At 39.4% G+C, this 72,089-nt stretch overlaps 2 protein-coding genes across 6 annotated transcripts; one reads left to right on the top strand and one right to left on the bottom strand.

Annotated features, from left to right (window-relative positions):
• The first annotated feature begins 41,947 nt into the window (after positions 1 to 41,947).
• Positions 41,948 to 46,426, top strand: LOC104234073 (uncharacterized). 5 transcript variants are annotated; one of them, XM_070165112.1, is made up of 7 exons: positions 41,948 to 42,245; positions 42,357 to 42,488; positions 42,819 to 42,891; positions 44,692 to 44,809; positions 44,915 to 45,027; positions 45,244 to 45,398; positions 45,585 to 46,426. In XM_070165112.1, the coding sequence occupies exons 5-7, from the start codon at positions 45,000 to 45,002 to the stop codon at positions 45,792 to 45,794; spliced, it is 393 nt and encodes a 130-aa protein (XP_070021213.1). In that variant the 5' UTR covers positions 41,948 to 42,245; positions 42,357 to 42,488; positions 42,819 to 42,891; positions 44,692 to 44,809; positions 44,915 to 44,999; the 3' UTR covers positions 45,795 to 46,426. The 5 variants fall into 5 exon arrangements, 3 of the variants coding, with proteins under 3 accessions (XP_070021213.1, XP_070021215.1, XP_070021214.1); XM_070165114.1 differs by having other exon boundaries at positions 42,819 to 44,809; positions 45,585 to 45,642; positions 45,784 to 46,426; XR_011404323.1 differs by lacking the exon at positions 45,244 to 45,398 and having other exon boundaries at positions 42,819 to 44,809; positions 45,585 to 45,642; positions 45,784 to 46,425.
• A 9,326-nt stretch (positions 46,427 to 55,752) lies between these two features.
• Positions 55,753 to 56,355, bottom strand: LOC104219415 (transcriptional regulator SUPERMAN). The gene has a single exon (XM_009770107.2). It carries the CDS (start codon positions 56,353 to 56,355, stop codon positions 55,753 to 55,755), a length of 603 nt encoding a protein of 200 aa, XP_009768409.1.
• Between the last annotated feature and the right edge of the window lie 15,734 nt (positions 56,356 to 72,089).

Here is a 72,089-nt window from a genome sequence, read left to right as displayed (position 1 = left end):
ACATCATATTCTGGAAATAGTCTGATTCTTGAGCTTGGAGAAAAGTGGTGACCATTTCTATCTCGTCCATAGGAGGTTTTACCCTCGATGCCTGCTCGCGCCATTTAATAGCATATTCTCTGAAACTTTCAGAGGGTTTCTTCTTCAAGTTTGACAGGGAATTTCTGTCTGGTGCAATGTCGATATTATATTGAAATTGTCTCACAAAATCTCTGGCGAGATCATCCCATATATGCCATCGAGATATGTCTTGGTCCATATACCACTCCGAGGCTATTCCTATCAGACTTTCCCCGAAGTATGCCATCAACAATTCTTCTTTGCCGCCGGCTCCCCGCAACTGATTGAAATACTTATTGAGATGAGCAATGGGGTCGCCGTGCCCGTCGTACTTCTCAAATTTGGGGTTTTGAAACCCGCGGGTAGGTGCACGTGAGGGAACATGCATAGATCGGTATAGGAGACACTCTTCTATCCGCTTAAACCTTGCATGTTTTTCAAACTTTGCTCGAGGCTCCTCATCCTTTTTGCCATCTCATCTTGTTCAGCAGCTTTGGGGTTTTGATCCTGCCCAGGTGCAAACTCGTATTGAGGTTGTTGAGGATGAGTACTGGTGGTGAACCGAGTCGGTTCCAGTGAGAAGGATGGTGCTTGGAATGTGAATGAGGATGAGTCAAAATTTGGCTTGTGTGTAGCAGGTTGTGCCACGATTTGACAGGGAGGTGCAGTGAATATGTTCGTAGCCACGCCCGTTGTTAACATCCGGGGATAAGAATCAGAGGGCGATCTAGCAGAGAAGGCTGAAATGGCTGGGTACCCGAATGGGGTAGCTGGATAACTTATGGGGACGTTGGAAGTCCCACTTGTCCTGGAGAACAACTCAGGGAACCCAGGGATTATACTTGGTGGATCTTTTCCGTTGTTCCAGTCATCCAACATTTCCAACATGCGGAACCGCAGGATTCTGTTTTCCTCAGCAGTTGCTGATTCGGGCGTCAGGACAGCCGAGATTGAACTTTCCTCGGAGACAGGAATTGTCGGTAAAGGAATTTCTGAAGACATTTCTATGCTTCCCTTTGATCTTGTAAAGTAAGTGTGAATACTCCCTCTCGACTTAATGACGGGTAACTGAACACTCCCTTTCGACCTCGTGAAGTATGAATGTGAGGCCAGACCTCCACCAAACCAACCACCTTTTCTAAAACCTGGTACTCAGTAGCAAGCAACCAGTTAGTGTGAAACAAATAACATATAGGTAATCGCACGTTGGGGCGTGATGCACCTACACAGTTAAGTGAATTTCTACATGTTTACAACAGAGACATGCGTCATTCCGGCTTCTCTTTAGGCTTTCCTTTTATTTATCACCATTTTTATTATATATATATATTATTATATTTTTTTTTATTTCCTATTATTGTTGTTTCCATTATTTGCAGTTAAAAAATGTGACCGGATCCGATGAGGATTGCCTACGTATCACGATGCCGCGTGAATCAGATCATTACGTAGTTCAAAACAGACGAGTGTAAAAGAAGCACACATTTTATTACTGAAACAATCTATTACAACCAACATTTGAAAAAAGGGAAAATAACAAACCTTGAGAATAAGTACAGACTCAAACGGACTAATGCACCCTGATGCGAAAAGACGGACAGAAGATGCTAAGATACAGACTCGACCTATGAATACATTAAGGTTTCGAAAATTGGTGCCCGCGGGGCATCGTTCGGCCTCGCCGCGGTCTTAGGTGTGATATCCCTTTCAAGTTGTTCCAGCTCATGCACGGTCTGCTTGACATAAACCATCACTGCCGAGAGAACGGTAATGCTGGTCATGTTTTCACACCGTAGACACCTTCTGATGATGGCATGGGCAATGGTCCTAATCTTATTCCTGGTTTGCCTCTTTTCTATAAGCAAGCATTTTATCTGATCACTGCATGTTTTTAACGTCTGAGAATCCTGCATATGTTGATTCTTCAGTTGCCGCACTTCTACCTCCATTTGGGCCAACAAGTCGTAACAGTGTCCGCTTTCAATTTGGAAATCCTCGGCCTGCTTAACTGTTTTAACCTCAAGCGTAGCCACCTTTCTCTTCATGTTGGCAACAGTTTTCTCGTAGTCGCATTTCAATTGGTTCAAATATCGGCGATGCTTATCTGCTCTTGTTCCCCACTGTACTTTGAGCTCTGCCATGACGTTTTCAGACTCTTCTAAACCATCTCGCCATTCCCTGACTTCATTTTTCAGCCCTTTTATCAACTGCTCATCTGATCGACTCCTTGGTTGTTTATCAGGAGTCGTTCTCAATTTCTGGATTTGGGCCCTAAATTCTTCATTTTCTTGGGCCAATCTATTCTTTTCGCCTCGATCCGCAGCGACCTGCATATTGTTATTGAATTTCAGACTTTCAACCTGTTGCTTCAAATCACCGATCTTCGCCCGATAACCTTTCTCCTTTGCTAACCAGTTCCATTGCTCCTAGGATGACTCAGCGAAATCTTTGAGATGAGGTCTTTTAGCCGGTCTCCCGCAGGACACGTCACCTCTAAACCAAGCGTGATATCCCGGGGAAACTTCTCCTTTAGCCGTATCCAACACACAAGTATTTGCCGTCAGATGTTGACACTCACTCCAGATCTGGCAAACTTCTTCTTCGGGGAACTGACCATCCGGACTGATTTCAACCACTTGGGTACTCAAGTCTTCATCTTTCGGCACTACTTGATACCTCCCAAGTTGCCTCAAAACCCGATATGGTGCATAGGGTTGGATGTTTTTAAGTCCCATCAACAGAAAGTTAGGCCTGGTTGCCGGCATGTATATGATTTCCTCAACAGGCAACCATTCGAGCGTCCACTGAATTTGGTTGGCAGTGAGAGTTCGGAAGAATGACGTCCAAGCTGTGACTCCCTCGGGCAGACTAACCCCTTTGATTCTTGTGTAGAATTCTCCAATACAAGTCTTCTCGGGTGAACCGTAACCCAAGAGCGAGGAGTGGTGGCTCAAATGATCGGTCATCCACATTTGCAACAATAGGTTACATCCTTCGAAAAAGTCGCCCCCGGCTCGGCAAGCAGTGAGAGCCCGGAAGATATCAGCCATAATCATAGGCGCCAGAGTACTCTTATCATGGGTGAGCAAGGTACTGACGACCCCAACTACTTTTAGATCAATGTTTCCGTCTTTCCTTGGGAACACTATAAGACCCAAAAAAGCTATCATAAAAGCTACCCGCCTGTGTTCATCCCACTTTTGTCGGTTATCTCTATTGCATAGTTTGAAGTCTGGCTTATTGAACCCTCTCACATGGCCGTATCTAGCATATATGAGGCGGAGACTGCAGAAACCTTTTGCAAAATTTGGATGGTGAAATGTTCGGAGTATTTTTAGGAAATCCAAAAACCGGTGTACAGTGACGGCCCTAGGTGCTATCAAGTACTTGAACCTTAGCGGAGCTTCATCACTTCCGATGTATCCCGCTATTTCTTCCAATGTCGGGGTGAGCTCACAGTCTGAGAAATGAAATACATTGTGTGCCGAATCCCAGCAAGTGACCAACGATCTGATAACATCACCCCGAGGCTGGATGTCTAGTAAATCCGGGAGATCTTTCAGATACTTCTTTACTTTGTCTTGCCCTTCCTTGCCTAGGTCATTCCACCATAATCGCAACTCAAAAGGGATCTTGGTCATTATTGAAAAGGGTTTGTTTTATATTGTGCTCATCCTGCACATTTATTAGGGTGGTTATGCCGACGAAAAAAAAACTTTTATTAGACTTAAAGTAAAACTATCTATGCTCTTTTCCAAGATTTTGGTTTTCGAAGCGATGGACTCGGTTTTCAAATGCGGCCTGTTAGCATTTCGGGAACGAAGATTTTAAGGCTGCAAGGATCAACCGATCAAAAATAAAAAATGATGGCCAAAGATGGCCATTTATGCAATGTCAGACCTTCCGGCGTCCCGCTTAGGAATATTCGGCTATTTTTACAAAAACGGCATCACCCGACTCTTTATAAAAGTGGCAAAATGTGTCATTTTTTTCGTTTTTTGCAAAATGGGAGGTTGGACCCGATGAGGGCTGCCTACGTATCTCACCCCCTGTGAGAATCAAACCGGCGTAGTTCGGTCCGATCAGGAATAGGGAAATAAACTAAACCCCTTTTACAATCTTTTTAAGGAAAAGAAAAAAAAACATTTTTTCTGGATTTTTATATTCTGTTTTGTTTTTTTTAATTTATGAAAACTAAAGAAAATATTTTTTCTTTGAACTTTTTTTACTTTTTTTTTTTGAAATTTCGAAAAATCTTTTATAAAAGAGATACTACACATTTTTTTTATTTTGATTTTTCCCCCTTTTTTTTACTTTTAAATATATATATTTTTTGGATTTTGAAAAGTGATTAATAATAAATAATAAATTAAACTAAAAGACAAATTTTGTTTTCTTTTTTTTTCTTTTTTTTTTTTAAGAAAATTTCGGCGAGGTTTTGACACTACTTGGACATTGGTTTTATTTTTCCAAAAATAAGTAATTATCTCCCTACGCTGTTATTTTCTTTTCTTTTTTTAAAGTTTTTTTTTAGAAACCGGTCAGCATGCAGAACTGAAGCAAATAAATGCGCAAAACAAACGGGATGCAGCAGGATGGTCTTTTCATTTCAGGTTGCCTGTCCTAGATGGACCCAACCCCTGTGTTGAGTCCCCTATGTCAAATGCAACATGATGCAAATAAGTGTTCCTACTAGGGATCCGGCATGAGGTTTTGTTATACTAGGTTTATAACCTGACTGTATGTTCTAGACTGTGTACCCGAGCGGACAACTCGAGTCGAGGAGGGGGCAACTTACTGGGAACCAAAAGGCCATCCGGCTTCGTAACTTGTCCGGCCTCTTTCTTATTTCAGGTATTGACACTAACAGAATAGGGAGCCTCGACCAGCGAGCTTCTCCCCAGAGGTAAGAAGAGAGAAGGGTTCGGCACAGTTTATATATACAGTCAAATAATATCAAAGCGGTAAAACACAACATTTAGCACGTTATGCCAAAACATGTAATAAAGATCAGATAATAAAGCCAAATATAACAATTATTCTAAGCTCGAATTCTTGAACCCTGAACCAGTGGTTTTGGGTTTAGATCCCCAGCAGAGTCGCCAGAGCTGTCACACCTCCTTTTTGCGCGCCCGCCCCGAAGGGTAAATGTGCGCGAGGGAGTTTTTCCAATTTAAGTGACAATATTCGAAATGGGATTATTTATTTCAGAGTCGCCACTTAGGAAAGGTTTGGCTTTTGGTGTCCCAAGTCACCGGTTTATCTTGAATCCCAAATCGAGGAAAATATTCGACTTTCCAAATGAAGTCTGCGAACCAGAAATTCTAAGTAAGGAATTCTGTTGACCCGAGGGAAGGTGTTAGGCACCCTCGAATCCCATGGTTCTAGCACGGTCGCTTAAATTGTTATAATGGCTAAATATCTGATTTAATACATGTTATTACTTATGTGCTTTTATTAAGTTTAAACCGCTTTTATTATTATTATTATTATTATTATTATTATTGATAGAATTGCAACGTCGTGAAAATGCATCTCGAACCACGTCACAATCAATGCACCCGTGGTTGTCAATACATTCCGACTCCATTGAGATTTGGATTTGGGTCACATAAATGCGCACCCGAATTTAGGAATGTAATTTAATTAAGTCGCGCCTAAAGAGTTTAACGCATTATTATCTTTGGGGAAGGCCGTGAAATTCACTTGAACGGCCCATCCCAAATTCTAAGTATTTTTTAATGTGTACATTTATGAGGGCCCCGCAGTTTGTGCATGTTATTTGGCGAGGCTCGTCTCATTTTTGAAAGGATAAACATACAGTGACTACATTTTTTCTATTATGTTTGTCTCTAAAAAATGGAAGAAAAGAAATTACATGCTAATTAAATTACATGCTTAGCCAACTCTGGTCCCTTATTAATTATCAGATTAATTATTTACGAGAATTATCTCATGCCTTATCTCATGAACAGGCTTTTGATTTAATAAAGAAAATCGCATAAAAAAATGCTAAAACTCGCGCTAAACATTCTTCAAGTTTGAATTTAAACTACATTATTTAAACTAGATTAATGGAATTATCTACTAGATGATGCTACCAGTGGAATTCGACCTTTGTCCTAATAAACTACCTAATGGAATCCAATTTGGACAGAGTTAACTCAGATGGATAAAAGCTATATTGCGTTTGGCGAGATTAGTAGCAGTCTACCCTATACGTACAAAATATAACTAAATGAAGTCTAGTTATCGAATACGCTTAATTACTCGTGCATTCCACCAATTGCATAATTATATCATTTGTACAACCAAACAACTGTAAATCACAATACTTAAAACAAACTAAGTTTCAATTTAAGCACAAGCTAACTAATGTATTTTGCTATCGAGCTACAAACTAAGAATTGCACAAATCTAACAACATTTATAAAACTGTAAGTGTAGCAGCCAATGATTAAAACTCCTTCGCATCTTTCATTTCATGCTTTTACTGTTACATCGGTGTGAAATTCAAAATGTGTACCTGGAAATTGGACAACAAGAAGGAAAAGAGGAGTGATCAGTGCAGCAGTAGTGATAAATAACAAACAGCACCAGCAACATAGCAGTTTCAGCAACCAGATGCACCAGGAACACACTCAAACGAAGCCCGAGATGATTTGTGAAACCCAAACAGCAACAAACAGCATGCAAAAGACTCAAAATGGACTTGAACTCAAACCAAAGTTGGACCAGTAGATTGCAGAGGAAGTTCCAACAAGTTGGAGTCAGACCAGAAGATCAATATCAACTACTGGGGCTTTGAACTGAACCAAAGCTTAATGGAATGATGTTTTATCTACCCCTTTTTTGTCAGCTATTTTCAGAACGAAAGATAACCCTCAAAAAATGCCCCTCCCCTCTGTTCTCTCTGTGATTTTATGTTGCTCAGCAATTCCCCAAAAGATGGTTTTTTAGGGGCTGTTTCTGATGGCTGAAAACTTCCTCTCAACTAATGGAAACCCTTCTGTTTTTATAGCTTCTATCAGCCCATTCAAACAGCCTCTTTAACAAACTGAACCCCCTCCCATGTTCTTCTTCTGTTTTTCCACTCACAGATTAAAATAAAAGTCCTTCCCATGAGATTCCCCTTGCAAAAACCTCTTTTCATTATTAAAATGGTTTATCATTTTATTAAACTAAACAAGAGTATGGGCAGCCTGAATATGCCCTGACAACACTTGCTGTCCAATTAACCCTAACTCATTCACAATTGATAATGCACATGCTGTCCACATAGGGACAAAATTCTATGTCAATTTGAACTTTGAAATCTATGTTAAACTGCAGCTATAAGCAATCCTTAAATGATTTTTGATTCAAATACACAAACTATAAGCAACTATAATCAATTCGTAATTGGATTCGAACGATGCTTCAGCAGAAATCAAACAACGTGCGTCAAATTATTACCATTCAAAGCTGAAACTAATCGACGACATATATCGAATCGACTATGTGAATTACAATACGCACAATCAATAGCAAATGAATCGGAATCGAACAGTATTAACAGGGGGTTCAAATTGTACTAACAAAACAGGGGATTACCTTGGGGACCAATTAATCGACCAAAACTCATTCCAATCAATTATACAGTTTAAACACATACACTTATCAATGAACAGACGAAAATTTCGACCAAATAGAAGGTCTGATTTGGAGAAGAAAAGAACAAAGCGAAGGAATTGGAAATAGAATTATTCTAAACAACAGACGAACAACAAAACAAACAAACAACAATAGATCAAACAGAAAGGGAAAAGAATATCTCGAGCAAACTAGGTGAAACGGGCCCGAACTCAGACTCGACCTTTTTGAGGTCGAACGGACCATAATCAAGTATACTCAACAGAGAACACTTTGACAAAAGTCTATTAGACCCTCAAACCTCTTCTAATTAGGACAAAATCCTGATTTCTGGATTTCTAGGGTTCTTGGGGCTCAGATTAGGGGTTCAGGTTTTCCTGGTTAGATTCGGACCAAACCAAGCCTGGTTTGGTCACGAGGGAGGTCAGGGGAGTGCCTTGTGTGAATCTGGGGTGGGTTGGTGTAGATCAGGATTTTGCTCGAACCTTCAAACGAAGATTCGAGGCGATGGGGAATGATTCGAGGCAAGGGAGTAATAGATCCGTGTTCAGGGTGGTGAGGTGCATCAGGGGTGTTACTTTGGTGGTCACCGGCGTCGTTGTCGCCGGGTTTACGATGAAGGTGCACAGGGGCGGCTAGGGTTTGGGAGGTCTGGTTTGGGGTTTGGGTTTGGGACGATGAAGGGGGGTGTTCGGATGGGGGCGTGGGGTAAGGTTTTGGGCTTATATAGTTAGGGGAAAATTAATCTAGACCGTTCGATCATCAACAATCGATGGCCTGGATTAACCAGCTTAAGTGGAAACGACGTCGTATGGGTTTAAGTGAGGCCAGTGGATCTCTGGGTGGAATGGGTCGGGTCAGGTAATGGGTAAGGAAGATGGGACGAGGGCCGTCAGATCAACTTGGTTTGAACGGCTGAGATGGATTGTTCTTGAAACGGCATAGTTTTGGTGTCAAACTACGTCGTTTGGTGGCCTGGGTGATGGGTCTCTTGGACCGGCTGCCTTGGGCTAGTTTTTGGTGCTTTTGGGCCTCGAATTTTCCTAAATAAACTGGCCCAATCCGATTTTAGACCAATTTGCACTCTTTCCTTTTTATTTTCTACTTTAAACACAATACCTAATTAAAGTAAAACTAAACACATATTAATTAACACTTAACATAATTATCACACACATATTAAACTATTTAAATAGGTAAAATCACACCACGGCAACAAAACACAAGACGGAAAGCATACATTTTGCGATTTTTCTTTAAAAACCAAACCATGATTTAATTAATTCCTAAATGTACAATTAAATCCTAAATAAGCATGTAATATATTTATTTTATATTTTGCGATTAACTACAAAAATGTAAACATTTACGGACAAAATGATTACCAAAAATGTCACGCAAATTCTCAAAACTGTACCTGAAGGTAACTTGTTTTATTTTCGATTTCTTTTTTGAGTGATTTCCGTGAAACAAAAATCACGTGCTCACAGGTTGACTGAGAAGATTTCTAAGGTGTTCAGCACTCAACCTGTGGCTTCCAACGAAGGATCTTCTGATTTTACCTTTATGGTTCATACCTAGCTATTTAGTTCTTTGTGAGGAGCTCAAGGATATGATCTGGAGTGCTTTGAAACAATTTTTATTTGTCTACTGTGTTGTGAATTTTTTATTGCGTTTTAAGTAAATATTTGTGTTTGTTTATTTGATTTTCATTGTTGAAAGTTGTGATGAGTTCTTTGGTCGTGTATCCCATTGTCTTTTTGGATGTCTCTGATACATAGTCAAATTTTGTTCGTTTACATTGTCTATATCAGGATTGCTCATCTGTTCAAGACTTTCAAGTGTCGTGAGAGAAAAAATGAAGCTCCCCATAAAACTAAAAAGAAAATTTGGTTAATTTGGGGAATATAGAATGGGCATTAACAATATGGTCCTGACAATGCTATTGCATGAAGTAAATTGATGTTTTCCATGGAGTCAAAAATCAAACGGCACTAATTTCCCCATCATTTTGGAAAGAAAAAAATAATTAATGCTATCATATATTTATAATTTTATGTACCCATTGCCAGTTTGCTACTTTCGAGAAGTCTAAATTGTGTCAAATGAGACTACACGCCCGTTGTTTGTTGCAAATAGATTGTAAAGGAGTAGATAAGAGAGGGTTCCCCGAGTGATAAACACTCCCCACGTCTAACTTGAGACTGCGGATTCTAATCGGTGTGAAATATCATATCTTCATTGAATATATATAGGTGCAAACTCTCAATTTTCATCTAATAGTTTCGTGAAGCTAAAGTTAATTCGCTTAGGAAGTCAACTTGCTTTTCACATAATTATCATGATAGTGATCATATGAATTTTATATGAGTCTTTTTGACTGCTACAGAACTTTCTTTGCTCGAATTCTCTTTTTTAGCTCATTTAGTGGTCAAAGAGTACTTTTGAATTTTGAGTCAAATTTCAGTGTTGCAACAGCTCATTTGACGTAATAATTTATAATTTTTTTAATAGTACATATATTTATATTAGCAAGTGTTGCTGCAAATCTATACGTTTTTGGGTAACATATCAATTAGAAAGAGCATAATTAAAATAGTATAATTTTGTTCACGTTGGGCCCGGGCGAATATATTAGGGATTGTGTATTGGACGCTTATTTGTTTTATTCAAAAAAATTAGTATTAGTATCCGCGCGGATGCGCGGACACTAATCATGTCAAATATTTAAGTTATTTGGATTGTATGTAAATAATCTTAAAATTTACATTTTCTCAGTAAATATAGATAATCACTGGATATTAACTACATGAAAAAATTAATCACTTCTTCTATTTTTTTTATACCATTCTTGCCGGTGTCATTGGATCCTAAAAATAGTAAGGAAGCAAAATAATAACTCATATTTATGGCAAAACAATCAAATGTTGAGACAATGAATTACTCTTTGGATAAGACTTAACTCTTTTACCACTACTTGAACTCTTATTTGATATGTTGATATCTCTTAAAAATATTTCTTTCTTAAAATTTTAGTTTCTAAAACATTATTTTTCAATAATAATTATTTTTATAATAATGTAATTGAAAATATTATTCTTAATTCAAAACTCATTTTAGTTGGCTATCTAAAAATATAAAAAATTCTTTAGCTAGTGAATTTTTTTACTCCATTTTGATATTTGACATTAACCATGTTAAATATCTGAGTTATTTGAATTATATGTAAATAATCTTAACATTTAAGCAGTCTAAATAATTATAGATAATCGTTAAATATTAATTGAGAAACACTACATGAAAAAAGACTAACATTTTCTCAATTATCGGAGTGATAATTTTATTTTTGCACTATTCTAATAGGTGTCATGGAACCTAAAAATAGCCACAAATTAGAATAATAACTCATATTTATGGAAAAGTACAAAGGTTGACACGATATAAATGATTCTTTGATTACGAAGTGACTCTTATACTATGACTTGAACTCTTATTTAGTGTGATTTTATCTTTCAAAAAATATTTCTATTTTGAAATTTCAATTTTTAAAACTTTATATATATTATAATAATGACTATCTTTATAATGATGCAAGTGAAGATATTATCCTTAATTTAAAATTCACTTTAATCGGCTATCTAAAAATTTAAATGATTCTTTGGCTAGATTTATTTCAGTATGATTCCACTTTAAGTTTATCGATATCTCTAGCCCCAAAATTTGAATTTTTAATACCGTATATATACAAAAAATTTGTTCTTTGAATCATTAAATGTTAAATTAGTTTATTATTATTATAGAATATTGCATATATTGTCTTAAAATTGTCAAGTAGTTTATTTTTCGACACCATACTTGGCTTAACTTCAATGCAAACTACTCAAATTGCATTCCAATTCAAATTTGATTACCATATCAGTTTGTTAATAATAGTGATCTTTCAAAAACGACACATAATGTAAATTAAACAAAAATATTCGAAGATATCATTATCTTATAATCTATGTATTTTAGTTGAAAAAAATATATATTTGAAATCGATGAGATTAACTTTCAAATTTTGTATACTCAACAAAGATGAAACATAAGAAGAAATTTGTTTTCATCTTTTATTTCTCGTTTTTAGATCTTTTTAATATTTTTTTCAATATATATTTTCTTTTATCTTATTTTTATGTCATTATTTCTTTTATTACAAAAAATTAATTTATTTCACTATAAAAGGATGAGTTTTAATAAAAGTCGTCTATATATGAACTTTAATTATATTTTTAGTCTTTGATTGGAATTATTTCATATTTTTCTTTTGGCTTTATCTAATCAGCCTAAATAGGTGCTCACCCCGACCGCTTAAATTAAAAAATTAAATGATGTGTAATTTATATATAATCCATATACAATATGTTTATAATCGTGTGTTATTGGTATATCATTTATTTATATTATAAAAAGTAAATAATAAATATGGTCAGATATTATATATATATATATATATATATATATAGTTTTTTGAGTTTATCCATGATATAATTTCTATTACAATAATTTTAAAGCTCTCTACTAATGTTCAAAAATATCTTATCTTTTTATTATCTTTGAATAAAAAAAAGTAAAGAGTTTTTTCGAAATAATTTGTTTACATTTAAAAAACAATTCACGTCATACCAATTTTTTCTTTATATATACTCTTTGTTACACTTAAAAGTCGCTATAGAAACTATCAATTAGAAACCAATTAATCTCTTGTTGAGTTTGAAAAAAAAACCTTTCACATAATCTAATGATTCAAAACTAATATTCTTCAACGAAAAAAATATTATACCCTTGCAATATTGGTTTGACTACAACTAAATGAAGGGGTTTCAGCTTATACCATTCAAGTCCTTGAATGTGCTAAATTGAAATTAATGATAGCAATTGTATAGCCAAAGTTTTGTTATTTGCTTGATGTCCATTTATGCAAATTGACTCTTCAAACAAATATTTTTCAAGAAGAAAAAAGAAATAACTTTTCTTTTTAATATTGACTGATCTTGTGATGTTTCTTTCTCCAGCATGTATGTTTACTTTATTATATATGTAAGTAAACTTTTATTTTGTTTTGTAAATTTTTTGTTATTTAGATAAACATAGACGTGTATTTTAAAGAATTTCGTTTTATTCAAATCTAGCTACAGTATTTCAAAGAACTATACTTATAGGATTTTAAATGTGAAAGAGTTTTATAGTTATATGGAGTACTATTTTTTTTTGCTAGAGGCGAAGTAGTATTTAAATAGTTATAAAAAATAACAAAAGTTCCTAACAAGATTGCATATGATCATTAACCAAATTAAGTATAATAACATAATAAAAAAAGATAAATTTTATTTTTAATTTAAATTTGAATTTAAGAACTTTATCTATAAATCCAAAATTATCTTTTAATTCAAATTCCTTATATGTATATATATGTAAATATAACTAAAATTGTGACGAGTCGTCCAGTCATCTCATGAGTTACCGCTACGATTCCCCCATTTCTGCTTCTTTATGCTTTGTTATGCGTGTTTTATGTGATCGGGTTGATTAGTTTGCGTTCAGGGTGGATTTGGTAAGAAATGAAACACTTAGTCTCTTTTAAGAAGGTTTAAGTTGGAAAAGTCAACCGGATATTGACTTATATGTTAGAGAGCTTGGATGTGAGCTCCGATGGTTCGGTTAGCTTCGGGAGGTGATTTATGACTTAGGAGTGTGATCGAAATTGGTTTTGGAGGTCCGGTGTAGAATTAGGCTTGAATTGGCGAAGTTAGTATTTTGGCGATTTCCGGTTGGTAAATGACCGAGGGTCAGAATGAAATTCCAAGAGTTGTTGTAGCTTTGTTATGTCATTTGTGATGTGTGTGCAAACTTTCAGGTCATTCGAACGTGGTTTGGTTGCGTTTTTGATCGAAAGCGTATTTCGGAAGTTTTAAGAAAACTTAGGCTTGAATTCAATGTGAATTGATGGATTTGGTGTTGTTTGAGGTGTTTTGATGATTGGAACAAGTTTGAATGAGGTTTTAGGATGTTTTGGTTCTTTTGGTTGAGGTCCCCGGGAGCTCGGGTGAGTTTCGGATGGTCAATCGGACCATTTTAGAGTTTGAAAGTTGCAGAAAAATCTGCCCAGCTGTTGCAGAGAATTATCGCTTCGCGTTCGCGAGCGGAGCCTCGCATTCGCGTAGAAGAATTTGAGGAAGGCCAGAATTTAAGCCTTTGCCTTCGCGAGAGGTATCTCGCATTCGCGGAAGGCAAGGAGTTTGTGCTTTGCGTTCGCATAAGGCTGTCCGCGTTCGTGTATAAGGATTTGGGGTCCCGTGGAATTTGCTCTTCGCGTTCGCGTCAGGTGTCTTGCATTCGCGAAGGTCAAGGCGGAGGAGGCATCGCATTCGTTACTGGCGTTCCGCGTTCGTGTAAGGTAAAAGTTGGTCAATGTAAATTTGTGCTACGCGAACGCTAGAGGTTGACCGCGTTCGCGAAGAAGGAATATTAGAACTGGGCAGAAAGTTTATAAAACATTTTATCCGCAATTTTGAGCCATTTTCCTCCGTAGCTGAGTATTTTGAGAGTTTTTTGAAGGTGATTAAAGATGGATTCAAGGAGAATTGATTGGAGGTAAGATTTTGAACCTAAAACGTAATTCTATTGCGAAATTAACCTAGAAATTCATGGAATTTAAGCTAAAAATGGAATAACTATGGCGTAGGATTTTGAACTTTTGAATTGGGATTTGAAGGACCATTTGCGGTCATAATTGAGAACTTTTGGTATGTATAAACTCGTGGGGTGATAAGGAAAATAATGATGTGAAAATTTCTGAGTTTCGAGAAGTGATCCCGGGGTTCAGGTTTTGCAAATTTCGTTTGATATTTTTCGATTGTTTTCGCTTGGGCTTTGCTCCCTTAGCATATTGTGATGTATTCGTTCTGATTTTGAATAGATTCGACACGCGGGAAGGCCGATTTGAGGGGCAAAGGCATAGCGAGCTAGAGTTGTAGCCTGTTCGAGGTAAGTAATGATTGTAAATGATGTTCTGAGGGTTTGAAACCTCGAATTTCTCATCGTAGTGCTATAAGGTGAGACACGCACTGGATGATGAGCGTGGGGTCTTTTACTACTGGGGATTGTGACTTGGTCCGTCTCGATCGATGATTTTACCGTGTATTTGAATGAAACCTATTTGTTATCATCATGATTTGGGTTGATTGCCATATTTGGGCTTCGTGCCAACTATTTGAACCCTTCGGAGATTTTTATCACTATTCCTCAATGTTTTGACTTGTTACTTGAACTCAGTCCTGTTAATATTTACTGTTTTACAAACTCAGCCACTTTTATTCATAATTGAAACTTAAATGATATTTCTAAATGATGTTTTGGGCTGAGAACTACTGTTTACTAATGCCCGAGGTGCTTGTGATGATTTTCGGACTGAGTGAGATCGAGGGCCATTTGTGAGGATATGCTAAGTGATATGAGGCCGAGGGCCTAAGATACTTTTATACGCCACGAGGTGGCTTGAGTGATGTGAGGTCGAGTGCCGAATGATGTGAGGTTGAGTGCCGAGAGATGATGTCACGAGGTGGCTTGATATAGCGCTTGGGCCGTAAGGGGCCCCTCTGGAGCTTGCACCCCCACAGTGAGCACGGGTACCCATCATGATTAGAGAGTGAGCCCGAGGGGCTGATACTGTACTGAGAGTGAGCCCGAGGGGCTGATATTATACTAAGAGTGATCCCAAGGGGCTGATACTATTCTGAGTGATTGTTATTGTGCTTGAGGGGTAGATTTCAACTTGTTATCTACCTGTTAAATTACCTGTTTTACTTGGTTTAAAGGGATTTCATTTGACTTCTTCACTAATTTACTGCTTTAAGTGATTTCACTACTTGATATAGAATTGCTTTGTGCCTTTATGTGTTCTCTTGCTTTTAGCCATTATTTATGATTATTACTCACTGAGTCGGAGTACTCACTTTACTCCTTGAACCGTGTGTGTAGATTCAGGCATCGCAGAGTCCGCTCCTGAGTATTGATCCTCCCAGTCCAGGCAGTGATTATGGAGACTACGAGGTAGCTGTTGGCATCCGCAGCCCCCGTGCCTCCCTTATTTTACTAATTTCATGTCCTTGAACTTCTGTATCGAATTTTGTATCTAGTAGACTAGTATCCAGATTTATTAGTTTCTCATGACTTGTGACACCCTAGTTTGGGCTGTGTCGGGATGGCTTCTGCTGTTGTTATTGTAAATTCCGCAAATTATGGTTATTATATCATGTTTTAGAACTATTTATGGTATTTATCTGTTTAAAAGAGGTGTTCTGTTTTGGTCTGGCTGGCCTTGTCTTCACGAGAGGCGCCATCACAACCGGGTTCTGGGTTAGGGTCGTGACAAGTTGGTATCAGAGCCTAGATTATATAGGTCTCATGAGTCATGAGCAAGTTTAGTAGAGTCTCGCAAATCGGTACGGAGATGTCTGTATTTATCCTCGAGAGGCTGTAAAACCTTTAGGAAAAACTTAACATTCTTGAAATCCTTGTCGTGCGAACTTGTTATTTCGAGTACGAAACTTCTGTTATTCTATTCTCTCACAGATAGTAAGGATGCGAGCTACCAGACGAGGTGGACGACCACCAGTGCCACCAGTTGAGACTACTAGTGGCCATGGACGTGGTCGTGGTCGTGGTCATGGCAGAGGTGGAGCAGCGAGGGCAGCACATATAGATCCACCAGCTGCCCTAGCTCTGGATCAGGCTCCAGCTATGGATGCTCCGACAGCACCAATTCAGGCACCAGTTATGCCCATTGTGATTCTGGGTCTTCAGGAGGCCTTGGCACAGATCTTATCAGTTTGCACTGGCCTGGCTCAGGCAGTTTCAGCCACAGCAATAGCTACTTCACATGCGGGGGGAGGCAATCAAACCCCCACTGCTCGCACACTTGAGCAGGTAGTGTAGGGACTACAGACGTTGGGGGCACCTCCAGCCCAGCCTGTTGCACCAGCTCAGGAGTTTGTTGTGCCAGTTATGCCGGATGATGAGCAGTGTCGTCTTGAGAGGTTTGGTAGACTCCAGCCTTCATCATTCAGTGGTGCTGAGGGCGAGGATGCCCAGGGTTTTCTAGATAAGTGTCAGCGGATGCTCCGTACAGCAGGGATTCTCGAGTCTAGTGGTGTAGAATTTACCACCTTTCAGTTTACTAGGGCTACCTTCACTTGGTGGGAAGCGTATGAGAGGCGTAGGACTGTGGGAGCAGTGCCCCTCACTTTGCAGTAGTTCTCCACTCTCTTTTTGGAGAAGTATGTACCACAGTCTTGCAGAGAGGAGCTACGTAGACAGTTTGAGTGGTTAAGACAGGGGGATATGATTGTGTCACAGTATGAGTCGAGGTTTTCTGAGTTGCCTCGTCATGCCGTTTGGATGGTTCCGACAGACCGTGAGAGGCTCAGGAGATTTGTTGATGGCCTTAACTATCATCTCTGTATTCTTATGACCCGAGAGAGGGTGTTGGGTGCTACATTAGAGGAGGTGGTTGATATCGCTCGCAAGATTGAGACAGTTCGCCGTCAGAATCAAGAGGAGAGAGAGGCCAAGAGGCCTCGAGGATCGGGAAGTTATAGTGGTTCTCCTTCGAGGGGCCATTTCCATCATGGTAGAGGTCATTCTTTCAAGCCTAATCAGTCATCCCGTGCAGAGTATCGCGGGGCATCTTCAGGTCGTGGTTATCATGGGTCTCAGTAGGGCCAGACTTCACTCAGCACCCTCCCAGCTCAGAGTTCACCTCGCGCCCCGTCAGCTCAAGGTTTTTCTATGCCAAGTGCATCAGCTAGTCACTCCGATGTGAGGGGTTCCCTTTAGTCCCCTTCTCTAGCACGTGGGAGTTATTTTGAGTGTGGAGAGTTTGGCCATATGTGGAGGCAGTGTCCTCGTCGTGTTTCTAGTTCATCCTAGCAAAGGGGTCAGTCCTCGACTTTTGCTCCAATTACTTCACCACTCGCCCAACTAGCTAGAGGTGGAGGTCAGGCAGCCAGGGGTCGCCCCAGAGGGGAAGGTCGAGTAGGGGGCGGTCAGGCCCATTTTTATGCACTTCCAGGCAGGCCAGATGCCATTGCTTCAGATGCTGTCATTACAAGTATTGTTTCAGTCTGCCACAGAGATGCCTCTGTATTATTTGATCCCGGACCCACCTTTTCTTATGTGTCATCATACTTTGCTCGTTATTTGGGTACGCCACGTGAGTGTCTTGCTTTACTTGTTCATGTAACCCCAATGGGTGATACTGTTGTTATAGACCGTGTGTAACGGTCATGTGTGGTGAGTATTGGGGGTTTGGAGACCCGAGTGGATCTATTGATATTGAGCATGGTGGATTTTGATGTCATTTTGGGAATGGATTGGCTATCTCCGTGACATGCTATTCTAGACTGTCATGCTAAGATAGTCACTTTGGATATGTCGGGTGTGCCGCGGATCGAGTAGCATGGCGTGACAGATTATGTTCCTAGTAGAGTGATCTCTTTCTTGTAGGCCCAACATATGGTTAGGAAGGGTTGCCTTTCATATCTAGCATTTGTGAGGGATGTTGGAGCTGAGACTCCCTATGACGACCTGACCCGTTATCTCATGAGTTACAGTTTCATTTCCCCCATTTTCTGCTTCTTTATGCCTTATTTTCTGTATTTGGTGTGATCGAGTTTATTTGGATTGGTTTGGGTAGGAAATAAGACACTTAGTCTCTTTAAGGAAAGCCTAGTTTGGAAAAGTCAACCGGATGTTGACTTATGAGCTAGAGGGCTCGGATGTGATTTTCGGTGGTTCGGTTAGCTTCAGGGGATGATTTGTGACTTAGGAGTGTGATCGGAAGTGGTGTTGGAGGTACGGTGTAGAAATAGGCTTGAATTGGCGAAGTTAGTATGTTGGCGAATTCCAGTTTATAGTTGAGATTTTGATCCGAGGGTCGGAATGGAATTTCAAGAGTTGTTGTAGCTTCGTTATGTGATTTGGGATGTGTGTGTAAATTTTCAGGTCATACGGAGGTGATTTGATTAGATTTTTGACCGAATGCGTGTTTCGGAAGTTTTAGAAGAACTTAGGCTTGAATTCGATGTAATTTGATGGTTTTGTTGTTGTTTGAGGTGTTTTGATGATTGGAACAAGTTTGGATGGTGTTTTAGCATGTGTTGGTGTTTTTTGTTGAGGTCCCGGGGGGCCTCGGGGTGATTTCAGATGGGTAACGGGAAGTTTTGGACTTGTGCAACTCAGAATTTGTTGTTGCTTCTAGTGTTTCTGCTTCTGCGGAATTTGGACCGCAGAAACGGTGTCGCCCATGCGAAGAGGAGGCCGCAGAAGCGAGGGTTGGCCTTGTCAGCTGTTTCCACAGAAGCGGACTAGAAGCCGCATCTGCGAAACCGCAGATGTGAGATTTCGACCGCAGAAGCGATTCCAGGTAGTCTAAGTGATTTTCGCGGATGCGGAGTTTTGACCGTAGAAGCAGTACCACGGAAGCGGTAATTTAACCGCAGAAGCGGTTATGTCTGGGCAGAAGGTATTTAAGTTCTTCTTCGCGAATTTTTGAAGGGTTAGTCATTTTCACTTCGGACTTGGAGAATTGTGGTCGATTTTAAAGAGGGATTTCAAGGAGCTTAAATAAGGTAAGGATTCTTGAACCTCAAACACGATTCTATGGTGTTACTTCATGAATTAGGACTGAAAATTTAAGAAATTAATGGACAAAAATGGTGGTTTAGGGCTTGAACTTAAGAGAGCATAAATTAAGGATTTGAAGGGCCAATTGAACTCTGATTCTTGTGATTTTGATATGTATGAACTCGTGGGGAGATAAGGAGTCTAATGATGTGAAAATTTCTGAGTTTCGAGAAGTGGGACTGGGGCTCGAGTTTTGCTAATTTCGGGATTCTTTCGCTTGGGTTTTATTCCCTTAGCCTATTGTAACGTATCCGTTGTGGTTTTGGTTAGATTCGACGCGCGAGGAGGTCGATTTGATAGGCAAAGGCATAGCGAGCTAGAGCTTTAGCCGGTTCGAGGTGAGTAATGAATGTAAATGATGTCCTGAGGGTCTAAAACCCCGGATTTGCAAATCATAGTGCTATATTGAGGTGAGACACGTGCTTGATGGTGAGCATAGGGTCGTTTACTATTGGGATTGTGACTTGGTCCGTCCCGAGTGATGCGTTTACCGCGTATTTGATTGAATCATAATTGTTATCATCATTATTGGGACTGATTGTCATATTTGGGCTTTGTGCCAACTATTTGTACCCTTCGGGGATTGTTATCACTGTTTCTTCACTATTTGACATATTACTTGATCTCAGTCCTATTGTTTAATACTGTTTTACAAACTCAGTCACTTTTACTCAGATTTGAAACTTAAATAATATTTCTAATGACGTTTTGGACTGAGGACTACTATTTTATTATTGCCCGAGGGGCTTATGTGATTTCTGGACTGAGTATGGGATCGGGTTGTGCGCCGCAGCAGTATTATATCGATATTGAGGTCAAGGTCCTAGTTGATGCCACGAGATGACTTATTATTGCGCTTGGGCCGTAAGGGGCCCCTCCCGGTGTCTGCACACCCCCAGTGAGCATCATCGACAATAAATAAATGGATCAGGCTGCACGCCGCAGCGGGTACTAGAGAGTACCGTTTTATGTGTTGCATTTCCTTATTTATCTGTCATTTATCTGCCTATCCGTGGTAGTAATTCTATACTTCGATTTCATTGATTTATCGATTTCATTCTACTTGTCTTAAATTGCCTAATTATAGATTACCCTGTGCTTTTCTATGATTTCTTATTCTCAGCCATTATTTATGTTTATTACTCACTAGGTCGGAGTACTCACATTACTCCCTGCACCTTGCGTGCAGATCCAGGTGCATATGAGGCTGAGTGAGGATTATTTCAATTGAGCAGCGCATATCCGGGAGCATCGAGGTAGCTTTATGGCGTCCGCAACCCTGATCTCTCCCTTCTATCCTTGTTTTTAACTAGTATTCCCTAGATGGACATGTATTAGGTTGAATACCTGTATTAGAGGCTCAGACTTGTGATACCGGATCCTTTTGGGCTATGTTGTAGGATTATTATTGAGATTCCGCATGTTTTAGCTCTTATTTCAGACTTCAAGTATTATGACTTGGTAAATTATCTGTGGTAATTAATCATGAACTGTGTGAGAAATGGGTTAAGGTCATTATATGGTCGGGCTTTCCTAGCAGTGTGTTGTGCGCCATCATGATCGGGGTTGGGGTCGTGACAAGTTGGTATCAGAGCCTAGGTTACAAAGGTCTCGCAAGTCAAGAGCCGATTTAGTAGAGTCTCGTGGATCGGTACGGAGATGTCTGTATTTATCCTCGAGAGGTTGCAGGACCTTTAGGAAAACTTCATATTCTTGAAATTCTTGTCGTACGACTTTATCGATCCGAAAACTAAACTTCTGTCATTCTATTCTCTCACAGATGGTGAGGACGCGAGCTATCGGACGAGGTGGACGACCACTAGTGCCACCCACTGGGGCCACTAGAGGTCGTGGACGCGGTCATGGACGTGGCAGAGGCAGAGCAGCGAGGGAAGCACTTGTTGATCCACCAGCTTCCCCAGCTTCGGATGCTCCAGCAGCACCAGTTTAGGCACCAGCTGTGCCCATCGTGATTCCGGGTCTTCAAGAGGCCTTGGCACAGATCTTATCGATTTGCACTAGCCTAGCTCAGGTAATTTCAGCCACTACCGCAGCAGCTACTTCATAGGTCGGGGGAGGCAATCAGACCCCCGCTGCTCGCACACCTGAGCAGGTAGTGTAGGGACTACAGACGCCGGGGGAATCTCCAGCCCAGCCGGTTGCACCAGTTTAGGAGTTCGTAGTACCAGTTATGCCGGATGATGAGCAGCGTCATCTTGAGAGGTTTGGTAGGCTCCAGCCTCCGACGTTCAGTGGTGTTGAGGGCGAGGATGCCCAGGGTTTTCTTGATAAGTGTCAGTGGATGCTACGTACAGCAGGGATTCTTGAGTCTAGTGGTGTGGCATTTACTACCTTTCAGTTCTCAGGGGCTGCCTTTTCTTGGTGGGAGGATTTTGAGAGGCGTAGGTCTGTCGGTGCAGCACCACTTTCTTGGCAGTAGTTCTCCGCTCTCATCTTGGAGAAGTATGTACCGCAGTCCCGCAGAGAGGAGCTGCGTAGGCAGTTTGAGTGGTTGACACAGGGGAATATGACCATGACCCAGTATGAGATGAGATTTTTTGAGTTGGCTCGTCATGCCATTTGGATGATTCCAACAGATCGTGAGAAGATCAGGAGATTTGTGGATTTCCTTAACTACCATCTCCGTATTCTGATGACTAGAGAGAGAGTATTGGGTGCTACGTTCAAGAACGTGGTTGATATCGCTCGTGAGATTGAGACGGTTCGCCGTAGGGAGCAAGAGGAGAGGGAGGCCAAGAGGCCTTGAGGATCTGGCAGTTACAGTGGTGCTCCTTCGAGGGGCCAATTCCAGCGTGGTAGAGGTCGTTCTTTCAGGCCTGCTCAGTCAGCCCATGCAGAGTATCGCGGGGCATCTTAAGGTCTTGGTTATCATGGGTCTTAATAGGGACATCCTTCACTCAGCACCCTCCCAGCTCAGAGTTCACCTCGCGCCCCGTCAGCTCAAGGTTTTTCTATGCCGAGTGCATCATCTAGTCACTCCGGTGTGAGGGGTTCCCTTTAGTTCCCTTCTCTAGCATGTGGGAGTTATTTTGAGTGTGGAGAGTTTGGCCATATGTGGAGGCAGTGTCCTCGTCGTATTTCTAGTTCGTCCTAGCAAAGGATTCAGCCCTCGACTTTTGCTCCAATTACTTCACCACTCGCCCAGCTAGCTAAGGGTGGAGGACAGGCAGCCGGGGGTCGCCCCAGAGGGGGAGGTCGAGCAGGGGGCGGTCAGGCCCATTTTTATGCACTTCCAGGCAGGCCAGATGCCATTGCTTCAGATGCTGTCATTACAAGTATTGTTTCAATCTGCCACAAAGATGCCTCTGTATTATTTGATCCCGGACCCACCTTTTCTTATGTGTCATCATACTTTGCTCGTTATTTGGGTACGCCACGTGAGTGTCTTGCTTTACCTGTTCATGTATCTACCCCAGTGGGTGATACTGTTGTTGCAGACCGTGTGTACCGGTCATGTGTGGTGACTATTGGGGGTATGGAGACCCGAGTGGATCTATTGTTATTGAGCATGGTGGATTTTGATGTCATTTTGGGAATGGATTGGCTATCTCCGTGTCATGCTATTCTAGATTGTCATGCTAAGATAGTCACTTTGGCTATGTCGGGTGTGTCGCGGATCAAGTAGCATGGCGTGACAGATTATGTTCCTAGTAGAGTGATCTCTTTCTTGAAGGCCCAACATATGGTTAGGAAGGGTTGCCTTTCATATCTAGCATTTGTGAGGGATGTTAGAGCTGAGACTCCCTATGACGACCTGACCCGTTATCTCATGAGTTACCGCTTCATTTCCCCAATCTTCTGCTTCTTTATGCCTTATTTTCTATATTTGGTGTGATCGAGTTGATTTGGATTGGTTTCGGTAGAAAATAAGACACTTAGTCTCTTTAAGGAAAGCCTAGTTTGGAAAAGTCAACCGGATGTTGACTTATGAGCTAGAGGGCTCGGATGTGATTTCCGGTGGTTCGGTTAGCTTCAGGGGATGATTTGTGACTTAGGAGTGTGATCGGAAGTGGTTTTGGAGGTCCGGTGTAGAAATAGGCTTGAATTGGCGAAGTTAGTATGTTGGTGAATTCCGGTTTATAGTTAAGATTTTGATCTGAGGGTCGGAATGGAATTTCAAGAGTTGTTATAGCTTCGTTATGTGATTTGGGATGTGTGTGTAAAATTTCAGGTCATACGGAGGTGATTTGATTGGATTTTTGACTGAATGCGTGTTTCGGAAGTTTTAGAAGAAATTAGGCTTGAATTCGATGTAATTTGATGGTTTTGATGTTGTTTGAGGTGTTTTGATGATTGGAACAAGTTTGGATGGTGTTTTAGCATGTGTTGGTGTTTTTTGTTGAGGTCCTGGGGGGCCTCGGGGTGATTTCAGATGGTTAACGGGAAGTTTTGGACTTGTGCAACTCAGAATTTGTTGTTGCTTCTGGTGTTTCCGCTTCTGCGGAATTTGGACCGCAGAAACGGTGTCGCCCATACGAAGAGGAGGCCGCAGAAGCGAGGGTTGGCCTGGTTAGCTGTTTCCACAGAAGCGGACTAGAAGCCGCATCTGCGGTTTTCGACCGCAGAAGCGATTCCAGGGAGGCTAAGTGATTTTCGCGGATGCGGAGTTTTGACCGTAGAAGTAGTACCACGGAAGCGGTAATTTAACCGCAGAAGCGGTTATGTCTGGGCAGAAGGTATTTAAGTTCTTCTTCGCGAATTTTTGAAGGGTTAGTCATTTTCACTTCGGATTTGGAGAATTGTGGGCGATTTTAAAGAGGGATTTCAAGGAGCTTAAATAAGGTAAGGATTCTTGAACCTCAAACACGATTCTATGGTGTTACTTCATGAATTAGGACTGAAAATTTAAGGAATTAATGGACAAAAATGGTGGTTTAGGGCTTGAACTTAAGAGAGCATAAAGTAAGGATTTGAAGGGCCAATTGAACTCCGATTCTTGTGATTTTGATATGTATGAACTCGTGGGGAGATAAGGAGTCTAATGATGTGAAAAATTTTGAGTTTCGAGAAGTGGGCCCGGGGCTCGAGTTTTGCTAATTTCGGGATTTTTGATGCTTTTCGATTATTTTCGCTTGGGTTTTATTCCCTTAGCCTATTGTAACGTATCCGTTGTGGTTTTGGTTAAATTCGACGCGCGAGGAGGTTGATTTGATAGGCAAAGGCATCGCGAGCTAGAGCTTTAGCCGGCTCGAGGTAAGTAATGAATGTAAATGATGTCCTGAGGGTCTGAAACCCCGGATTTGCAAATCATAGTGCTATATTGAGGTGAGAAACGTGCTTGATGGTGAGCATGGGGTCGTTTACTATTGGGATTGTGACTTGGTCTGTCCCGAGTGATGCATTTACCGCGTATTTGATTGAATCATAATTGTTATCATCATTATTGGGACTGATTGTCATATTTGGGCTTTGTGCCAACTATTTGTACCCTTCGGGGATTGTTATCACTATTTCTTCACTATTTGACATATTACTTGATCTCAGTCCTATTGTTTAATACTGTTTTACAAACTCAGCCACTTTTACTCAGATTTGAAACTTAAATAATATTTCTAATGAAGTTTTGGACTGAGGACTACTATTTTATTATTGCCCGAGGGGCTTATGTGATTTCTGGATTTAGTATGGGATCGGGCTCCACGCCGCAGCAGTATTATATCGATATTGAGTTTAAGGTCCTAGTTGATGCCACGAGATGACTTATTATTGTGCTTGGGCCGTAAGGGGCCCCTCTCGGAGTTTGCACACCCCCAATGAGCGTCATCGGCGATAAATGAATGGATCAGGCTGCACGCCGCAGCGAGTACTAGAGAGTACCATTTTATGTGTTGCATTTCCTTATTTATCTGTCATTTATCTGCCTATCCATGGTAGTAATTCTATACTTCGATTTCATTGGTTTATCGCTTTCATTCTACTTGTCTTAAATTGCCTAATTATAGATTACCCTGTGCTTTTCTATGATTTCTTATTCTCAGCCATTATTTATGTTTATTACTCACTAGGTCGGAGTACTCACATTACTCCTTGCACCTTGCGTGCAGATCCAGGTGCATCTGAGGCTGAGTGAGGATTATTTCAGTTGAGCAGCGCATATCCGGGAGCATCGAGGTAGCTGTATGGCGTCCGCAACCCTGTTCTCTCCCTTCTATCCTTGTTTTTAACTAGTATTCCCTAGATGGACATGTATTAGGTTGAATACCTGTATTAGAGTCTCAGACTTGTGATACCGGATCCTTTTGGACTATGTTGTAGGATTATTATTGAGATTCCACATGTTTTAGCTCTTATTTCAGACTTTAAGTATTATGACTTGGTAAATTATCTGTGGTAATTAATCATGAACTATGTGAGAAATGGGTTAAGGTCATTATATGGTCGGGCTTGCCTAGCAGTGTGTTGTGCGCCATCATGACCGGGGTTGGGGTCGTGACAAGTTGGTATCAGAGCCTAGGTTACAAAGGTCTCGCAAGTCAAGAGCCTATTTAGTAGAGTCTCGTGGATCGGTACGGAGACATCTGTATTTATCCTCGAGAGGTTGCAAAACATTTATGAAAAACTTCATATTCTTGAAATTCTTGTCGTGCGACTTTATCGATCCGAAAACTAAACTTCTGTCATTCTATTCTCTCATAGATGGTGAGGACGCGAGCTATCGGACGAGGTGGACGACCACTAGTGCCACCCACTGGGGCCACTAGAGGTCGTGGACGTGGTCGTGGACGTGGCAGAGGCAGAGCAGGGAGGGAAGCACTTGTTGATCCACCAGCTGCCCCAGCTTTGGATGCTCCAGCAGCACCAATTCAGGCACCAGCTATGCCCATCGTAATTCCGGGTCTTCAAGAGGCCTTCGCACAGATCTTATCGATTTGCACTAGCCTGGCTCAGGCAGTTTCTGCCACTACCGAAGCATCTACTTCACAGGTCGGGGGAGGCAATCAGACCCCCGCTGCTCGCACACCTGAGCAGGTAGTGTAGGGACTACAGACGCCGGGGGAACCTCCAGCCCAGCCGGTTGCACCAGTTTAGGAGTTCGTAGTACCAGTTATGCCGGATGATGAGCAGCGTCATCTTGAGAGGTTTGGTAGGCTCCAGCCTCCGACGTTCTGTGGTGTTGAGGGCGAGGATGCCTAGGGTTTTCTTGATAAGTGTCAGTGGATGCTCCGTACAACAGGGATTCTTGAGTCAAGTGGTGTGGAATTTACTACCTTTCAGTTCTCGGGGGCTGCCTTTTCTTGGTGGGAGGATTTTGAGAGGCGTAGGTCTATCGGTGCAGCACCACTTTCTTGGCAGTAGTTCTCCGCTCTCTTCTTGGAGAAGTATGTACCGCAGTCCCGCAGAGAGGAGCTGCGTAGGCAGTTTGAGTGGTTGACACAGGGGAATATGACCGTGACCCAGTATGAGATGAGATTTTTTGAGTTGGCTCGTCATGCCATTTGGATGATTCCAACAGATCGTGAGAAGATCAGGAGATTTGTGGATTGCCTTAACTACCATCTCCGTATTCTGATGACTAGAGAGAGAGTATTGGGTGCTACGTTTGAGAAGGTGGTTGATATCGCTCATGATATTGAGACGGTTCGCCGTAGGGAGCGAGAGCAGAGGGAGGCCAAGAGGCCTCGAGGATCTGGCAGTTACAGTGGTTCTCCTTCGAGGGGCCAATTCCAGCGTGGTTGAGGTCGTTCTTTCAGGCCTGCTCAGTCGGCTCGTCTAGAGTATAGTGGGGCATCTTTACGCCATGGTCATCAGGGGTTTCAGCAGGGCAAGTCTTCACTTAGCGCCCTCCCAGCTCAGAGTTCGTCTCATGCTCCATCCGTCTAGGGTTCCTCCGTGGTAGGTCCTTCTACTGGTCATTTTGGTGCCAGGGGTTCCCTTCAGTCCCCATCTCCAGTACCGGGTAGTTGTTATGAGTGCGGAGAGTTTGGACATATGAGGAGGCAGTGCCCTCGACTTCGTGATGGTCAGCTTCAGCAGAGGGGTCAGCCCTCGACTTCTTCTCTAGTTACTTCACCACCCGCCCAGCCAGCTAGGGGTGGAGTGCAGGCAGGCAGGGGTCGCCCTAGAGGGGGAGGTCGATCAGATGGTGGCCAGGCTCGTTTCTATGCCATTCCAAGCAGGACAGATGCTATCGCTTCAGATGCTGTCATTACAAGTATTATTTCAGTCTGCCACAGAGATGCCTCTATATTATTTGATCCCAGTTCCACCTATTCTTATGTGTCCTTATATTATGCTCATTATTTGGGTATGCCCCGAGAGTTTCTTACTTTACCTGTTCATGTGTCTACCCCAGTGGGCAATACTGTTGTTGTGGACCGTGTGTACCAGTCATGTGTTGTGACTATTGGGGGTCTGGAGACCCGAGTTGATCTATTGCTATTGAGCATGGTGGACTTTGATGTTATTTTGGGCATGGATTGGTTATCTCCGTGTCATGTTATTCTAGACTATCATGTTAAGACAGTCACTTTGGCTATGCCGGGTGTACCGCAGATCGAGTGGCGTGGTGTGATTGATTATGTTCATAGTAAAGTGATCTCCTTCTTGAAGGCCCAACGTATGGTTGGGAAGGGTTGTCTATCATATTTAGCATTTGTGAGGGATGTTGGAGCTGTGACTCCTAGTATTGATTCTGTCCCAGTTGTGAGGGATTTTCCCGATGTGTTTCCTGCAGACCTGTTGGGCATGCCACCGGACAAGGATATTGATTTTGGTATTGACCTGGTGCCGGGCACTCAGCCCATTTCTATTCCGATGTATCGTATGGCACCAGCAGAGTTGAAAGAATTGAAGGAACAGCTTCAGGAACTCCTATATAAGTGGTTCATTCGGCCTAGTGTGTCACCGTGGGGTGCGCCGGTTCTGTTTGTGAAGAAGAAGGATGGCACAATGAGAATATGCATTGATTACAAGCAATTTAACAAGGTAACAATTAAGAACAAGTATCATTTGCCTCGCATTGACGATTTATTTGACTAGCTTCAGGGAGCGAGGGTGTTCTCTAAGATTGATCTCTATTCGGGCTATTACCAGTTGAAGATCAGGGATTCAGATATTCTTAAGACTGCTTTCAAGACTAGATATGGTCACTATGAGTTTCTTGTCATGTCTTTCGGGCTGACCAATGCCCCAGCAGCGTTCATGCATCTAATGAACAGTGTATTTTGACCATATCTGGATTCGTTTGTTATTGTATTCATTGATAATATTCTGGTGTACTCGCATAGTTACGAGAAGCATGCAGAGCATTTACGAGTTGTATTGCATAGATTGAGAGAGGAGAAGCTTTATGCAAAATTCTCCAAGTGTGAGTTTTGGCTCAGTTCAATGGCTTTCTTGGGGCACGTGGTGTCTAGCGAGGGTATTCAAGTTGATCCGAATAAGATAGAGGCGGTTCAGAGTTGGCCTAGACCATACTCATCCATAGAGATTCGTAGCTTTCTTGGGTTGGTAGGCTATTATTGCCGGTTTGTTCAGGGATTCTCATCCATTGCATCGCCCTTGACCAAGTTGACTCGGAAGGGTGCTCCATTTGTATGGTCGGACGAGTGTAAGGAGAGCTTTCAGAAGCTCAAGACAGCTTTGACCACAGCTCCAATGTTGGTTTTACCATCAGCTTCAGGTTCATATACCGTATATTATGATGCTTCGAGAGTTGGGATTGGTTGTGTATTGATGCAGGAAGGTAGAGTTATTGCTTATGCTTCTCGTCAGTTGAAGCCCCATGAGAAGAACTACCCTGTTCATGATTTGGAGGGTATTGCCATAGTTCATGCATTGAAGATTTGGAGGCACTACTTGTATGGCGTATCTTGTGAGGTATTCATCGATCATCGCAGTCTTCAGCATTTGTTTAAGAAAAAGGATCTTAATTTGAGGCAGCGGAGGTGGTTGGAGTTGCTTAAAGATTATGATATCACTATATTGTATCATCCGGGAAAGTCCAATATGGTGGCCGATGCTTTGAGCCGAAAGGCAGTGAGTATGGGCAGTTTGGCATATATTCCAGTTGGGGAGAGACCCCTTGTAGTTGATGTTCAGGCCTTGGCCAAACGGTTTATGAGACTAGATATTTCGGAGCCTAGTCGAGTGTTGGCTTGTGTGATTTCTCGGTCTTCCTTATATGATCGCATCATAGAGCGCCAATATGATGACCCGCATTTGCTTGTTCTTAAGGATAGAGTTCAACATGATGATGCCAGAGATGTGACCATCGGTGATGATGGTGTTTTGAGGATGTAGGGCCGAATTTGTGTGCCCAATGTGGATGGGCTTAGAGAGTTGATTCTGGAGGAGGCCCATAGATTGCGGTATTCCATTCATCTGGGTGCCGCGAAGATGTATCAGGATTTGAGGCAGCACTATTGGTGGAGAAAAATGAAGAAAGATATTGTGAGATTTGTAGCTCGGTGTCTCAATTGTCAGCAGGTGAAATATGAGCATCAGAGACCAGGTGGCTTGCTTCAGCAGATGGTTATTCTCGAGTGGAAGTGGGAGAGCATCACTATGGACTTTGTGGTTGGACTTCCTCGGACTTTGAAGAAGTTTGATGCTATTTGGGTGATTGTGGATTGGCTGACCAAGTCCACGCACTTCATTCCTATGTGTACTACTTATTCTTTAGAGCGATTAGCAGAGATATATATCCAGGAGATTGTTTAGTTGCATGGTGTTTCGGTTTCCATCATCTCAGATAGGGGTACTCAGTTTACTTCCTAGTTTTGGAAGTCTGTTTAGCAAGAGTTGGGTACTCTGGTGGAGTTGAGCATAGCTTTTCATCCTCAGATGGACGGGCAGTCCGAGCGTACTATTTAGATATTGGAGGACATGTTGCGTGCGTGTGTTATTGATTTCGGAGGTTTGTAGGATGAGTTTTTGCCGCTTGCAGAGTTTGCCTACAACAATAGCTACCAGTCGAGTATTCAGATGGCTCCATAGGAGGCTTTGTATGGGAGGTGGTGTAGGTCTCTAGTTGGTTGGTTCGAGCCCGGCGAGGCTAGGCTATTGGGGACGGATTTGGTTTAGGATGCCTTAGAGAAGGTGAAGGTGATTCAGCAGAGACTTCGTACATCGCAGTCGCGTTAGAAAAGTTATGCGGACCGGAAGGTTCGAGATGTATCCTACATGGTTGGTGAGAAGGTCTTGCTGAAGGTTTCGCCCATGAAGGTTGTTATGAGATTTGGAAAGAAAGGGAAGTTGAGTCCGTGGTTCATTGGGCCTTTTGAGGTACTTAGGAGGATTGGGGAGGTGGCTTATATGCTTGCTTTACCACCCAGCTTGTTGAGAGTGCATCCGGTATTTCATGTTTCTATGCTCCGGAAGTATGTTGGGGACCCATCTCATATTTTGGACTTCAGCACGGTTCAGTTGGATAATGATTTGACCTTTAATGTGGAGCCGGTGGCTATTTTGGGTCGTTAGGTTTGAAAGTTGAGGTTGAAGGATATAACTTCAGTGAGGGTGCAGTGGAGAGGTCGGCCCGTGGAGGAGGCTACTTGGGAGACCGAGCGGGAGATGTGGAGCAGATATCCTCACCTGTTTGAGGCTTCAGGTATGTTACTTGGCTCGCTTGAGGACGAGCGTTTATTTAAGTTGGGGAGGATGTGACGACCCGACCCGTCGTCACATGAGTTACCTCCCTAGTTCCCCCATTTTCTGCTTATTTATGCCTTCTTTTCTATATTTGGTGTGATCGAGTTGATTTGGATTGGTTTGGGTGGGAAATGAGACACTTAGTCTCTTTAAGGAAAGCCTAATTTGGAAAAGTCAATTGGATTTTGACTTATGAGTTAGAGGGCTCGGATGTGATTTCTGGTGGTTCGGTTAGCTTCGGGGGATGATTTATGACTTAGGAGTGTGATCGGAAGTGGTTTTGGAGGTCCGGTGTAGAAATAGGCTTGAATTGGCGAAGTTAGTATGTTGGCGAATTCCTGCTGATAAGTGAGATTTTGATCCGAGGATCGGAATGGAATTCCGAGAGTTGTTGTAGCTTCGTTATGTGATTTGGGATGTGTATGTAAAATTTCAGGTCAATCGGAGGTGATTTGATTGGATTTTTGACCGAATGCGTGTTTCGGAAGTTTTAGAAGAACTTAGGCTTGAATTCGATGTAATTTGATGGTTTTGATGTTGTTTGGGGTGTTTTGATGATTGGAACACGTTTGGATGGTGTTTTAGCATGTGTTGGTGTTTTTGGTTGAGGTCCCGGGGGCCTTGAGGTGATTTTGGATGGTTAACGGGAAGTTTTGGACTTGTGCAACTCAATATTTGTTGCTGCTTCTGGTATTTCCGCTTCTATCGAATTGGGACCGCAGAAGCGGTGTCGCCCATGCGAAGAGAAGGCCGCAGAAGCGAGGGTTGGCCTGGTCAGCTATTTCCGCAGAAGCGGACTAGGAGCCGCATCTGCGAAGTCGCAGATGCGGAATTTTGACCGCAGAAGCGATTCTAGGGAGGCTAAGTGATTTTTGCGGATACGGAGTTTTGACCACAGAAGCGGTTATGTCTGGGCAGAATGTATTTAAGTTCTTCTTTGCGAATTTTTGAAGGGTTAGTCATTTTCACTTTGGACTTGGAGAATTGTGGGGAATTTTAAAGAGGGATTTCAAGGAGCTTCGATAAGGTAAGGATTCTTGGACCTCAAACACGATTCTATGGTGTTACTTCATGAATTAGGACTGAAAATTTAAGGAATTAATGGATAAAAATGGTGGTTTAGGGCTTGAACTTTAGAGAGCATAAATTAAGGATTTGAAGGGCCAATTGAACTCCGATTCTTGTGATTTTGATATGTATGAACTCGTGGGGAGATAAGGAGTCTAATGATGTGAAAATTTCTGAGTTTTAAAAAGTGGGCCCGGGGCTCGAGTTTTGCTAATTTTGGGATTTTTGATGCTTTTCGATTATTTTCGCTTGGGTTTTGTTCCCTTAGCCTATTGTAACGTATCCGTTGTGGTTTTGGTCAGATTCGACGCGCGAGGAGGTCGATTTGAGAGGCAAGGACATAGCGAGCTAGCGCTTTAGCCGGTTCGAGGTGAGTAATGAATGTAAATTATGTCCTGAGGGTTTGAAACCCCGGATTTGCATATCGTAGTGCTATATTTAGGTGAGACGCGCTTGATGGTGAGCGTGGGGTCGTTTACTATTTAGATTGTGACTTGGTCCGTCCCGAGTGATGCTTTTACCGCGTATTTGATTGAAGCATAATTGTTATCATCATTATTTGGACTGATTGCCATATTTGGGCTTTGTGCCAACTATTTGGACCCTTCGGGGATTGTTATCATTTTTCCTTTACTATTTGACATATTACTTGATCTCAGTCCTATTGTTTAATACTGGTTTACAAACTCAGCCACTTTTACTCAAATTTGAAACTTAAATAATATTTCTAATGACGTTTTGGGCTAAGGACTACTATTTTATTATTGCCCGAGGGGCTTATGTGATTTCTGGACTGAGTATGGGATCGGGCTACGCGCCGCAGCAGTATTATATCAATATTGAGGTCGAGGGCCTAATTGATACCACGAGATGGCTTGTTATTGCGCTTGGGTCGTAAGGGGGCCCTCCCAGAGTCTGCACACCCCTAGTGAGCGCCGTCAATGATAAATAAATGGATCGGGCTGCACGCCGCAGCGGGTACTAGAGAGTACCATTTTATGTGTTGCATTTTGTTTTATCTGTCATTTATCTGCTTATCCGTGGTAGTAATTCTATACTTCGATTTCATTGGTTTATCGCTTTTCATTCTACTTGTCTTAAATTGCCTATTTATAGATTACCCCGTGTTTTTCTATGATTTCTTATTCTCAACCATTATTTATGTTTATTACTCACTGAGGCTGAGTACTCACATTTCTCCCTGCACCTTGCGTGCTGATCCAGGTGCATATGAGGCTGAGTGAGGATTATTTCAATTGAGCAGCGCATATCCGGGAGCATCGAGGTAGCTTTATGGCGTCCGCAACCCTGATCTCTCCCTTCTATCCTTGTTTTTAACTAGTATTCCCTAGATGGACATGTATTAGGTTGATAAACCTGTATTAGAGGCTCAGACTTATGACACCGGATCCTTTTAGGCTATGTTGTAGGATTATTATTGAGATTCCGCATGTTTTAGCTCTTATTTCAGACTTCAAGTATTATGACTTGGTAAATTATCTGTGGTAATTGATCACGAACTGTATGAGAAATGGGTTAAGGTCATTATATGGTCGGGCTTGCCTAGCAGTGTGTTGGGCGCCATGACGACCGGGGTTGGGGTCGTGACACTCCTAGTATTGATTTTGTCCCAGTTGTGAGGGACATTCCCGATATGTTTCCTGCAGACCTGTCGGGCATGCCACCGGATAGGGATATTGATTTTGGTATTGACCTAGTGTCGGGCACTCTGCCCATTTCTATTCCACCATATCGTATGGCACCAGCGAAGTTGAAGGAGTTGAAAGAACACCTTTAGGAACTCCTAGATAAGGGGTTCATTCGGCCTAGTATATCACCTTGGGGTGCGCTAGTCCTGTTTGTGAAAAAGAAGGATGGCACCATGAGAATGTGCATTGATTATAGGCAATTGAACAAGGTAACAATTAAGAACAAGTATCATTTGCCTCGCATTGATGATTTATTTGACCAGCTTCAGGGAGCGAGAGTGTTCTCCAAGATTGATCTCCGTTCGGATTATCACTAGTTGAAGATCAGGGATTTAGATATTCTTAAGACTGCTTTCAGGACCAGATATGGTCATTATGAGTTCCTTTTGATGTCTTTCGGGCTAACCAATGCCCCAGCAGCATTCATGCATTTAATGAACAGCGTGTTCCGGTCTTATCTTGATTCGTTCGTTATAGTATTCATTGATAATATTCTGGTGTACTCGCATAGTCAGGAGGAGCACGCAGAACATTTGAGAGTTGTATTGCATAGATTGAGGGAAGAGAAGCTTTATGCAAAATTCTCCAAGTGTGAGTTTTGGCTCAGTTTAGTGGCTTTCTTGGGGCACGTGGTGTCCAGCGAGGGTATTCAGGTTGATCCAAAGAAAATAGAGGCGGTTCAGAGTTGGCCCAAACCGTCCTCAGCCACAAAGATTCGTAGCTTTCTTGGTTTGGCAGGCTATTCTCGCTGGTTTGTTCAGGGATTCTCATTTATCGCATCGCCCTTGACCAAGTTGACTCATAAGGGTGTTTTATTTGTATGGTCGGACGAGTGTGAAGAGAGCTTTCAGAAGCTCAAGACAGCTTTGACCACAGCTCCAATATTGGTTTTGCCATCAGCTTTAGGTTCATATACCGTGTATTGTGATGCTTCGAGAATTGGGATTGGTTGTGTATTGATGCAGCAGGGTAGAGTTATTGCTTATGCTTCTCGTTAGTTGAAGCCCTATGAGAAGAACTACCCCGTTCATGATTTGGAGTTGGCTTCCATAGTTCATGCATTGAAGATTTGGAGGCATTATTTGTATGGCGTATCTTGTGAGGTATTCACCGATCATCGCAGTCTTCAGCATTTTTTCAAGCAAAAGGATCTTAATTTGAGGCAGCGGAGATGGTTGGAGTTGCTTAAGGATTATGATATCACTATATTGTACCATCCGGGGAAGGCCAACCTAGTGGCCGATGCTTTAAGCCGAAAGGTAGTGAGTATGGGGAGTTTGGAATACATTCCAATTGGGGAGAGATCTCTTGCAGTTGATGTTCAGGCCTTGGCCAATCGGTTTATGAGGTTGGATATTTCGGAGCCTAGTCGGGTTTTGGCTTGTGTGGTTTCTCGGTCTTCCTTATATGATCGCATCATAGAGCGTCAGTATGATGATCCGCATTTTCTTGTCCTTAAAGATAGAGTTCAGCATAATTATGATATAGATGTTACCATTGGTGTTGTTGGGGTATTGAGGATGCAGGGCCGGATTTGTGTGCCCAATGTGGATGGGCTTCGGGAGTTGATTCTGGAGGAGGCCCATAGTTCATGGTATTCCATTCATCTGGGTGCCGCGAAGATGTATCAGGATTTGAGGCAGCACTATTGGTGGAGAAGAATGAAGAAAGATATTGTGAGATTTGTAGCTCGGTGTCTCAATTGTCAGCAGGTGAAATATGAGCATCAGAGACCGGGTGGCCTGCTTCAGCAGATGGTTATTCTTGAGTGGAAGGGGGAGAGGATCACTATGGACTTTGTTGTTGGACTTCGACTTTGAAGAAGTTTGATGCTATTTGGGTGATTACGGATTGGCTGACCAAGTCCGCGCACTTCATTCCTATCTGTACTACTTATTCTTCAGAGTAGTTGGCAGAGATATATATTCGGGAGATTGTTCGGTTGCATGGTGTCCCAGTTACTATCATATCAGATCGGGGCACTCAGTTTACTTCCCAGTTTTGGAAGTCTGTTCAGCGAGAGTTGGGTACCCAGGTGAAGTTGAGCACAGCTTTTCATCCTCAGATGGACGGGCAATACGAGCATACTATTCAGATATTGGAGGACATGTTGCGTGCTTGTGTTATGGATTTCGGAGGTTTATCAGATAGATTTCTACCGCTTGCAGAGTTTGCCTACAACAATAGCTACCACTCGAGTATTCAGATAGCTCCGTATGAGGCTTTGTATGGGAGGCAGTGTAGATCCCCAGTTGGTTGGTTCGAGCCCGGCGAGGCTAGACTATTAGGGACAAATTTGGTTCAGGATGCCTTAGAAAAGGTGAAGGTGATCCAGGGGAGGCTTCGCATAGCACAGTCGCGTTAGAAGAGTTATGCGGACCGGAAGGTTCGAGATGTGTCCTACATGGTTGGTGAGAAGGTCTTGCTGAAGGTTTCGCTCATGAAGGGTGTTATGAGGTTTGGGAAGAAAGGAAAGTTGAGTCCACGGTTCATTGGGCCTTTCGAGGTGCTTCGTAAGGTTGGAGAGGTGGCTTATGAGCTTGCCTTGCCACCTAGCTTGTCTAGCGTGCATCGCTGTATTTCATGTTTTTATGCTCCGGAAGTACATTGGGGACCCGTCTCATGTTTTGGATTTCAGCACGGTGCAGTTGGGTGATGATTTGACCTTTGATGTGGATCCAGTAGCTATTTTGCGACTTCAGGTTCGAAAGTTGAGGTCAAAGGATATAGCTTCAATAAAGGTGCAGTGGAGAGGTCGACCCGTGGAGGAGGCTACCTGGGAGACTGAGCAGGAGATGCGAAGCAGATATCCTCACCTATTTGAGGCTTCAGGTATGTTTCTTGACTCGTTCAAGGACGAACGTTTGTTTAAGTTGGGGAGGATGTGACGACCCGGCCAGTCGTCTTATGAGTTACTGCTCCGTTTTCCCCATTTCTACTTCTTTATTCTTCGTTATCTGCGTTTTATGTGATCGAGTTGATTAGTTTGCATTCGGGGTGGATTTGGTAAGAAATGAGACACTTAGTCTCTTTTAAGAAGGTTTAAGTTGGAAAAGTCAACCAGATGTTGACTTATGTGTTAGAGAGCTCGGATGTGAGTTACGATGGTTTGGTTAGCTTCGGGAGGTGATTTATGACTTAGGAGTGTGATCGGAACTGGTTTTGGAGGTCCGATGTAGAATTAGGCTTGAATTGGCGAAGTTAGTATATTGGCGATTTCCGGTTGGTAGGTGACCGAGGGTCAGAATGAAATTCCAAGAGTTGTTATAGTTTGGTTATGTCATTTGTGATGTGTGTGCAAAATTTCAGGTCATTCAGACGTGGTTTGGTTGCATTTTTTATCGAAAGCGTATTTCGGAAGTTTTTAGAAAACTTTGACTTGAATTCAATGTGAATTGATGGATTTGGTGTTGTTTGAGGTGTTTTGATGATTAGAAAAAGTTTGAATGAGGTTTTAGGATGTCTTGGTGCTTTTGGTTGAGGTCTCGGGGGCCTCGGGTGAGTTTCAGATGGTCAATCGGACCATTTTGGAGTTTGAAATTTGCAGAAAAATCTGCCGAGCTGTTGCAGAAAATTTTCTCTTCGCGTTCGCGTAGAAGAATTTGAGGAAGGCCAGAATTTAAGCATTCGCATTCGCGATAGGTGCCTCGCGTTCGCGGAAGGCTAGGAGTTTGTGCTTCGCGTTCGCATGAGGTTGTCCACGTTCGCGTATAAGGATTTGGGGTCCAGTGGAATTTGCTCTTCGCGTTCGCGTCAGGTGTCTCGCGTTCGCGAAGGTCAAGGCGGATGAGGCATCGTGTTCGCGACTGGCGTGTCGCGTTCGCGTAAGGTAAAAGTTGGTCAACGTAAATTTGTGCTACGCAAACGTGCGAGGTTGACCGCGTTCGCGAAGAAGGAATATGAGAACTGGGCAGAAAGTTTATAAGACATTTTATCCGCAATTTTGAGCCATTTTTCCTCGGTAGCTGAGTATTTTGAGAGCTTTTTGAAGGTTATTAAAGAGGAATTCAAGGAGAATTGATTGGAGGTAAGATTTTGAACCTAAAACGTGATTCTATTGTGAAATTAACCTAGAAATTTATGGAATTTAAGCTAAAATGGAAGAACTAGAGCTTGGGATTTTGAACTTTTGAATTGGGATTTGAAGGATCATTTGAGGTCGGAATTGAGAACTTTTGGTATGTATGAACTCGTGGGGTGATAAGAAATCTAATGATGTGAAAATTTCTGAGTTTCGAGAAGTGGGCCCGGGGCTCGGGTTTTGCAAATTTCGGAATTTTTGATATTTTTTGATTGTTTTCGTTTGGGCTTTGCTCCCTTAGCATATTGTGATGTATTCGTTCTGATTTTGGATAGATTCGACGTGCGGGGAGGCCGATTTGAGGGGTAAAGGCGTAGCGAGATAGAGTCATTGCCGGTTCGAGGTGAGTAATGATTGTAAATGATGTCCTGAGGGTTTGAAATCCCGGATTGCATATCGTAGTGCTATATTGAGGTGAGACACGTGCTGGATGATGAGCGTGGGGTCTTTTACTACTGGGGATTGTGACTTGGTCCGTCCCGATCGATGATTTTACCGCGTATTTGACTGAAACTTATTTGTTATCATCATGATTCGGGTTGATTGCCATATTTGGGCTTCGTACCAACTATTTGAACCCTTCGAGAATTTTTATCACTATTCCTCATTGTTTTGACTTGTTACTTGAACTCAGTCCTGTTGATATTTACTGTTCTACAAACTCAACCACTTTTATTCATATTTGAAACTTAAATGATATTTCTAATTGATGTTTTGGGCTGAGAACTACTGTTTTGCTAATGCCCGAGGGGCTTGTGATGATTTTCGGACTGAGTGAGGCCGAGGGCCATTTGTGAAGATATGCTGAGTGATATGAGGCCGAGGGCCTGAGATACTTTTATACGCCACGAGGTGGCTTGAGTGATGTGAGGCCGAGTGCTGAGTGATGTGAGGCTGAGTGCCGAGAGATGATGCCACGAGGTGGCTTGATATAGCGCTTGGGTCATAAGGGGCCCCTCCGGAGTCTGCACCCACAGTGAGTGCGGGTACCCATCATGATTTGAGAGTGAGCCTAAGGGGTTGATACTGTACTGAGAGTGAGCCCGAGGGGCTGATATCGTACTGAGAGTGAGCCCGAGGGGCTGATACTGTTCTGAGTGATTGTTACTGTGCCTGAGGGGCGGATTTCTACTTGTTATCTACCTGCTAAATTACATGTTTTACTTGGTTTAAAGGGATTTCATTTGACTTCTTCACTGATTACTTCTTTAAGTGATTTCACTGCTTGATATAGAATTGCTTTGTGCCTTTACTTGTTCTCTTGCTTTCAACCATTATTTATGATTATTACTCACTGAGTCGGAGTACTCACATTACTCCCTGCACCGTGTGTGCAGATTCAGGCATCGTAGAGTCCGCTCCTGAGTGTTGATCCTCCCAGTCCAGGCAGTGATTACGGAGACTATGAGGTAGCTGTTGGCGTCCACAGCCCCCGTGCCTCCCTTATTTTACTAATTTCATGTCCTTGAACTTCTGTATCGGATTTCGTATCTAGTAGACTGGTATCCGGATTTATTGGTTGCTCATGACTTGTGACACCTCGGTTTGGGTTGTGTCGGGATGGCTTCTACCGTTGTTATCGTAAATTCTGTAAATTATGGTTATTATATCATATTTTAGAACTATTTATGGTATTTAACTGTTTAAAAGAGGTGTTTTGTTTGGTCTGGCTGGCCTTGTCTTCACGAGAGGCGTCATCACGATCGGGTCCTGGGTTAGGGTCGTGACAAGAATAATCAAATTTAGACTAAAGTTACCATATACTATTGACATTTATTAGCTTGTCACTTGGCTTAACCATAATGTCAATTACATATAGTAACTTTCTTGCTTTAATATATATATATATATATAGTACAGGACCATGCATGGTTGGTAGCTGTAATTAATTTACTACATGAAGACCTCCAAAAATAGATACTCTACTATTAAATCTTCGGAAGAATCTGTTTATATCGATTATTATGGAAAATTTCGTTAGTTAGGGAATTTAATTAGGGTGCTTCTTTTACAAGGTTTGTTGCATTACCAATTTAGCATTCATATATTCCAAATAAGTGATCAAGATCAACTCCATTAAGTAGAAATTGACGAGCAATAATTGTGTATTTGGTGAAAAAAATTACTTATTCAGTAAATGTTGTCTTTTATTTACACTAGGCACAACTTTTATTTTGCATTCAAAATTTTTCTTTTACTTCAGAAAAATGAGTTTTTGATAAAATAATAGTTTTTAAAGTTAAATTGAAAATAAATTGATGGCTTTATCAAACAGTTCTTATCTTTTTTCAGCTACCAAAGGTTGCGCGAAGTGCACCGGTAGCCATTTTTAAGCCCGTTGTTTAAAATATATTTACAATTTATAATGTATTTAAAGATTAGTCAATTTATCCAAACTTGAATTTGGATGTCACGACTTAGTGTCCTGAATTTTTGAGTTGCTAATTTGAAATTCATGACTAAGTGTCCTGAATTTATGAACCACTAATTTTAAATTCAGGACATAAGATTCAAGCTTCTGGACACAATTCTTAAACTTTAGGCGATGTCCTGAAGCTTAAACGAATTGGCTAATCTTTAAATACATTATAAACTGTGGATATATTTTAAACAACATGCATAAGAGTGACTACCTTGAGTCATTTCCACCCAAAGGTTTGTTGCTGGTTTTCACAAAGGTCCATCGTATTCTATTTGGGCTTGAGTTTTTCCTTTTGGCGACATTGCAACACATTTATATTTCAACCTTTCATTTAATAGGAAACACAAAATAATGGAGTAATAATAATAGAGAATATACTTAAATTTGTAAAATAACATAGTACTGCAGTATTAGGAAAAGGAAAAAAAAAGTCCCCAATGTCGATAATTCATGTGAAAAAGGAAAATGAAAATAGAATATTAGTAGTAAATTTATATTTTTGGAATATATATTATATAAGAAAAGAGTAATCTAATTAGAAAATAACATGGGTTCAAATTAGAACTCACGATATTACTATTCAACTATAATAACTTTACTATCTTCATGATTATTTTGAAAGTCAAATAAATATTTTAAGGTGTAATTGCTCAAATAATTGTCTTTAATTCAAGCACTTAATAAGAAAAGTCTCTAAAAAGAAAGAGTAGGGTAGTATTCTTTTAGAAATATTTGTTCTTCTATTTTCATGTCCACTTTTAATGTAAAACGTGATTTTCCTTATGCTAGAAGAGGACATCTCATCTTATTTAAAACTATTAGCAAATGAATTATCAACGGAAAAAGTGAAAATTCTTTAGCTATTCACAAATTGATGAGATTTAAATAAATTAGGGTCTTTTTTTCTCTTACATTTAACTCACTAAGAAATTATCAATATGTGTTGTCTATGATTTGTTTTGTGTTACCAACAAGCCTACTTATTATTTTGCTAAAAAAATTTATTGTAAATTTTGAATTAGAATATGATGGAAAAACAAACATAAAAAATAAAAAAGAAGTAATCTAATGAAATATTTGAAACCTTTTTATATCTTTTTCGCTAATGTTTAATTCCAACAAATTAAGTTTAAAATTAGATGGTTAACTCGAAAAAACAATATTTTTATTAAATAAAGATCCATATATATTTTTTATCTTTAAATATATTATTTAAATTAATACAAATAATCGTTACAAAATAACTAGAGAAATACAATTAAGGAAATTATTTTTGTAATTCAGTGTTGGGCCCTCCTCTAGTCTATATATATATATACTTCCTTTGTTCCAATTTATGTGAACATATTTCCTTTTTGGTTCGTCCCAAAAAGAATGACCCATTTCTAAATTTGGTAATAATTAAGTTTAAACTTATAATTATATCTTTAATGAGAAACTTTTATAGCCACACAAATACATTGGGCCCCGTTTTAAGTTGTTTAGGACCACAAATTCTAAAAGTCTTCATTTTTTCTTAAACTCTGTGTCAATCAAACAAGTTCACATAAATTGAAACGGAGTAAGTACTATTTTTTTATTACTACATATAAGCGAGAAGAGAGTGGACGAACACAGCGCTAAACCATTGTACAAAAAGTTACTTCAATTGTACTGGACAACGGACTTTAGTTATTGGATCTATTTACCTACACGTGTATTTACTTCAATTGCAGCATCAGGAATTTTCTTTTTTTATATTGACATCTGTCTGCCTTTTTAATTATGTAAGACATCTGGTTACATTCTCCTTCACCGTTCTTAGTCTATGGTTCTTTCAGTTTCTCTGCCTTCCTCTCACTTACATTCCTATCTTCAGTACCAGTATACTCCTCAGATTTGCACATGTATCATGGCTAATTAGTGCAGAATTAAACCCTTTTATGGAAAATTTAAGGTATCGAAATGACTGAAACTTAAAGTGGATTGTGCACCCAAATTGTTTGTTGAATTTCCTCACTCAACTTATTTGAAGTTTCATGTTGCCATTTACCTTTTTGGGCTGCAGCAGAAAAATTTGTATCGGCTGAACAAAGGCTTTTCGAGAAGAAAGTCTTTACTTTGGTGATTTTGAGGCCACTGTTCAAGACTTGGATAATTATGTTGGGTATTATTGCCATCCACACACTAAGGATGCAAGGTATGATTATGAATTACTTTCTTTTGCTTTATTTTGGTCAACAATGTAACCTTGGGTATTGTTTATTGCTATCTCATTTTTGCTTTGAGTGTTTATCTTGCTCTTCTGCTTTTTCTTTGAATAGACATTAGCATTATACTTTGTTTGAGAAAAATATTTCTGCTTCTATTTATCTAAAGTGGTCTATTACTAGCTATGGTGCTTTTTTTTTTATAAAAAAAACATTTCTGTATCTAAAGGTCCTTCCATCTACAAGTCACACGGTTTGGTTGCTCTGGTTTTGCTTCTTCCATGCTATCACATTTGACACTTGGTTTGTATTCATGTAAGGTGAAAGGACTTCTGGACAAGGTGATACTAGCATAGAAAGAAGCTCTGATGACCTTGCTCGCAACTATATAAGGTATGACCATTTAGAGCCCATTCGCTTGGTAAGTTCTCTTAATTGCCTTTTCTTCACTCTCATGTGTGTGATCTTGATCATAAATTTATCTCTTGATTATCTCAAAGATGTATTTAAGGTTTCTTTGGATTCTCACTTTGCTAATTCAGGAGTATGACAATGATTTTGTCATTTAACAAGTCGTCACAGTTGTTAGTTCTCTTTCTATGTTTTAAAAATAGTTTTCATTGCTGTAGTGAAAAATAAGTTATGTTCATAAAGTAGATAAAGAAAAATCATCTTTCTTTTCTGATCAAAATATTATTTTCTTCCTTTAGTACAAGTACAAGTAACATATATTCTACATATATTTGTATCACGCCATCAACTTAGTAGAACTGGTGCTTTATGTTGAGGAAGAACTTATCGCCTACGTCATCATGTATTCCTTTAGAGCATGCACATCTCATAATCCTGTAAAGGGACAAATGGACAAAAGTTGGATAGTTCAATGATAGGAACTCCATTTTAAGTTTTCACACATGCTATTTGAATGTGCATAAGCTCCGAATCATCCCTCAAATGTAACCTGTTATCAATGCCCAGTATTGTCTTCTATACCAAAAAGTGTTAAAAAGTGTATCAAATTCTGCACAATGCACTCTGCTACTTAGGCTGGGATATATTTCACCTCCTATATGATTTAAGTCTATGAATATTAGAATATGTTTGGAGAAAATTATGCAACACTTGAGGGATATATTAGCTTATTAGTTAGAAATAAAAGAAAAAGACAATTGCTATATAAGAGAGCACATTTACTCTGAGTGCTATGTTCTTCACTTCATACTCCGAAATTGCTAAAATAACTTCTGAGGAAGATTTTTGTGGTCAGACTAGCTATTCCATTCTTTGGGTTTTGAAAGAAAGAAAGAAAGAAAGAGGAAACCATCAGTACAAAGATTAGGTGAATTGTTATCCTTCTACTCTTTGATTAGTCTGATAATGCTAGTATATTGGAACTTTTTAAAAGTTCATATCTTATAAGTAATTTTCTTCAAAAATGCTTTAGCCAAGAGAAGTTTTATGTCCATTGGGAGCCATAGATGTTCTTCACTATTTGCAATTTGTTACTTTGAGGGGCATGCTAATTTCTTAAATCGTTAGGAGCCGAGTAAATACTATTCTATTCTAATGACAATTATCTATTCTAAGTGGAGTGTCCACCTGCTCCCTTGCATGCACCTTTCCATCTGCTTCCAATATTTTACTTTTGTGGCTGAAGTTCATTTGTTATTGAAAATCAAGAAAAAATTATATACACGTCTTTTGTGGACATCTAACCACGTTGAGTATGTGCACCTCTTTCAATGTTTTGGAACGATGATATTGCAATACATTAAAGATATTTCCCACAAGATTACTTTAATGGAATGATTTCTAATACTTACAGCGTCCGGAATATTTATCTGTTCCATCCGTGACATCTTATTCTTGGATGATAGTGATTGAAGTGGTGCATCTGCCGATATAAATTCAAGTCTGTGGTTTTTGGCGCACTCACATTATTTTAAATTTTTACTTTTGATCATCCTGAAAGGTAAAACAAAGCTAAATAAGACAGCTTCATATTGTCTTTATGAAAAGCAAAATTCTCAGTTCCAAATTTAATGCAAGCAGAATGGGAATTTCTTAGCTACTGTGATTTACATATGCCAGGAATAAAGGCATGTTCAATGTATTTCACAATGCAATATTGATATCTGTAGTTTGTTAAACATCTTTCAAGATGTTATATTAACATTTTCATATGCTTTGTAGGATGCAAGAACTACACTTTGATCCTGCACCATATGGTTCTGATACAAAACTTAGTAATCTTTTGTAAAAGCTGCAAATCTGCTAAGTGATGTTCCTAGAGATGATTCTGGTTGAATCTGTAAGAATCTCTTTGTGCCTGCCTCTTGGTATTAAATTTTTCTATCTTTGTTCCTTTTAACCAAGTTCCATTACAGATTTGTAACTGTTTTTTGTTTACTGGCAGAACTTTTGTCTGCACAGTTTATGAGAGCTACACATTCTCTTCGCATGGAGTTTACTCTTCGCTCAAGGATTCTGTTGACAATGATATGACCATTTATAATTCTTGGAGTTATGGTAAGCATCTCCTTTGAGTAATTATTTGCTATTGGTTGTATTCTGGAATCTATTATGTTTTGGTAAAACATGATGTCTTTAATTTCTTGGTTGCAGTAACAACATTCCTTATCCAAGTATTTGGAATTTTCCTTTTTAAATTGACCTGGGAACTACATTTACCCCATAAATATAAATTTATAGTGCCATATTACTGATGTTGCTTCTTAAATTTAGTGACAAGAGGGGTTGCTCTGATGGTAAGCAACCTCCACTTCCAACCAAGAGATTGTGAGTTCGAGTCACTCCAAGAGCAAGGTGGGGAGTTCTTGGAGGGAATGATGCCGAGGGTCTATTTGGAAACAACCTCTCTACCCCAGGGTAGGGGTAAGGTATGCGTACACATTACCCTCCCCAGACCCCACTAGTGGGATTATACTGGGTTGTTGTTGTTGTTGTTGCTCCTTACATGATTCTAGGCTTTAGTATGAACCTCAGAAGAATAGTATGTCTTCTATGTAGTGAGCTTTGAAGTATGCTTGGTTTTAATTGCATTCTTTATATCAATGGTTTTACAGCTTGATGGAAAGCGATTTTCATCGAAGACGGCGGAGGATAATCAGGTGTTCATACAGTGTAAGAATGCCACTTGCTTATCTTGTTCCTTTGTTCATGTTATATTATGGAAAGAACTATTAGTGCCTAGGTCTCCAGGATATTGTATGCATGGTTGGTTTTCAATAAATAAAAAGATCAATGGGAATTCTGTGTTTCTAGGAATACTATAGCTGTCTCTGGTTTGATGTTGATTCAATATGGTGGAACCATCTCAAAGGCAGAGGGTTGAGCTTCCGTCTTTTCTTCTAATCATCCTAAATCCTGAAGAGAAATTTGTACAGGGGTTAATGGCCCTTGTAGATCGATCCATTTACATCTTCTCAGTGTCCATATCAAATCATTTATTGTTTTAATGGACAGTAGGTTAATCATGCCTACTTAATAACATAATGTAGATAGTGGGACAGGCTTGCAACAACCAGAAGTATTGTAAAAAAGATGAAGTAACTTGAGTCTCTGGTCTGGTTGTTCGAGAGGCACCGTCCTTACTTCCTTATTTGCCTTGTTGGCACATATTGTAAAGAAAACAACATTATGCCCATGCTGCATAAAAAAATCTTTTGATTATAAATACTTATTTTGATTATAATACAAAGCGTTGTGTTTATTATCGACAATAGATACTTAAATGTTAATGTTGGTCGCTTTGGTGTCAGGCCCGTGCAACTTGCACGGGCATCATCCCTCTAGTATATAACTATATGTTTTTGGTGTTTTGATCGCCGTAAATGTAATATAGGTTGTTCACAAACCAAAAGCTAATTGGAGCATCTTATATTGATGCCCAACAGACTTTTTTCCTTTATTTTTCCTTATCCTCCTTGACATAGACGTGTTAATTAGTTTCTACTGTTACGTTATAGCCTGTTTGGTCAAGTTTATTTTTGGCCTAAAATGATTTTTTTGCCAAAAGTAATTTTTTTCTAAAAGATTAAGGTGTTTGACAAAACTTTTAGAAAGAAAAAAATACTTTGCTTTTCACAAAAAATACTTTTTCCGAAAAACACTTTTTAGATAAGCTGATTTTATAAACTTGGTCATGCGCGCTATTACTTCAAAAAGTTCTGAAAAGAGAAGCCTTTATACATGTTATGGCCGTGAATGAAACTGTTTAATTAGCAATATCCGCAGGTTAAAACTTCAAACAATATCTCCAATTACGCAGATAATATCAATTAATTAGCAATATCCGCAGGTTAAAACTTCAAACAATATCTCCAATTACGCAGATAATATCAATTAATTAGCAATATCCGCAGGTTAAAACTTCAAACAATATCAAGTGCACAAATAACCAAGAAATCAAAATTCTATGATCCAAATAATGTGTTCTTTGTTATAAAATAAAAGCAATGCAGTAAAATGTAAACAAGAAGAGATAGAGAGAATGAAGAAGTGTTTTCTTCTTTCACTTTGGTGTATTTTCCTATCTATTACAAGGCCTTTATATAGGCATGAAAAATGAAGAAAATATGTCATGGAATATGTCATTGAACATAGAAAATATGTCATTGAATATGTCATTAACCATTTGAGAGAAAGATCATGGAGGAAGAGTAGACATCCACCATATTTTGATTTTTATCATAACACTCCCCCTTGGATGTCCATAAATAATGTGTCTCGTTAAAACATTATTAGGAAAAAAGTACACATATTTAGAAATACGCCTTTTGGTTGCCTCGTTAAAAACCTTGCATGGAAAACCCAATGGGACAAAACCTTGTAAGGGAAAAAGAGTACAACGCGTATTAACTCCCCCTGATGAAAAATCACTTAATGTCTCGAAGACGACGCATTCCAATCTTATATATCAGCTTTTCAAATATTGAGGTTGGTAATGCCTTAGTGAACAGATCAGCCAAATTATCACTTGAACGAACTTGTTGTACATCTATTTCACCATTCTTCTGAAGATCATGAGTGAAAAAGAATTTCGGTGAAATGTGTTTTGTTCTATCTCCTTTGATATATCCTCCTTTCAATTGAGCTATGCATGCAGCATTGTCTTCATACAATATTGTTGGAATATTCTCTTTCGAAGAAAGACCACATGTTTGCTGAATGTGTTGAGTTATAGATCTTAACCAAACGCATTCTCGACTTGCTTCGTGAATGGCTATTATCTCTGCATGATTTGAAGAAGTAGCAACCATAGTTTGTTTTGTCGAACGCCATAATATGGCTGTACCTCCACTTGTATATAAATAGCCTGTCTGAGATCGACCTTTGTGTGGATCAGACAAATATCCTGCATCTGCATAACCAATCAATGATGGCTTGGATTCATTTGAATAAAATAAACCCATATCAATGGTCCCTTGGAGGTATCTGAATATATGTTTAATACCATTCCAGTGTCTTTGTGTTGGCGAAGTACTAAATCTTGCCAATAAGCTTACTGAGAAAGCTATATCTGGTCGGGAATTATTGGCAAGATACATTAATGCCCCAATTGCACTAAGATATGGTACTTCGGCACCAAGAAGCTCTTCATCATTTTCATGAGGTCGGAATGGATCTTTCTTTATATCAAGTGATCTCACAACCATCGGGGTACTCAATGGATGTGCTTTATCCATATAGAATCGCTTTAAAATCTTTTCGGTGTATGTCGATTGATGGACAAATAATCCATCTTTCATATACTCAATTTGTAGACCAAGACAAAATTTTGTCTTTCCAAGATCTTTCATTTCAAATTCTTTCTTCAAATAGTCTACTGTTTTTGGAAGCTCCCTAGGAGTTCCAATGATATTTAAATCATCAACATACTCGGCGATTATAACAAATTCAGATCCAGACCTTTTTATAAAGACACAGGGACAAATTGGATCATTCTTGTACCCTTCTTTCAACAGGTATTCACTCAGGCGATTGTACCACATACGTCCTGATTGTTTCAATCCGTATAAAGATTTCTGAAGCTTTATTGAACAAGTTTCTCGAAAATTTTTATATGCTTCTGGCACTTTAAATCCCTCAGGTACTTTCATAAAAATTTCGTTGTCTAATGATCCATACAAATAGGCTGTAACAACATCCATTAGATGCATATCAAGTTTTTCTTGTACTGCCATATTTATGAGATACCTGAAGGTGATAGCATCCACTACAGGAGAATATGTCTCCATATAATCAATTCCAGGCCTTTGGGAAAACCCTTGTGCCACAAGTCGTGCTTTATATCTAACGACTTCATTTTTATCATTTCGTTTTCGCACAAAAACCCATTTATACCCTACTGGCTTTATGCCTTCAGGTGTTCGAACTATGGGTCCGAAGACTTCACGTTTTCCAAGTGAAGTTAACTCTGCCTGGATAGCGTCTTTCCATTTTGGCCAATCATTTCTCTGTCTACATTCATTGACAGATTTTGGTTCAAGATCCTCATCTTGTTGCATTATTTCAACAGCAACATTATAAGCAAAAATGTTATCGATAACAATATTATTTCGGTTCCATCTTTTCCCGGTTGAGACGTAACTTATTGATATCTCTTCATTTTCATTATTTTTAGGTACCTGGACCTCCCCTAAGGTCTTATCATTTGTTACGTCTTGGGGCTCTTCTTGAGCCACTACCTCTGTGTTATGTTCACTTTGATCACTTGCTCCTTTTCTTCTTCGAGGATTTTTATCTTTAGAACCGATTGGTCTACCACGTTTCAAGCATGGCTTAGACTCATTTGCTTTAATTAATTGTTCTGTCGGGATATCAACTCGAATTGGAGCATTAGCAGCTGGAATATGTGACTTAGTCACCCTTGGTAGGTTAGTGAATGCATCTGGCAATTGATTTGCAATATTTTGTAAATGAATAATCTTTTGAACCTCTTGTTCACATTGATTTGTTCGAGGATCTAAATGAGACAGTGATAATGCATTCCAATCTATCTTCTTTTTCAGCTGCTTATTTTCTCCCCCTAATGTTGGATATACTGATTCATCAAAATGGCAATCAGAAAATCTTGCCGTAAATAAATCTCCAGTCATCGGCTCTAGATATTTTATAATAGAAGGAGATTCATATCCAACATATATCCCCAACCTTCTTTGAGGACCCATCTTTGTGCGTTGTGGTGGAGCAATTGGAACATATATCGCACAACCAAAGATCCTAAGATGGGAAATATTTGGCTCCTGACCAAAAGCCAATTGCAATGGGGAGACTTTATGATAACTTGTGGGCCTTATCCGCACAAGTGCTGCTGCGTGCAAAATAGCATGACCCCATACTGAAATGAGAAGTTTTGTTCTCATAAGCATTGGTCTAGCAATTAATTGGAGGCGTTTGATCAATGATTCTGCTAGACCATTTTGTGTATGAACATGAGCAACCGGATGCTCAATTGTTATCCCAGTTGAAATACAATAATCATTAAAGGCTTGGGATGTAAACTCACCGGCATTATCAAGACGAATTGTCTTAATTGCATAATCTGGAAATTGTGCTCTTAGCTTTATTATTTGAGCTAACAATCTCGCAAATGTCATATTGCGAGTTGATAGTAAGCATACATGTGACCATCTTGTAGATGCATCTACCAAAACCATATAATAATATTTGAATGGTCCACATAGAGGGTGAATGGGCCCACATATATCACCCTGTATACGTTCCAGAAATGCAGGGGATTCCATCCTAACTTTAATAGTTGATGGTCTAATAATTAATTTTCCTTGAGAACTCGCAGCACAAGAGAATTCCTTAAATTGAAGAATCTTCTGATTCTTCATTGCATGTCCATGTGAATTCTCAATTATTTTACGCATCATATTAGAGCCAGGATGGCCCAACCGGTCATGCCAAATAATAAAATTATCTTGATTAGTAAACTTCTCGTTTACTACGACATGTGTTTCAATCCTGCTAATACTTGTGTAGTATAAGCCGGAGGAAAGAGCAGGTAACATTTCAAGCACATATTTCTTACCGGACATTATTGTAGTAATATAAAGATATTCAATCTTTTCATCATTTGTAGTCTCAATATGATAGCCATTTTGGCGAATATCTTTGAAACTTAATAAGTTTCTTTGAGATTTACTACAATATAGTGCTTCATCAATAGCCAAATTTGTTCCTCCTGGTAGTAATAAATTGGCTCTTCCAGAACCTTCAATTAATCTTGTACTACCGGATATTGTATTAACATTCGCTTCTTTCATTACCAAATAAGAGAAATATCTCTTATCTTTTAAAATAGTGTGTGTTGTAGCACTATCCAGAAGACATATATCATCTTTATTAATCTTGAGTCCAACTGAAGACTGGGGAATTTTCATATTCTTCATAAAAAAAGACAAATAATACATCATAAGAAATATGAAAGACAAGCAGGAAAAAAAAACATTAAGAAATACATTAAAAATGTAGAAACTAGCAACACATGATGCATTAGAAAAATACACTCAAGAAAAATAAACTAGTTGCAAACATAAACATAACAACTTTTATAGCTTCATTCCCCAGTAAGATGATTAGTTCTTCAGTCAATATCCTCAAAGAAGTCCCCAACTTCTAAATGAGTAATATTTGTTAGGCCTTCAAAATCATCATCTTTATATGCAAGATGTGCCTTAGAATCATATTTATTTGAGGGACCTGCTTCATCATCATTATTTTGAAAGGTCAAGTGTGCCTCCACATTATTTTCTTTTTTCTTGAGGGAGGCTTGATAAAGTTTGACAAAATGTTCTGGCGTACGACAAATGCGTGCCCAATGACCTCTCATACCACATCGGTGACACATACTAGCTTTACCTTTTGAATGATTAATTTGAGAACCCTTATTGTTCTCCAATTTATTTCCACCATAATGACGATAATTGTTTCGCCCCCTGCCACGTCCACGTTTACGACCATGTCCACGACCACGGTAATTATTTTGTTTTCTTTCAAACTTATCATATGTTGCTACAACATTCACTTCCTGAAATGGAGCTGACCCAGTGGGACGAGCTTCATGATTTTTCATTAATAGAGTATTATTCTGCTCAGCCACAAGTAGGCATGTGATTAACTCAGAATATTTCTTAAAACCTTTTTCACGGTATTGTTGTTGTAGCACCACATTTGAAGCGTGAAAAGTAGAAAATATTTTTTCCAATAAGTCCTCATCTGTGATAGTGTCTCCACATAATTTTAATAGAGAACTTACTTTAAAGATAGCAGAATTATACTCACTTACGGTTTTAAAGTCTTGCAACCTTAAATGTATCCACTCATACCGAGCTTTCGGTAATACCGTAAGTTTTAGGTGGTCATATCGATCCTTCAAATTAATCCATAATTCAAGTGGATCTTTTACGGTTAAATATTCAGTTTTTAACCCTTCATGTAGATGATGACGAAGGAAAATCATGGCCTTCGCTTTATCCTGATTTGATGCTTCATTTCCTTGTATAATAGTATTTCCAAGACCTTTAGCGTCAAGGTGAATTTCAGCATCAAGAACCCATGATAAATAGTTCCTCCCGGTGATGTCAAGTGCCACAAATTCAAGTTTTGATAAATTTGACATAGTGAAAACTATCATAAAAGATGAATAAGTTAGAGAAATAATTATAATAATAAACAATTAATGAAAACAAAACGATTAAGGTAAAAGAAATGAAAATAGAGCTATATCATGTTAACAATCTACTATTTCATTTTATTCTTGCCATAAAGTAGAAATTACATACTTGTTTCATTTCACTTTATATTATTGATATATATGTGTTAATAGAACTGAACGTGACTAACATTATTTATATGTTCCAATAAATATAAAGTAATTAAACTATAAAATTATTGCTTGTCAATTTATTTCTCACAGTTCTTCAAAATGCCTTAAAGATATGTTTTGATCTAGGGAGTCCATGAATATTATAAGTATGACATTAGTGCATAGCTAGTTTGATGACTTTGAGGTCCTCTAAGAGTTGAGCACGGAAGGAAATAGTTATTTTATCACTACAATGTACTTAAACTATTTAAGATGCCCAAGCGCACAAGTAATCTACAAACAATGAGCATATGATATATACTGTCATAAATAAAATGATTATAATGATACATACCTTAATAAAATATGGCTCAACTTAGCAGGAGTTAAGAATAAAATTAGAACTTTGTGCTGATAACATGTTATAAAATAAAAGCAATGCAGTAAAATGTAAACAAGAAGAGATAGAGAGAATGGAGAAGTGTTTTCTTCTTTCACTTTGGTGTATTTTTCTATCTATTACAAGGCCTTTATATAGGCATGAAAAATGAAGAAAATATGTCATTGAACATAGAAAATATGTCATTGAATATGTCATTAACCATTTGAGAGAAAGATCATGAAGGAAGAGTAGACATCCACCATATTTTGATTTTTATCATAACATCCTTAAAATAGTTCAACATTTTTGCACTTCACTGTCTACATTTTTTCTATATAATTAAAAGGTCAAACATTTTCATATGCAATTAACAAAATCAATTATGTGCTTTGTTTATGGTCATTGTTCATTCTTTCACTTGAATAAGTAAGGCTCCATTTTTAATCTTGGCAAAGATTCTTAATTTTGTCATACACTGAACAGACTAGCTAGCTTTCAACTGTTTCAAAGAAAAACATATTTTTTAAAATAAGAAAAAGGTGGTAAAATAGAGCTTTTTCATATTTCCTGAAAAGTAAAAGAAATTAAAGAATCAGAATGCACTGACAAAATGGTCATATAGATCAAATCATTCAAGGTCTTCAACAATGCGCAGTTAAGATATACTACTATATTTACATATTCGGAAAACGATTTTAAACTTTTTTAATCATGCATACATGATAGAATTTGTTTTTTCATCATACATATTTGCGTGGTTAGTTTACATACTTGTACATATTTTTAGTGTCTGCTGATATATTCACATTTAAATTCTTCTTTAAACACCCTAGAGAAAAATTACTTTTTCTTTGTTCTTTAGAGCCTAGTTTCTTTTAACAAGGTGTATCTACTTTTAATTACAATTCCTAAAATATATTTATACAATATTAGTTTCAAGTTTAGAAAATTCAACACAAACAGAGCAAAGTGGGAAAATTGATGATGCTAATGAATTCAAGATCTATTTAATCTTTAAAATTCAAAATGGTTTTGGAGCACAACATATATAGTTCCAAATTAAAGCAAGACAAGTTTAGTTTAAGAAATATAAACTAAACTCATTCAAAGCACGTACATGCATATGGATTTTCTTAGTTCATGTATTAGAAGATTAACGTAAGAATTTATGTATGGTTATGTACGTGTATTTAGGAAATGGGAGACAAGAATAAAATTGATGTAATACATATACTAAACTAACAGGTAAATGTAACTCCTAGGAGAAAATCTATAAATACCAATGTATAGTACAACCATTTTGTTATATAAACCAAGTTGTGACCAAGAAGTAGAGTGAAATATTTCATCCACTCGTTTTCAAGAGAATATCATTGAAGTGTTCTTCCATTAAGTATTTTTCAACATTTGGTATCAGAGTCAATCGTCTTTAATGTGGAGAACTCGAATTGTTTGAAGATTTGAGAAGATGAACTTCAAATTAATATAAATGTGAATGAAACTAAGATACTATAGTTACGAGAATGCTGGTCAAATTGACGAAAAGTAATTTAATAGGTTGAACTACTAAAATTTCAAAAGTTAAATATTTTTTGAAGGATTATTTTGATTGGCAAAGAGCCTAAAAACTTAAAGGTGTCAACCCTGACAAGGCAGTTGCTTATATATGGAGAACTGTAAACTGAGGAATCTTGAGTACGAAGAGGAATTGGCGAATGATGTCACTGCAATGAGCTAGAAATATGGACAAGAAAATTCACATTATATTCTCGTCTATAAAAGGATTAATGACAAGATATTTGAGAATGTTATTTTCTTTGTATGAAGCCAGAGAAACGATAATGGTTACGAATAGTGTACATGGAGATCGAAGACTTGAAAAATGAGCGAGTCATTGGGCCATTAAAAAAAATACGATTCAAGATATACTTAAGTTATGGATTATATTGAAGAGCTCAAGGCTTTAGACACCACGACCACGACCGTATGTTGATGAACTTGTCAAATCTTTACAAATCGATGAGAAAAGAATAAATAAGCCAAAGCAAGAGTCAACCGAACATGATTTGCAAGCAAATAAGTTTTAGACGAGCAAAAATGAAAAATGGACTATCCTCCAAAAGGCACTAGACGAATATTTAAGAAAGAAGACCTTAAGTTGGTGATATCACAAGATCAGATAGTGGATATCTTCATCAAATTATTAAAGATCGATGTCTTAGAATGTTGGAATGATGAGTCCAGTTTAAATGGGTGGTTTAATTTTTGAAAAATAAGCTAGATCTAATTCTAGGTACATGGTTTTCTTAATTCATGTTATAGAAAATTAATGGAAGAATGCATGTGTATATGTATTTATTAAAAGCTTGGGAGAGGCATGGAGTTAACATGATACATGTATTAGAAGAATACCCAGTATGTTCTTTCTCTACTTGTCTCTTCAAGAAAATATCATTAATTGAGAGTGTTCTTCAATTCCTCGATCTCAAACCTTCCCAACAAGTTTAAATAAGTTGACAAAATTCTCTACGTTATGTTGGACAAGCCTTTTGGTCCGTCTTGGATCTGCGTCCAGAAAACAAACAGAACAAAAAACAAAAGAAAAAAGGAACAACAAGTATAGACAGCACGTATTTTCCTTTTATAAAGAGCATCATTTGGTACCCCTAAACTTCAAGAAAACTATTTCTGATCAGAAAATATAAACTAGCTGAATTAAGCATCTGTATAGTTGTGGGAGCACAGGCATGCGTACTTCGAAAAAGTTCAAGGTTTAGGAAAGGAAAGAAAAAGAACAAATTAACAATATCCTTTTGTTGATTTAGATCGTTTAACTGAAATAAATATGGAGTACATATATAAAAAAAAAATAAAAAAATAAAGAGGAAGTTGTATGGAGGGAATCGAAGTACCTCTTTGATGGATTGTAGCAAGTATATTTGATTAACATATTAGAAAGGAAAAAGCTTCTCTTTGATAAACGGTCGTCATATGGGAGTTCAGAAAGGATACTTAACGAACTACAAGGTTTTCATCAAGGACTCATGAGGTGGGGTTTCATCCCTAACCTAAGCTCAAGGTCCAATTCTGAAACAGGGTTTAGCTGCATGCTCTTTTCTTCTTCTTGCTTGTCCACACAATTGCTTGCTTCTTTAATTAATGGAGTCTTTGTGAATAAAGGTAATTGCAAAACATCTCCAATAATCACTTCATGATTATGATCATTTTCTTCAGATGTATTAACACATGGCCTTTTCGAGGGGCTACTAATTGTTTCATCGTACGATACTTCATGTTGCAACGAATCCTTGTTTGCAGGAGGAGGAGGAGGAGGAGGAGGAGGATTAATGGAGTTTTTGATGTCCAAAGAAAGCAAGTTTTCACTTGAAAATTCTCTAAGTCTGGCTCTATCTTTTCTGTGGATATTCATGTGTCCACCTTGTGCTTGTGCATTAGAGAAACCTCGTTTACAAAAGCTACATCTATAAAACTTAACATGCCCTAAACCTAGTTCATCGGAGCTCCATGTTATTTGGTCTGGTTTCTCATAGTTTGAAGGATCAATCTCCATAGAATTGAAAGGGCAGGGCTTGGAGGTGGAGAAGAGATGATTGGAACAAAATGGAGAGGAGGTCATGGTCGGCAAAGAATGAGAGTTTTATATAGTATATAATTGACAAGAAAATAGAGCAAGCATGCTTGATTTCGTATTTAAGATGATTAACAAGTATGACTATAATTTCATATTGTATTACGTAATTATCTTTCTAACATCAAGATGACACAAATGTCCTATCCAAAAAATTTCTTTGTTTTAAAAAAATATTTTTCGGATGTGGGTTTGGCCCGGAGTTCTAAGGAAAACCCATTTTTGTGTTTCGTCTAGACTAAAAGTTTGAACTATTAGAGAAAAGACTTATTTATTATTAATGTAGGTCTACAACACGTATATATGTGTCACATGTGATCATTTTGATGGTTTTAAGGGACAATCACGTTGTAGCTAGAGGCAGACCTATGTAGTAATTAGAGGGATCATTGAATTGGTATCTGAAATAAAAAACATATTTTGGTTGAATGCAAAAGTGCACCAACAACCTTTAAATTCTAGGTCGGGCTCTGTTATAGTTCTCTTTTATACATATTGCATAGCGGCTAGCTAGCGGAGAGACTAGTTTGAATGTTGGACCTATACCTGCTCGATATACAATATTGAGCTGTGTAACTGTCTCTTTTAAAATTTTAAACTATTTTAGGAAGAGAAATATTATTTATTTACGTTGTGTATTTGTAACAATGGGAAATATTTATTTTGGACTCATCTTAATTTCGATAAGGGAAGAGGTAGTAGTTAATTTGATCTAGCTAGACTTCCAACGACTTTATTTGACATACCTTTATTTTTATGACAGTAAAGTTCGTTTTTTCGTAGTGTGGTTTTGGAAGAAATTCCATTATTTCTAAGTTATAACATGTTTAATTACAACTTCTTTATAAAGTAACGTTCATTTCGGAGGTGTTTGACGATAAACTTAATCGTGTATCGAGAATATAGATTTAAAACTTAGTAATTTCATGACTAGATACACGTACGACGTACAATAAGAGGGCTGACCATAAATTATTCGAGCTTTGGTTAAACTAATACTCCTTCCATTCCAATTTATGTGAACTTGTTTGACTGGGCACAGAGTTTAAAAGAAATATTTTTGGAATTTGTGGTCTTAAACAAGGTAAAAATAGCACGGTATAGCCAGTTTTCGAACTGGTCATTCAAAAATAGCCAGCGTTTACGAAGTTAATAAAAAATAGCCACTATTTTGCTACAACAGAGACCGGTCCAGCATAATATACTGGAGTTCGGTGCACATGTGTATGAACTCCAGCATATTATGTTGGACCAGTATACTTTGCTGACTCCAGTATAACATACTGGAGATTGGAGCACTGGTGCTCCAAACTCCAGTATATTATACTGGACAATTATATTTGCTGGAACTCTAGTATATTATGCTGGAGTTTTAGTGTACTTATGCTGAAACTCCATCATATTATGCTGGAGTTCCAGCATACTTATCTTGGAACTCAAGTATAATATGATGGGGTTCAAGCATATTTATGCTGGAACTCCAGTATAATATACTGGCGTATTTTCCAAGTTTGAACAGTGTTTTCGCTCAAATTTATCTTTACATGAAAAGTGACTTAATTTCGATTACTTTTGAAACTGGGCTATTTTTGAACGACCAATTGTAAATTTAACTATTTTTGAATTTCTCTCCTAAACAGGTCATAAAGGAGCCCTTAATATTTGTATGGTTATAAAAGCTTTTCATTAAGGGTAGACTTGTAAGTTTAAGTTAAATTTTTACAAAATTTAGAAATGGGTCATTCTTTTTGGAACGGACCAAAAAGGAAATCGGTTCACATAAACAGGAACGGAGGGAGTAGCACTTAAACTGGAACACGACTTATATTCTTGCACGCTTAGAGAACAATGCAAAGTCAATGAATTATTTTATGTATGACTTTAATTTTTCAACGGCTTCCTCACTTGTTCTTCTGTCCATTCATTCAGCAACACTGGAGGTTGTTTGAAAACATATAAAGAAAAGGCCCTTAGTAAATGAATTAATCAATTATTGGAGTGGTGGGATTCATTGTATAATGCTCCTTCTGCTGCCGTCCATGGTTTCTTTTATTTTTAACAATTAATTAATATAACCAACTCATGAGTCTTACAATTAAAGAAAATAAAATTGTATTCTTATGTTTCTACTGATTTTTATATAGTTCTAATTAGGGCACATATCGGTGGACCTTATATTTCAGGATATCCAAAGTGATGCATCGGTGTACCGTTCTTAGAGTTATCTGATATTTGTACTGGTAAAAAGTAATAAATATTCCATAAAATTACTCGAAATATGCATAAACTGGACTCTATGGTTATAAATAAAATCAAAATACTTTTAAAAGTTAAATTATTAAAATTTGGTTAACACTCCGCCAACCTCCTCCTATTAGTTTTCTTGTGTGGAATGCCCTTTTTATATTTTTAGTTTAAGTTGTGATTATTTGAAGGCACGGCCTTCTACAAATGATTAGATCTTTTTCAAAACAGATTCTACTTGTATATTAGGCCCACGTATATGACTACTCACTCTAGATGTGATTGGTGTATCTATTTTGTTTAATAGAAGCACGTTTTATCAGTTATTTAACATTCAAAAACGTAATATTGAATCTAACATATGGTGTTTTTAGAATTGAGATGATTCGAACAAAGGATGACAACAAACTAGTTAATTGAAGGATCCCATATTTAAAATATTTAAGAGCTTTACTTGGAATTGTTCCCAGCACCTTCCAACAACAACAACAACAATAACAACCCAATATAATTCTACGAGTGCAGTCTGGAGAGGATAGGATGTACGCAGCCTTACCCCTACCCTGCAAGGGCAGAGAGACTATTTCCGATAGACTCTCGGCTAATGAAGGTGAAAGAAGCTCTGATAGCAAGTAATAGCAAGTAAAATAATTAGAAAACTAAATCGAATATAGCAACAGAGAATATGAAAGAGGTACCGATAACAAGTAATAGCAAGACAATATATTTAGAAAACTAAATCCAAGGCACCAAACGAGAATATGAACGAAGTACTGCTAGCAAACTCCGGAATTACTGATGGCAAGTAATAACAAAACAAGACATGTGAATATAGAAAACTAAGGATAAAAGGATACCATACTAGTACTAATACTATCGAACTAGATAAGACAAAGGGAAATGCACGACAACCTACTAACCTTCTACTCTAATATTTAACCTCCACATCCTTCTATCTAGGGTCATGTCCTCGGTTAGCTCAAGCTGCGCCATGTCTCGCCTAATCACCTCTCCCCAAGACTTCTTTGGTCTACCTCTACCCCTCCTCTCAACCCCCCCTCCCCCCTGGTCAACCTCTCACACCTCTTGACTGGGGCATTTGTGTTTCTCCTCTTAACATGCCCGAACCATCTCAGTCTCGCCTCATGCATCTTTGCCTCCACAGGGGCCACTCCCACCTTGTTCCGAATAACTTCATTCCTAATTTTATCCAACCTAGTATGCCCACACATCCATCTCAACATCTTCATTTCAGCTACTTTCATCTGCTGGACATGAGAGTTCTTGACTGACCAACACTCTACCCCATACAACATAATCGATCTAACCCCTACCTTATAGAACTTACCCTTACGTCTCAACGGCACATTCTTATCATAAGAGACACATTCCCAGCACCTTCCAATTTTCCTATATCAGAATCCAATTTAGATTAACTCTATCGGCATGGTAATGCCGTCATCCATCAAAATTTAGCAAAAGCTCTGAACTCAAAACTCCAAAACTTGAAAAAATATATTAATTTGGAAGTATTTTAATAAAGGTGATATGTAGCATAATCACATTTACACAGTGAAGTTCGTGCGACTAATCCAAATCCGTACAACCAAAAAGAAAGGAAAAGGAGTAAATTAAAATTTGCTGAATTAAGGAGTTGTCGTACTGTTGGGGCACAAACAAAAAGGTGTATATGAATACTTGATAGTGTGAGATTTTTTGAAGCTACATGCAAAATATAGTACGTTTTAAAATAGCGTAAAGTATTTTGGGCAAATTGTATCGACGTGTTTCAAAGTGAACAATATTGTTACCTCGTGTTAAAATCGCCTTCGAGTTGGTAGAAGACCCAACACATTTCTCTCTCTTTTTTTCGTTTTAATCCCCTCATAAAAGTTTGTGTTGGCACAATAGACCAGGATAAGAGTATTCACAAATGGTTATACAATTATGACTTTTTTTCATAAAAGTCATATAACTTTGTTTTTCACACAAAAATTATAAAAATTTTACTAACTCACATAAAAATCATAGTGGTCAAAAAATAAATTTTCTAGTACTATTACATTTTTTTTATTTATTTTCAGTCTAATAAATAATTACCCAATTAAAATAGAAGAAATATAAGTATATTTTTAGCCCTCCCAAAAAAAATAGCCGACAAAATTTATATATTGTGAGCACGTGATTTTTGCCCTGTACGAATTACTCCCAAAGAATTCAAAATAAAATAATTTTTATTTTTGTATGCAATTTTGTGAATTTTCATGATATTTTCTGTTATTGTTTGCATTTCTTTGTGCATGTTTATTTGTAAAATTAATGAAAAATACAAAAAACAATATTGTAGTTAATTTTAGGATTTACTTTGACATTTTGGAATTAATTAATAAATATATGAAAATTTTAAAAAAATAGGTATTTTGCATTTTTAATGTTTAAGTTAAATTGTGTGATTTTCTTTTAATTCGATATTTAGGTATTTTGCATTGAACTCTTATAAGAACTTGAATTGAAACTGTGTTGATCAATTGTTTGGACTACACTTCCGTTAAAAATGCTTGGGACTACACTTCCGTTAAAAAAGGAAAGACAACTAGTAGTGAAGACAACACTTGCTGATTTTAAGGGTTAAAGATAGTATAGTTAATTGTCCACTAAGGCTTAAAATCAGGAGAAAAGAGATTTGAAAGCTTATAAGATACAGAGATATAGATCCGCCATTTTGCACAAAAAATACCTCACCCTCTACTGATTCCATGGCTTCTCTTTAACCAAACCAAGGACCCTTATCTTCAGCTTCACACAAACATAGCCATCTTTGACGTCAAACACACCCCCGATCCAGCCCGAAAAGACCCATAAACACCCACCACAAACAGCCTCAATTTCAGCCATTTAAACCACCTTGAAACCCAAAAAAAAAACAGCCCATAGAATGCACCCTTTTACCCCTGAAATTAAGCTAAAACGCAGCTGAAATGGCCCCAAAACTCAGCTGAAATACGCATCAAACTTCAGCCATTAAACAGCTCCAAAAATACTCCAAAGAAGAAGCTAAAAAACAGCCTCAAAATAGCAGCATATCCAGCTGCGAAATAGCTGGAAAATCAGTCCAAGAACACAGTTAAATCACCTCCAAAATATTGCCAAAAAAACCCAACAGCTCATCTCCCTAAACAGCACTTTTTTTGCACCAAAACCAGAGTGAAAAGCCCCCGAAATAAGTACGGAAATCAGCCCAAAATCAAGGTCCAAGCCCAGTAGATTCGAGTTCGTCCGGGGTTGTCGGTTCCGATTCGAGTCTCTAGTTCATAGCTTCGCTTGAGGACTACTATTTTGGAGTTTCCCTTTCACCGCCCCGTTGCATAATCCTGACAATAAACGAAGCGGAGTTTGAGCAAGGTCGCTTTGGTTTCGAGTTTTTGGGGTCGATTCGAGAGTCTGTCCGGGTTCGTGTTTGAGATTTCTGTCGATTTGAGTTCTGATTGTAATTGTGCTCTGTTCTTTTCCGTGTAACTATTGGACGACTCCATCAAATTGAAAATTCCAATTTTCAGGTTCAATTTTTTCCCTCTTACTTTATCTAATGGTGTTGATTTCTTGTTTTAGGATATTTAAATACTAGTAATAAATTTTGATGTTGGTAGGATAATTTTCGAATTTGCTGAAGTTTCTTTAGTTACTTTTAGTCATATTAATTTTAATCATGTTGAGTGGTTTTCTATGGAATTTTTAATGCTATAACTTGTTCATATGTTTTAGTCAAATTAGTAGATGTCATTATCTTGTTCTCACGAATTTCTTTTGTTAAAATCAAAAATCTAGAAAATGGAAAGAAACCCGAAGAGAAGCCAGGCTGATAAAAGGCTCATAAACGGTCTGAAGAAGAAAGTCCTCGAGTATCAAGAAAACCTGGAAAAATCTGAAGCTGGTCTAGCGAGAATCCAGGCGAAATGGATAAAGAAGGCAGAAAAGCAAGTACGGTTTTATGAAGGGACCATCACTATCCTAAGAAGAAAGATAGCCATTCTCAAGAATGAGGTAGTCAAGCAGGCTCAAGATTTCAAAGCTGATAGGGAACATTGTTATGATCTGATGGCTCGGATAGAGGAAGGAATGCAGCAGTTGCAAAATCAACACCTTCAGGACTCTCGAGTGTTAGAAGCCCGTAATCAGCAAATAGGGGGTTGCTTCAAGAGAAAGGCGTCATAAGAGAGAAAATTAGAAACTTCGCTGACTACATCGTTATGAAGTGCTACATTTGTGAGGATATGACTCGCACTACACTCTTTGCAGCAGTGGTGACCTTTTTTAAACAAATAATGAACAACTTGGACCGACTTCAAATGGATCTTGTACATAGGCCCGTGGCGAGACCGAATGATGTCCCACGGGCACCAGGAGTATTGATGTACTCATGATTTTCCGTTTGAATTTGTATTTCCTCTTCTGTCAGAGTCTATGAGTCATGTTAGGTTTGTATTTTCTTTCTGTTTTGAGTCTGTATTTCTTTAGAGTATGATAGCTTAATTTCAGAGTCTGTTTGTCGTCTTTGCATCAGAGTCTGTTAGTCTTTTGAAATTTGTTGATGTAGTCTTTGTAATCGAAGCATCTGTTTTTATAAAAACTAAAAAACTCAAAAATGTTTTTACTTGCACGCTTATGTGACGGAACTATGCACGGTCTGATTCATGCAGGGACATGATATGTAGGTAATCTCTATAGGATTCGACCACCACTAAAAAAAGAAAAAGGGGAAAAATGAAAAATAAATAAAGAAGGATAGAATAAAGAAAACTTAAAAGAAGGGGCACAATTATGAGAGGCCGTAATGACGCACGCAACTGAAGCAAATGCATGATAGAAAATGGTAAATTGCCTAGGTGCATTGCATCCCAACGTGTAATTGCATATGTGTTAAACTCTAAAAAACTAACAAGTTTGTTGATTTTTAGAGAATTCAAGCAGTTAGTTTATTTAGAAGATACTGGCACATTATCATTACCAAACCAGATCAAAGGGACCAATACTGGAAATCATGTCTATCCCAGATGTCGACACTAGTGTTGAGGTAGAGGAGTTGGACGTCTACAAAATGAAAGAGGAGATGCTCAAGCTTAAGCAACAGATGGCCGAAATGTACCAGGCCTGGTCCAAAGGGCAATCACCACCAGCTTACCCTGCTAACCCTGCTTTTACCCCACCATTAGCTCAGTCTCTGGATCATCCCGCCACCGATCCAGGTTTTCCCATTTATCAACACTACCATGGCACTACTTCTCATACGCCACAAGCTCCACCACCAAAATCAATTCCATACCCTCCTCTGCCAATCACCCCTGTCTTTGTGGCATCTCCACTAGCTGCACTCCATAAATCCCTGAGAGAACTTATATGCCAAGCTCAGGACAACCAGTATTATCCCCCGGATCTTACCTTCAAAGCACCCGAAACCTATCCATATGATCCACATTCTGACTTACCGGGGAAAGCAGAAAAACCGGCCAGAAATCCTGAACAGGAAGAGATGTTTAGAAAAATGAAAAGCATAGAACAATACTTCAGGGATATGAGCGGGTTAGGAGGTCAGGTAAGTGTAGCTTACAAAGACCTGTGTTTGTTCCCAAATGTACAACTACCGGCGGGGTTCAAAATGCCCAAATTCGACTTGTACAACGGACACGGTGATCCGGTGGCTCATTTGAGAGGTTTTTGTAGTAAGATGAGGGCAGCCAGAGGAAAGGATGAATTGCTAATGGCTTACTTCAGTCAGAGTTTAAGCGGAGCAGCATTGGAGTGGTACACCCGCCAAGATCACGGAAGATGGTACACATGGGATGATCTGGCACAAGCATTCGCTTGTCACTTTCAGTATAATCTCGAGATCATTCCACACCAACTATCTTTGACTAAACTAGAGAAGAAGCACAATGAAAGCTTTAGATATGGTTTCCGGTGGAGGGAGCAAGCAGTAAGGGTAGATCCCCCAATGAAAGAGAGCGAGATGGTTGATTACTTTTTACAGGCTTTGGAGCCGACCTACTTTGGTCATCTAGTGTCCGCAATTGGCAAATCTTTTAATGAGGTTGTAAAAATGGGAGGCATGATCGAGGAGGGGCTTAAGTCCAATAAGATCATGAGTTATTCAGCGATCAAGGCAACCACCCAGGCCATTCAAAGCGGCACTAGGGTGTACTCGGGAAAAAAAAGAAAAACGATGTCACGACTGTTGAGTCCGGAGCTTGGTTCGGATCTAGAGGCCCGTCACCCTACTATAGCCAATCATGACCCTACCACCAAAATTACCCCCACACTTCATATAGGCCTCCACAACACTACTACCCACAGCCAGATCCCCATTTTTCCGTCCATCATGCACAGGCCTATACCCAAACCCCGGCACACGCACAATGGCATGCGTAGGCTCCACAAAATCCATACCCAGCTCTACGAAACACATATCCACCCCCAAGGGCCTACAGAAATCCCCCGGGGACAGGTTTTCGACCAAACCCAGCCCTCAAGAATGAGAGGTCACAGAAGCAGAAGACTTTCACTCCACTGGGGGAATTATATACCAGTCTTTTCCATAGATTGAGGCAGTTGGGCATGTTGAATCCAATTGAGCCTAAAATGCCAAATCCGCCTCCTAGAAATCTTGACCACTCGGTGAGTTGTGAGTACTACTCAGGGGTCCCTGGGCATGATACAGAAAAGTGTTGGAAACTAAAAATAGTTGTGCAAGAGCTTATTGATACTCATCGGATCGAGGTTCAAGCCCCAGAAGTGCCAAATATCAATCAGAATCCACTACAAACTCACCAGGAGACACACATAATTGAGTTGATACACAAAGAGGGGGAGCCCAGGAAGCCCTCGCAGACGGTAATGATGATTCGTTCCAGCGAAACTGGCTCAAAGGAAAAAGTAATCAGTGGGAAATCAGTGGTCCAATTGAGAGGGGTAGATGTTAAGCCAGCTTTGGTAGATGAGAGAGGGTCGTCAAGCATTGTTGCAGTGAAACCAGAGAAAGTTAAAGTGGTACTGCCAGGGGCCGCAAGTAAACCTGTGGTGGTCGTGAAGGGTGCTCGCACAGAGCCTGTTATTATAAAGCCAGTAACTCAGCTTCCAGTAATCAACGGCAAGGCTGTTCCTTGGAATTATGAACGGGTGACGGTAGTTTACTAGGGGAAAGAATTCAAAGAAGAAGTTTGTGAAGCGCAAGGTTTGACTCGCTCAGGAAGGTGTTTTGCTCCCGAGGAGTTAAGAAGAGCTAAAGATAATCCAACGCCGGTAAAGAAAGTGGTAACTAAAGAAGAGGCAGAGGAATTTTTGAGGAAAATGAAGGTACATGACTATTCTATTGTAGAGCAGTTGAGGAAAAATCCCTCTCAGATCTCGTTACTCTCGTTTCTAATCCATTCAGATGAACACCGTCAATCCCTAATGAAAATCCTGAATGAGGCCTATGTTCCCGACAAGATCTCGGTAAACCATCTGGAAAAGATAGCCAACAAGATTTTCGAAGTAAACAGAGTCACTTTTTCCGATGATGAATTGCCGGTAGAGGGTACTGAGCATAACAAAGCCTTTTACCTGACAGTGAAATGTGAGGACGCCGTGGTTACCCGGGTATTGGTTGACAATGGTCAAGTGCAAACATCTGTCCTCTCTCCACTCTAAGCAAGCTGAAAGTAGAAGAGGAGAGGATCCATAAATACAGTATCTGTGTGCGGGGATTTGACGGCGGAGGCAAAGACTTAGTCGGGGACATAATATTGGAGTTGACCGTAGGTCCAGTAGAATTCACAATGGAATTCCAAGTGCTGGATATAGTTGTTTCCTACAATTTGCTATTAGGGCGATCGTGGATTCACACCGCTAAAGCGGTGCCATCAACACTCCATCAGATGGTCAAGTTTGAATGGGACAGACAGGAAATAGTGGTGCACAGCGAAGATAATTTGTGCGCTCACAACAGCACCATTGTTCCATTCATTGAAGTGGAAGATGACAAGGGACCATGGGTCTACCAAGTTTCTGACGCAATGTCAGTCGAGAAAGTTCTAGAGGGGAAATATATCCCGAATCCAAAGATAAAAGCCGCAACAGTCATGGTAGCGTATGAAATGTTGAAGAATGGTTTTGTACCGGGAAAGGGTCTGGGATCAGCATTGCAAGGCATCATACAGCCCGTGTCTCTCCTGAAGACTTGGGAACATTTGGTCTGGGATTCAAGCCCATAGCCGCAGACATAAAAAGAGCCAGGAAATTGAAATAGAGGACATGGGTCCTTCCAAAGCCGGTCCCACATCTTTCCAGATCATTTGTCAAGTCCAGTACGTGGAGTCGCCCAGTGACAGCAATTCCCAGTTCTGTGATTAATCCTGACAAGGAGTTGATTGAAAGATTTGAGAAGTTGTTCGATAGTGTGAACATGGTGGAAATTGGAGAGGGTCCTAGCAACCCGGAAGTGCAATTTGTCGGGCCAAAAACAAAGCTTAATAATTGGAAGGCTACTCTTCTCCCTACTCGGAAGGAGTCTTGGTAGTTCGCTTTGATTTTCCTTTAAGTTTGTACGGATTATTCCAGGGTTGTAATCCAGATTTCATTTTTTCAGTTTGTTTGAGTGTGCAAACCTTGTTATCTTTTATCAATCAATGAAATACAATTTCCCTTTCTTCATCATTCCTGATGGTTTTCCTTTTGTTTTGTTTTCTTTTCTATACAGTTCTTTTTTCGCTGGTTCTAATGACATGGCATGCATAAGGAATCCTCAGCCCAGTCTTAAAAATCAATCTGATTCTGAAATGTTAGTTCAAGAAGTAGATTGTGGTTACGAATCAGAATATGATGATGAAGCCTTTGAAGAGATTAGTAAGGAGTTAATTCACTTCGAAGAAAAACTCAAACCCAATTTGAATGACACAAAAGCCGTCAATTTAGGGGACACAGACAATGTCCGAGAGACTAAAATAAGTGTCCACCTCGAGCCAAAAAATCTGGGAGGAGTTAATCAAAGCACTCATCGAGTAAAAGATGTTTTTGTGTGGTCATATGACGACATGCCGGGTTTCAGCACTGATTTAGTGGTCCACAGATTGCCCACTGATCCGGCATTCCCTCCTCCCCCCCCCCCGCGTCAAGCAAAAGCTTAGGAAATTCAAAATTGATATGAGTGTGAAGATTAAAGAAGAAGTTACCAAGTAGTTAGACGCAAAGGTTATTCGGGTCACCCGATATCCTGTCTGGTTGGCTAATGTCGTGCCCGTACCGAAGAAGTATGGCAAGATCAGAGTATGAGTCGATTACCGTAATATCAACAAAGCAAGTCCGAAGGATAACTTCCCTCTAACCAATATCCACATTTTGATCGACAATTGTGCCAAGCGCGAGATTGGATCTTTTGTGGATTACTATGCCGGGTATCATCAGATTTTAATGGACGAAGAAGATGCGGAAAAGATAGCCTTCATCACGCCATGGGGAACTTATTGCTACCGAGTAATGCCATTTGGGTTGAAGAATACTGGGGCAACTTATATGAGAGCAATGACTACTGTGTTTCATGATATGATACACAAGGAGATTGAGGTATATGTAGATGATGTGATCACAAAATCAAAACATCAGGCCGACCACGTCGAGGATTTGAGGAAATTCTTTCAGAGGCTTCGCAGGTACAACCTCAAGCTTAACCCCTCCAAGTGTGCATTTGGTGTTCCATCCGGAAAACTGTTAGGATTCATAGTCAGTCGGCGAGGCATCGAGTTAGACCCATCAAAGATCAAAGCCATACAAGAATGCCCCCTCCGAGGAACAAGACTGAAGTGATGAGTCTATTAGGAAGGCTGAACTACATCAGCAGGTTTATTGCTCAGCTCACAACAACTTGTGAGCCTATTTTCAAGTTGTTGAGGAAGGACGTTGGGATCAAGTGGACTGATGAGTGTCAAGAAGCATTTGACAAGATAAAAGGTTACTTGACAAACCCACCTGTGCTGGTTCGGCCAGAACCAGGGAGACCCTTGATTCTTTACTTGACATTCTTGGAAAATTCATTTGGTTGTGTACTGGGGCAACATGACATCACTGGCAGGAAGGAACAAGCCATCTATTATCTTAGCAAGAAGTTTACGACTTATGAGGTTAAGTACACTCACCTGGAAAGGACATGTTGTGCCCTAACTTGGGTAGCACAGAAGTTGAAACATTATTTGTCATCCTACACTACCTACCTCATTTTTTGTTTGGATCCGTTGAAGTATATCTTTCAAAAGCCTATGCCGACAGGAAGACTTGCACAATGGCAGATTCTGCTCACAGAGTTTGACATAATCTATGTGACTCGGACTGCGATGAAAGCCCAAGCATTGGCCGATCATTTGGCCGAAAACCCGGTCGATGAAGAGTATGAGCCACTAAGGACTTATTTTCCTGATGAAGAGGTGATGCACATTGATGAACTAGAACAGGCTGGAAAACCAGGTTGGAAACTTTTCTTTGATGGGGCTGCTAATATGAAAGGAGTCAGAATAGGAGCTGTGCTTATTTCTGAAACAGGGCATCACTATCTTGTTACGGCTCAACTTCGGTTTTATTGCACCAACAATATGGCTGAATACGAGGCATGCATTTTGGGTTTAAGGCTAGCTGCAGATATGGGTGTCCAGGAAGTCTTGGTCTTGGGAGACTCGGATCTTCTGGTGCACCAAATTCAAGGAGAATGGGAAACTCGAGATCTGAAGCTCATACCGTACCGACAATGCTTGCATGATCTTTGTCAACGGTTTAGATTAGTGGAGTTCAGGCATATTCCAAGGGTCCATAATGAGGTCGTCGATGCTTTGGCTACCCTAGCGTCAATGCCGCACCATCCGGACAAAGCCTATGTCGATCCTTTGCATATTCAAGTACGAGATCAGCATGCTTATTGCAACATGATTGAAGAAGAATTTGATGGTGAACCATGGTTCCATGATATCATGGAATACATCAGAATAGGGATATACCCAGTGCAAGCCACTAGGGATCAAAAGAGAACAATTCGACGGTTGGCAAGCGGATTTTTCTTGAGTGGAGGAGTTTTGTATAAAAGAACACCAGACCTGGGATTGTTAAGATGCATAGATGCTAGACAAGCTACGTCTGTCATGTCCAAAGTACATTCAGAAGTCTGCGGACCACATATGAGCGGATATGTGTTGGCAAAGAAAATTCTCCGAGCAGGTTATTATTGGCTCGCCATGGAGCAAGATTGTATTAATTTTGTGTGCAAATGTCATCAGTGCCAGATACATGGAGATTTAATTCATTCTCTGCCTTAAGAATTACACACAATGTCAGCGCCATGGCCTTTCGTCGCTTGGGGCATGGATATCATTGGACCGATTGAGCCAGCAGCATCCAACGGGCATAGGTTCATTCTGGTAGTCATTGATTATTTCACCAAATGGGCTGAGGCCAAAACTTTCAAGTCTGTGACCAAGAAAGCAGTGGTCGATTTTGTTCACTCACATATCATCTGTCGATTTGGAATCCCGAAGGTGATCATCACAGATAACGGTGCTAATCTTAACAGCAATTTGATGAAAGAGGTATGTCAACAGTTTAAGATTACACACCGCAATTCTACCCCATATCGTCCCAAGGCGAATGGAGTAGTTGAGGCAGCCAACAAAAATATAAAGAAGATACTTCGGAAAATGGTAGAAGGTTCTAGACAGTGGCATGAAAAATTACCATTTGCCTTGCTGGGTTATCGCACTACTGTCCGTACTTCGATAGGTGCAACTCCTTATTTGTTGGTATATGGAACTGAAGCAGTAATACCGGCGGAAGTTGAAATCTTATCCCTTCGAATTGTCGCTGAGGCTGAGATTGATGATGATGAGTGGGTCAAAACCCGTTTGGAGCAGTTGAACTTGATTGACGAAAAGAGTTTGGCAGCTGTGTGCCATGGCCAGTTATATCAAAAGAGAATGGCAAGAGCATACAATAAAAAGGTGCGTCCCCGGAAGTTTGATGTGGGCCAGCAAGTGCTGAAACGCATCCTTCCACATCAGGCTGAGGCAAAAGGCAAGTTTGCCCCGAATTGGCAAGGGTCATTCATTGTAACCAGAGTATTTTCCAATGGTGCTTTATGTCTAACAGATATCGAAGGAAAATGCATAGACATGGCTATCAATTCTGATGCAGTAAAAAGATATTATGTATGATTTCTTTGGTACAATTGTTGATTGTTTGTATTTGGCATTATTTCGAAGATTGAAATGACGAAGGCAATTTGTTCTACTATCTAAACACTTTACCCTTTGTTCCCATTTTTGAGCCTTATTTATCTCTTTCATACCCCTCTTTTGGAATCAATAACGAAAAAGAGAGAAAGAAAAGAAAAGAGAAAAGAAAATAAGCGAACAAATATAACAACAGGGAAATTCAGTGTGAACTACGTTTGACCTGATCCCTGTTAAGGGTACATAGGTAGCTTTACGGCTCGGTCATAGTAAAATAAAATATCCAAAGATCCCCAAGCAAGAAACTGGGGCAGAGGTTGTATCTGTAATGAGAAATGTGATTCCAAAAGTTGTAATCTTAAACCCATGTCAAATTATTTTGAGCCTTTGATACCCTTTCTTTCTAATATCATCCAAAAGCCCACATTACGGTCCAAAGAAAGACCTTCTGATCAGTTTTCAAGAGATGACAAGTCGAGCAAATAGAGTGATTCATATCAGTGTAATACTCCTGTCCAAGCAGGGAAAATAATGAAAATAAGAGAGTCTTATTGGTGAAAACCTTCACAGGCACCATAAGGCGATAGAAGTTGAGAGAAATAAAATGAGAGAGTCTTATCGGTGAAAACCTTCACAGGCACCATAAGGCGACGGGAGTTGAGAGAAACGAGAGAGTCTTATTGGTGAAAACCCCTCAAATGGAACTATAAGGCGACAAGGAATTAAAAGGAGCAAACGAGATAAGCTTGATGGAAAGGATCCGTCGAGACGTCAAGCAGAATAAAAGATGTTGTTTCGGCAAAAGAAGATGGGTTGAGAGACCTTTTGAATGTAAGAAAGGGACATCAGAAAGAATAATTGGTGTAAATAGACTGGGTTGATTAGTCCAAAAATGCACGACATGACCATTGGGATCGGTTATACCATTCAGATAAGTTATTTTCTCTTCAAACAATTTCTCAGAAAGATTTTTCTTGTTCTATCTTTCGAATTCATCATTTTCCCTTTCTTTTTGGTCAGTAGTAGTTTGTTTTTAAGAAGGATTTTCAAAGACAACTACCAGTTGCCAACATGGTGAAAGGTAAATGGGGATAAGACAGGCCGAAGATAATGTGACGGGACAAGAAGGACGTCATTATAAGACCAAATGATGGATTACTCTAAGATGTCATGAAAAGTATGGAGTAAAAGTGGAAAACAACGGTTGAGAAGTTGGTGAATACAGAAGCATCTAGAAGGTCG

Source organism: Nicotiana sylvestris, chromosome 12 (assembly GCF_000393655.2).
Source record: "Nicotiana sylvestris chromosome 12, ASM39365v2, whole genome shotgun sequence".
NCBI lineage: Eukaryota > Viridiplantae > Streptophyta > Magnoliopsida > Solanales > Solanaceae > Nicotiana > Nicotiana sylvestris.
This window is presented reverse-complemented; position numbering and strand designations above follow the sequence as displayed.

Coding starts and splice junctions, on each gene's coding strand:
- LOC104219415 (XM_009770107.2), bottom strand. CDS start 56,355: ATGACCTCCTCTCCATTTTGTTCCAATCATCTCTTCTCCACCTCCAAG.
- LOC104234073 (XM_070165113.1), top strand. CDS start 45,000: ATGACCATTTATAATTCTTGGAGTTATG. Junction 45,028..45,243: donor TTATAATTCTTGGAGTTATG/GTAAGCATCTCC, acceptor TCTTAAATTTAG/TGACAAGAGGGGTTGCTCTG. Junction 45,399..45,584: donor TACCCCAGGGTAGGGGTAAG/GTATGCGTACAC, acceptor ATGGTTTTACAG/CTTGATGGAAAGCGATTTTC.